We start from the raw sequence: 58,688 nt of genomic DNA, 5'->3' as shown, positions 1-58,688 counted from the left end.
CCACAGTGTGATTCGACAGTACTTGATCAGAAAACTATACTAAACATACAATATGCAAAAATAAGCAATAACATATGGGTATATAAATTGACACAAACTAACATTAAATTGTGTTTAATAGTCTAGATTGTGTTTTGTAAATATAAATATCATCACAATGAATTGTTCATTTGTTCTTTAAAAATTGACATCACTTACAAAATTTTTGCGTACGCGGTACGCCACTGAATGATAATGAGACCTTGCCAGGTGTGATATCATGTTGAAGTGTGACTATCTCATGTAAAAGCTATATACGTACATTTTTATTTACTTAATTCTTAAACACTCTCTATACATTCACTAATTACTAATTATATATCTACTAATACAGCTGCTGAGCCATCACTTTCCTCATCATCAGGCCCTCTTCACAGAAGAGAAGAATTGAAGGAGAAATATCACATAAAACACCCTCCAAACTAACAACAAGATAAAGATGAACCGAATATCCACAAGATTTTTAATGGCTCACATGAAAGTGTTCAGTGAAAGGGAGCATACGAAGATGGAGAATATATATAGAAGAGAAGGGCCTTTCTAATTTAAGCTACGTTTCCCTTTTCTTCCAACTTGATTACTGATCATGCAATAATAAAGTTGATATTTCCCTTTCTTGAATGACTATTCGTATACCAATGGGTCCTTTGTTTTTTAGGTACAAATGTACAATTAATTTACTTGTTGACTGAGTTGTTGCTATCAAAAAATAAAAACAAACTGGCAAAAGAAGGTTCCCGAGGATATCACGAGGCAGATTTTTTTTTTTTTTTAATCGAATTAAAGTTTAGGGCAAAGATAATATAAAGTAGTTACATATTCACGTCGATCACATAAATTATCAAGTGTATATTTACATTTAACATAAATTAACCTAGAAGCATATATGCGTAACCTATTCTATCTGGTTAACTTGCACTAATTGTATTTTTTTTTTTTTTTTTTACTATTGTAGAAGAGTAAGTAAAGATTTGTGTGTTCAATGTGTGCTTAGTGTTATTATCTAATTTGTGGATGGTATTTCAGTCATTTAATTAGCTGATAATTTATTCTCTCCCTCTGCTCATTCCACGGGTTAACTTTGTGCTTTGCGTCTAGGTCTACATGATATCAGGGCACTCACAAAATTATTCATGCACAATCATCAATTAGTTTGGTAACCAATCATTATAATTAATAGACGAGTTTATTTTTTGTTCTTCCCACTATCTTAGGCTAGTATAGCTAGGCTCTTTCAACGTAGAACAATATGCACGGTTAGGATATTAGACTGTAGATTGGCATCTCTATGGAATGTATTAATATCAAAATATGTGTTGATGCTCATTATTAGAAACAAAGATTTTTCCCATCGATATTTCAGTGGGAAATTTTTGTTATAAAATACTCTATGATTTTCCCACCTCATTTCTATCAGATCAACTCACTGGAAAAATAAATGGTGGGAAACACGTTCTAATTGAAACGCTGGAATACTTCCTGATTTTTTCGTGTGAAAACACTACTATTTAAATTTTTCCACCGACATTCAATATAGGAATAGCCACTAAACATTATTCAGTGAAAAATTAGAGTGGAAAAATAGTGATTTTTTAGTAGTGGTTGAGCACTCTTTTCTATAATATTTTTACAATTGTAAAAGTTTAGTCCTGAAGAACACCAATCAAACATGCTTGAAACTTGGAACTACACAATAAACTTCAACATAAGAACTACACAAAAGAAAGAAGGTACACCCCCCGTCTCAATTTATATGATGCAGTATGACTGTTATGAAATTAAAAAGATTAATTTTCTTTAAAATTCTACAATAAATCATATATTCATGTGACTATAAATCATCTCATAAAGAATAAATTGAGAAATTTAAAATTATATCATTCATTCAAAGGCACAATCTAAGGAGACGGGGGGGGGGGGGGGGAGGTGGGGGCATTGGAGAAAAAGAGCATTTTGATTTAGTGTGTTTATTTACGAGTTAACTTAAACTTAGTATGATAATAAAAATCACCAAGAATTGTGGTAGAGTGGATATGGACATTTCACCTTTAACTAGAGGTTTAGGATTCTAGTCCTAGCATATGAAAAAAGATCCGGATAGAGAGTGCTTCGCCCTTAAATGGGCCTTACGCGGCGTCAATCCAAATTAGTCGAGGACCAATGCAGTATCAGATACTTAAAGAGAACCCAAAAAACAATATCACAATAAAAAGAATATTATTATTTTTTTTCATTTTTCTTTAACATAACGAAATATTTTTGCAAAAATAGGTTATGATTTATATAGTTTAGACAAAACCTGGTTACTCTAATTAATCACTAATCGCTAGAGCTCCATTATGTTCTAAAATTTTCTTTATTCTCTAATCACTAATCGTTAAAGCTCCATTTTGTTCTAAATTTTTCTTTTTCCGTTAAAATGCATGGTATGAAATGAAAATACTGTCCCTTTTTATTATAAGTGTAAATTTTCACGCAAATTGTTGGGCCAATGCTTCGTCTGGTATATTAGATTATTAGACAACAAACTACAAACTATATCTCAAATAGTTCGCAAAATCTATTTATTTTACTAGTTCAAATAGTAAGGATAGAAAATATTTTTATTTACTCTTACTCCTTCCCCACACAATCATCATAAAATATGCACTCTCATAAACCATGCATGGATAAACATAAATTAAATAACACCATAGTTTTCAATTGAGAAGTGCGTGGATATTACTATATATAATAAGGGTCAATCTAACTTTTTTGTAGTACTTAGTTAGAGTCCTTGGTTATGTTACAACTAAAGTTGCCAACTAAAGGTTTCCTCTTCCAAATTTTGCCCCTATATTTGTCTTCTATTGTTTCCTCTATTATGGGGTGTTTTAGAAATATTAAGGCACTTCTAAGAGCCCGTTTGGATTGGCTTATAAGTTGCTTATAAGCTTTCTTCAAATTTTTTTTGAGTATTTAGTATCGTTTTCAAAACTTTAACAGAAATTTTGAAAATGTCAAATTTTTAAAGTTATTTTGTCTTAAAATAAGCTCAAAAAAATAAATGGACCCATTTGACTTAGCTTATAAAACTAAAATTAAAGTCAAAAAAAAACAAAATTTTTAAAAGCCAAAAAAAATAAGTTAGGCTACCCCAACTTATTTTCTTAAATTTTTATAAGCTCTTTTGAAAAAAATAAACTTTATAAGAACGCTTAAAATAAGCCCATCCAAACAAGCTCTAAGCCTTTTTTGGTTATAGAAAATTCCTTAGACTAACTTTTTGAAGGTGATGACATGTCCTATAACTTCTTCATATGGCTTATTTTTACTCCTACTTTATTTCTTTATTATTTAAGGTGTCACACCAAATTTTGGTAAATTTAAAAAAATTTAAGGTCCTCTTTTTACGCTTAAGAAATTGTGAATTGTGATGATGTCAATTAAAAAAAAAACACGTCACTATGCATAATTTGAATGAGAGAATACACCACATTTGCAGTTACATTAATTAAAACATGTATTGCACAAAAAAAAATGAATTTTCTCTAATTAACTGCTCTTTAATTGTTCAGTGTGAAACTTTGAAAATTTAATAGATAAAGTTGGTCTTAATTTGGATTAGATATTGTTACCTAAAATATATTTTTTTATCTAATCATTTGTTAACAATAATAATAAGGGCCAATCTAACTTTTTTGTAGTACTTAGTTAGAATCCTTGATTACATTACAACTAAGGTTGCCAACTAAAGGTTTCCTCTTCCAAATTTTGCCCCTATATTTGTCTTTTATTGTTTCCTCTATTATGGAGTGTTTTAGAAATATTAAGGCACTTCTAAGCCTTTTTTTTTATTATAGAAAATTCCTTAGACTAACTTTTTGAAAGTGATGATATGTCCTATAACTTCTTCATATGGCTTATTTTTACTCCTACTTTATTTCTTTATTATTTAAGATGTCACACCAAATTTTGGTAAATTTAGAAAATTTTAAGGTCCTCTTTTACGCTTAAGAAATTGTGAATTGTGATGATATCAATTAAAAAAAAAAAAACACGTCACTATGCATAATTTGAATGAGAGAATACACCACATTTGCAGTTACCTTAATTAAAACATGTATTGCAAAAAAAAAAATGAATTTTCTCTAATTAACAGCTCTTTAATTGTTCAGTGTGAAACTTTGAAAATTTAATAGATAAAGTTGGTCTTAATTTGGATTAGATATTGTTACCTAATTTTTTTTTTTTTATCTAATCATTTGTTAACAATATTGAAATTTGAATCTTTTCATCGGCATGTTTCGTTGGTTTTTATGTTGATTACCCATATTGTTCGTGCTTAACAAAATTAACTTCCGTTTTTGGATATTATTTTGTGTATTATAATATTTTATTTTTTGAATATGATGCACGCATACTTAATTATATTTTCTATGCATAATGAACAATGTAAGTTGTAGTTTATACAACATTCTCTTAAAAAAAAAAATATGCAAGACGTACTACATGGTTAGTTAGTTCAATTGGTTTGAATTCATAAACATATTTCTTAATATATATTTACACTTAAAAGTTACATAAAAAGAAATTATAATGTGAACTTGATGGAGTAGTTTAAATGTTGGTTCATTGAAAAATATGTAGTTAATGAAACATTTTTTAGTTTTCCAGTAGTAGTAATGTCCAGGGGCGGAGCCACATTGGCTCCAGGGGGTTCATACGAACTCCCTGGGCGAAAAATTACAGTGTATTTTCAAAGTTAAAATTATTTTGTTATGTGTATATAGTAGATGTTGAACCCCCTGACTTCTTTGTGTATTTACCTTTTAGAATTTTTGAACCCCCTGGATGAAAATCCTGGCTCCGCCACTGGTAATGTCCAACATCTTGTGACAAAAGAGAGTAAACTTTTTATGTTTTTTGAGTATCATTTTTTTTACAGGGTAAACATTATGTTAGGCAGTGTTTGTTAGCATAGGGAAACATAATTAAATGAATCATGAAGCATTGAATCTTCATTTGTGTTTCAGAAAATAATTAAAATATACATTTTATAAAATAATGTACCGTTTAAACTAGCAAAAGGAAAAAAAATGTCATTTTCTCTTCACGTAAATTTTTAGAAAGTAAAAGGAAAGGCTAATTATATTAAGAAAAGTAATTGTTCACCTAAAAAAAAACTAATTAATTTTCTTTGTCTTTTCAATATACTTTGAATAGTTTAATTGAATTAACATCGACAAACATTTATAAAGTATAAAATTTTATTTTTATTAATTTGAAAGTTATTTTTTTTTTATAAGTAACCTCATTGAAATCTCAACAAACAAATAAATACAGCATATCTAATTGATGTCTCTAGAACCAATTTTTTTTTTTTTTTTTGAAGGAAAATGTTATATTGGATATCTGTTGTTAAAAATTAAGAGACTTTATGTCATGTATTTGTTTGAAGGTTAAAAAAAACAAAAACAAAAAGGGTCTAAAGTAAGGACAAAAAAAGAATTTTTGTTCAATTTTCAAATATTTTTATGCAATTTAAATATATGGGAAGCCTTTAGTTTTTAAGAGTTTGCAGAAAATATCGAACTAATCTTTCAATAATTTAATTTCATAAAGAATGGGGAAAAAATAAAAAATAATTACAATTACCGTATACTGTATATATCGGAACTAAAATTGAACACCGTAATTTTGAAATTTCACTCCCAATTACCGAATTATCAAACATATATTGGATGACTTCTAAGTAGATAGGGAATAATTATTTCATATTTGTCGTATAAATAATTACTAAACTTGTTTAAAAAGTTCTATCCCCCCATATCTGTCATCTAACTCCTTATCCCCATCCCTTACGACTTTCAAACCTTAGCTTAGCATATTGCTGAAATTACAGGTCCAATATCCTTACAACCATGACTTCTATTATTTGTCGTCGAAAGTGCACTCATCTTCTTGAAATTCTATATTCGCTTCCTCGAAGCAAAAGAAGAATGTTAGAAAATGCCATTACCCATATAAATTGGAAGGCGACCGTCCATAATAGCCCTGGAGCAGACAGTTGTATTAACAACATTCTGTTACTTTAGATGACATAGTAACCTTGTCTTTAACATAAGCAGATGAAGTCGTTCTCAAGCGACATAGTAATAAATCTTGTCTTGTTATATATTAGGCTGATTTTTTGAACTTTTTTTAAAGTAAATTTCAAGTTTGAAAAAATATTTTTGACCAATTTTTCAAGTGATTTTGTTTCATTCATAATATATTTTAACTTTTTTCAGGTTAAATGCTTTCTTATACTTCTATTATCTTATTTATCTGTGTTAGCTACAACTCCTTTTTTCAGACTGCTTTATCACGACTTTTTCACTTTCGTTATTTTCATCTTCATAATTGTTTTAGTCAATCGTCATTATTATCTAACCTCTTTGGCCATGTTTTCTCTTCTTAGTAGGGTATTTCTAAACAACCTCCGTACCTTCCAAAGAAAAAATGGCAGTCCGTGTACACTTTACCTTTCTGCATTTACATCAGATAGTAGGATTTCACGGCCCACCTCATGTATGTTGTTGTATTGTTGTTTTCAAGTTAAATGCGTCCAAACAGAACCTTAATTTACAAATACTCTTTTTCAACTTTTTTTCAATATTATATTTATTATTTCCAAACGTCTATTAATAATATTTTCAGGTTATTATATTAAGTCTGATATGAAAAATTACCTGTTATTGGACGTAGGTTAAATACTTTATATAGTAGCGAACAAATTCTTTACTTAACATAATCGCTTAGACAACATTATAACAAAGTCAAAACTAGACAAACAAAAAAACAGTTGAAAATTTAACCTAAACTATAATGGACAATATATCTGATGTATCTTAGTTTCCAAACAATTAAACTGCAACTCCAATCTTGAATTCCAAAATCTTTTGTAATTCCTCGGCACGACAAGGAACTTCAAGAACACCTTTTTGTTCAAATCCATATTCATCTTCTGCCTGTTTGAGTAATTTCAAGAATGAAGGATTTGTGAGCCAATGCAGTTCCACAACAAATCTCTTTGGCTCTTCCTCTGCGTTCACTGATAATACAGCAAAATATCCTTCTTTTACATCATTGGGTACTACTTCTTCATCATTTGCTCTTGGGGTTTCAACAAATTCCACAACATCAAATTTGAGAATTAATTGAAGAAGATTCTTGAGCTTTCCCATTATATGCTTTAGCATGACCATACATTTGCTTCTTTCTTTCACCATTTTCTTTGAGCTTATATATATAATTGTTTAATATAATTTTGGGATGTGGTGATATTTGTAGTAGGAATTGTTTTGTTTTTTTGAAAGAATATAGGAAGGGAATTTATACAAGAAGTTGAAGGAGATTCTGAAATAAAAAGGGAGCTAGCAGATGAAGTTTCTAGGATGCTGACACAAGGTCCATTCCATATTTCCATGTGCTAGCAAGTTGCAACTTGTAACATATAATTGATTCTTTTCCTTTTAAAAAAAAAAATATATATATATATATATATATTTATCTATTACTATCTTAATTTCATTTTGTGTGGTGGAATTTAGAGCATGAGTATCAAGCTAATTAATTAATTTTCGGTGTAAATTTTGAACAAAAAATCTTTAAATTATTTGAAATAAAATTCACATATTTAGAAATTACACATAATGTAGGCATATTATATTGAAGAAAAGTATCTCTTTTTACTCTTGGACATGAATCGAGTAATTTTTTTTTTTTTTAAAGTATATTTGAAGTGGAAAAATACTATTTGGAGTTGAAGTTATGTTTAGACAAGTATTTTACTTGAATGAAATTTGAATTTTGCAAGTAATAAAAAATCAATTAAAAAACTGGGAAAAATCTATTTGAAAATTTGAGAATCTTATCTTTAAAAACTAACCAAAAAAGTCTAATATGTAACCAAAAATTATTTTTAAAATTAGATAAAGGAAATATTATGTCCAAAGAGATGTCACCGATCACGTATAGTAAGATGGAGTAGAATTTTATAAATGTTCCGATTTATTTAAAATTTCTTTTTGACATAAATGAAAACGCGGTACCATAATATGATTGAACTGCCGCTCCTCATTTTTCCGCAGTGTACCTTAGTCCGTACAGTCAAAATAATTGTACATAGGTCCATATGTTTGGGAATATATAGAAAATGATGTTGACAATTTGTGGAGGTCATTGTTCCCTCTTTGTGTTTAATTGTTTCCAATTTTAATTTTTCTCCTTTTTTTTTTTTTTTTTAAGTATAATCATTTAATATTTGATATTCATTAATTTGATTGGCACAACTTCGAAGCCTTTATAAGCGATACACAGATAGAAAGGTGTGGAGGTCGAAGATTGGGGATTAAAAAAGTTAGTAGGATGTACCAAGTGGTCTCCGTATCAGTAGTATTAGGTAGTAATAGTGTAGTTTCTTTTCTTCAATTTGTATTACTATCTGTTGCCTCATTTGCTTTTTATCGTGCTCTTTTGTAGCCATTTTTTTGTTGATACCATGCTTTTAAACTTGTTTGTCGTCACATCCCTGTCTTTTCTTTCGAGCCGAGGGTCTACCGGAAACAGAGACTCCCTATCTCATAAAGGTAGGGTAAGGTCTGCCTTTAGACATCATACCCTTCCTAGGCCTCACTTGTGAGACTATATTGGGTATGTTGTTGTTGTAATTCATTAATTCGATTAATGCACTATTACATCGTGTTATTCAATTAAAATCCATTTATTGAATAAGATAATCTATTTATTATGGCTTTGGGACATTTATAACACTGACTAGGTGTATTTCTTTTTCACCGACTAGTGTGAACTGCAATTGAGATTTTTTGACTCGTCGAACGCGAGGGCACTACAGTTATGCAAAATCAATATGGAACACATCTAGGTTTGATTTGATCCACTTTATATAGTTATGGCCTCAAAATATGGACCACAAGGCCGAAGCCAAGGTACTTGATGAAATATTTGAAATAACACTTGCTACGGTGCAAGCTAGTTTTGACAATACTAGGATTATATCTGGTGAAACAATTTAGATACGTACAAATTAATTCTGATACCACAATTATATAAGAAAAAAATATTTTAAAGGTTAGTTATCAATTCGAAAAGTGGCGTCTAGTTGATTTATGCAGCTGGAGTTGCAATTCGAGGATTGGATGGGCTTCAAATTATGCCCATCCACCCACTGGTCTGTATTTATGATGACTTGATATGTTCTTACACACTGCCGTGTTGATAGAAATTAAAGGTCAAATATTTCAGAGGAAGCATTTACTCTTCTCCATTTCATAGTATGGTGCCAACTGTAGGAAGGGTCAAGAAAATTTGACGAACAACTTTGTTTTAGTTGAGAATATAATTAAGCAAAGAAGTGTGTTCTCTTTAACTTGGTATTAGAGTAAACAAAAATTCTTGTTCGAATCTAATTGGCACTCTTCATATCAAAAGATTTTTTTCATATATGACCCATGAAAAGGAATTAGATCTTCGTGTGGAAGTGCATGTGTTTAGAATATAACAAATTCGGCCTGCAATAAGAAGGTGCTTGTTGAGAATATAAAGAATCTGACCCTGCATGTGATGGTGCGTGTTAATAATATAATTAAATAAGTAAAAATATGATTTAAAAATTGATAGATGAAATAGTATAAGCACACCATTTCTCTAAATTAGTACTGTATAGCTTCTAATAAAACATAGTAGAGGACTCATCAATTTTGACTTATGAAGTAGAAAGACATCATTTTCCGATCCTCATCGGGCCCTATTCACAGGGGAGGGAAAAAGAACAGGAAATTAAATATCAGATAAACACCCTCCAAACTTACAACAAGATAAAGATGAAGTGGATATTGCTCAAGATTTTGGACAATGCGTCACATGAAATTGTTCGAGGAAATTTTTGGAGCAACGGTACATTTGTCTTCATGTGGCCTATAACTAAGGTAAGGGGATCAAGCCGTAGAATCTAATCACTAATGCTTGTGTTGTGATAGCTCCGCTGCCTACATTAAACCTCCTTGGGGCTGTGTGACCCTTCTTCACATCTTGCATGAACGAAGTATACTTCGTGCACCGAATGGTTTGCTCGCATGAAAGTGTTCACTGGAAGATATCAAAGAAAATCGAAGATAAAAGATGGAGGCAGGGTCTCCTTTTCCCTGCTCTTGTAATAATTGACAATGATGCACGGAGTTGATGTTTAACTTTCCTCAATGAATATTCCTTAAATTAATGGGTGCTTTGTTCCCTATCCAGATCTTATGTACAATTAACTCGTCTCAATCATAACTAAAAACACATAGAAAAAAATCGGGAAGGGGGGTTTCACGAGACGTATCTTTTTGGAGTTCAATAGTTTTGTCGATTTGTGGACTGATAATGTAAAAATTATTTACACATTAAACTCTTTAAATCTCCTTTAGAAGTAAATGTTTAATTGACTAGCTGAACTAGGTTAAACTATATTAATTGTGTCCTAAGTGAATAAAGACTTCAATTCTCATCGTGTTCAGAAATGAAACGAAAAGTTATGCCATGTTTATATCGATGACGTTATGACATGTGCCAACAAAAAATTAAAAAGATAGAATTGAGATGACAATTATACCAAGAATTAGATGGGACTGTCAAACAGATGGGTTAAGTCAATTTAGAACAGATTAATATGACGTTATATCATTTTACAAGGATTTTATATGTGACATCTATATATATAGGTAGGGGATCAAGCCTAACCCTCTACGCTAATGGCAGGGCACGGACTTTGATTTAAAAGAAGGGGAAAAAAAAAAGGAAGGCTAGGTGAGAAGAGATTATTTAATCAGTCATTACTTTGGCCCTTCTTTAGTGATCAAAGATATATACCTTCTCATTTTTTTCCTCGTTTTTCCAGGTTCATGTCTCAAAACAACGCTAATTAAGAATCCACATCAAGGGAAACTAATTATAAAGAAAGCAATCAATATAATGTTGAGGGCTTATTCCTACTGTGATATTAATCAGATCTCAAACCAATAAGTCATTTTTCGTGTGTTTATTTAGGAAATATTCTCGAAGTGATTTACCTAATTGTTTCCACTATCCCTTATTAGATGAACGAATAAAATAATTATTCAATATATGTGCTAGATAGATTAAAATGAGGGCGTCTTTTTCATTGGGACAAACCACTCTTTAATCTTTATCAGGGTCCCTTGGAATAAAATTCAATATAAAAATAAATCGCCTCAAGTAAGGGAAGAATGTTAGAAAATGCCATTACCCATATAAAATGGAAGGTGGCCATATTAATTAGTCCTTAATTAGCTTGAACAATGAGCAGACTGTTGCATTAACACCATTATGCTGCGGAGTACTTTAGATGACATAGTAATTAGCGGTTTGATATAGAGAGTCACAAGCCATTGTAATTGTACGTCAACTTAATATGATAGTGTAACTTTTTTTCACTTTGTCGATGGACAAACCATAACATAAACCTCTAAACTACACGTAGTAATATATAATTGAGTCAAAACTAGACAAACAAAACAAAGAAGTTCGAAAAGTTAACCTAGCTATGGCATAGAGGAACTACTATATATCTTTCCAAAACTAATTAAACTGCAAAAGAAGTGATATTCCTTCCAATCTTGAGTTTGAGAATTTTCTGTAATTCCGCGGCGAGACAAGGAACTTCAAGAACTCCCTTTTGTTCGAATCCATACTCCTCTTCAGCCTGTTTTAGTAATTTCAAGAATGAAGGATTAGTGAGCCAATGCAGCTCCACAATAAACCTCTTTGGCTCCTCTTCAGGATTCACTGAGAATACAGCAAAGTACCCTTCTTTTACATCATTTGGCACTTCTTCATTTGCTCTTGGGGTTTCGACAAATTCCACAACGTGACCTTCAAGTGATCTGCTGGATTTGGGAATTAGTTGAAGATGATTTTTGAGCTTTCCCATTATAAACTTAAGCATGACCATGCAATTGCTTCTTTCTTTCCTCATCATCTTAGTAGTACTCTTCATCATCCTTGAGCTTGCTTAAATATAGAAGTTAAGTGTGTTTTTGGTAGTAGGATTTGTTTTGCTTTCAAAAGGAGCTTAGGGAGAAGGGAATTTATACACAAGAAAGTAGAAGGAGATTGACACTTCGGGAATAAGAAGCTAGTAGATGAAACTTCTAAGATGCTGAGAATTGGCCAATAGGGTCCACTCCATGTGCCTTGCAACTTTTTTGTATCATTCATGAATTAATGCAACATCTAATGAATCTTTTCCTATCGATAAAAAAAATCTGTTTATCTATTAATTACTGGCTTCTTCTCACTTTAAGCAGAAAGATTAAGAGTACGAGGGTCAAATTAATTATTTTTCAGTTTGTAGTTAGACATTATTTTTTTGATGATTTTGAAAAAAAAAATTACATATATAAAAATTACTTATAAAGTACTATTATAATATTGATAATTACAATAGAAAGAACTTGAGCTCTTCAAATGCAATAATGTCACAAAAACTACAACATACGGAGTAAAATATTATACTACGTACCTGCTGTATATTACAAAGTTTGGATCTCTTTATAAATTTTCTTTTGACGGCAATGGAAACGCGGTACCATAATATGATTGAGTTGTCCAACCTTCCGTATTGTCCTTAGTCCGTACACTAGAAATAATTGTACAAAGGTCCATGTGTTGGGAGTAGAAAAAATATATTACTCCTTAATTAAGAAAGAATATGTGGAGGTCTTTGCCACTTTCCCTCTCTATGCTATGAGTTCAAGCTTTAAGATTCTTAATGTTGAATTTATTATATCTGTTCAAATTATGAGGTCAGATTTATTAGTCCTTCTAGTTCAAAAAGAATCTGTTCAAATTAACCTTTATTTTTAGTCCTTTAAAAAAATTAATAGCTTAACTTACCAAATCACTTACCAAAAGAGTTAATTAACTTTATTTTTTCAAAAATTGTCCTTATTAAATGTTAAGTAACAAAATTTCAATACCTATTTAATTAGGGGTAATTAAGTCAAATTACCTATTTCTGCCATAAGTTAGATTTCTTAAGGGTGTCTGATAATTGGTAAGTAGACACTCTTTTTGAACCAGAGAGAGTATTTTTTAATTTTTGGATAAAATCTTGCATAATACCAAAATTATGAATTCAGATGAACTCGTAGCTGAACAGATCGGACTCCGGAGGAAGTCTCATTTGCTGCAAGTTCCACTACTCTGGGAAAAAAAAAGGAAGCTGCTCTCCATATCTACCCTCATTGATTTCTCGTGTTTACAATTGAGTTCTCTCGCCACATGTCTTTTCGTACTCTAATTAATGCATATAAAATTAGGGGATGTAAAAGAAAAAGACATTTATATGTTTATAAATTATTTTACTAAGCATAAAATTAAATATTTAAAATAAAATTATTTCAAAGCAAAAAATATATATTTTGGGACAGACTAAAAGGAAAAAAAAAAAACAGATTAAAAGAAAAAAAAATATAATACAAAATTTCGAACAAGAAAGTAATATATAGTGTATATATTATGGGTTTGAACATTCATACACACTGGCAATATTTCAGAGATACAGTAGCATTTATTCTTCTCCATTTCATAGGACGGTGCGCCAACTGTATGAATTTTTACTACTATACTCTATGACGGAAAAAAAAAAAAAAAAAAAACCCCACTAAACTCCTGCTCAAGATTTTTGCACATCCTTTAGAAATGGGATTTGATAGCATTAATTACTCTATTATTTCTTCAAATTACTTATTATTTATCTCTTATTTAAATATCTCACTTAATTCATATTACACTAATTAAACGAGTAAGACTGTATTCGAAAATAAATAATAAATGCTTCTTATCTTTTAAAATGTTAAATATTTTGAAACAAATTCCACTTAACAAAATGACAAATAATATGAACCAGAGGTAGCAACTGCAACTTATATACTATCGCTCCATAAGAGACGGATCAGATCCAAGATTTGCAGTTTAGGAGTTTTACAACGACGTACCTCAAGTTAATATTACAATAATATTTTGTTCACTGTCAATTTACAATTTAATAAATTGCTCAATATATATATATTGAGTCTCGATAAAAACTACTAAATTCACATGAACTCGTAACTTACTCGATAGATCCGCCCCGGCCATCCATTGTATAACTACGTAACTTCTAATACAACTGTTGGACACATTATCATTAGAGGTCTCATCAGTTTTAATTTTGAAAGTAGAAAGCTATCAATTTTTTCGTCAGGCCCTCTTCGCAAAATAGTGGAAACGAACGAGAAATATCAGATAATTAAACACCCTCCAAACCCGCAATAATATCAAGACAAACTTTGGATTTGCTCAAGATTTTTGATAATGTATGTCTCACATGAAACTGGAGAAGATACTTTTAAAATGGAGGCAGGGCCTGGATTTCCTAATAAATTTCCCTTCTCTTATACTCTTAATGGATAATGATGCACTGAGTTGATATTTCACTTTTAAAATTTATACTTGTTCCTAAACTAATGGGTCCTTTGTTCCCATCCAGATCTTATATATGTACAATTAATTTGTCCCAATCAAGAATAAAAGCACAGAGGAAAAAAGAAGAAAAAAAGAAAAGGAAATCGGATGCTTTCATGAACTTAGACAGATTTTAATGGAATTTAAGTTCGACGACTGATAATTGATGTAAACCAAATTTAAGTCGTCATCATATCATTTGATAAAATCCATTGTTAAACTGAAATATTTGACTTATTTTCACTATACATGTTCGAAAAATGTTTTACCCTGTCCATCAATTACATTAATTATACGACATGTGTCAAGAAGTCGAGAGGCCAATCATATTTGAACGGTTAAAACGAGTTAAAGACAATTACTCCCTCCGTTTTAAAATATTTGTCTTCCTTACTAAAAATATTTATTGTTTTATTTAATCAAGACAAAATCAAGTAACTTTTCCATTTTACCCTTGTATTAATTAGCAACATTTAAGAGATTCTCACCATTGATGTACAGTCAAACCTCTCTATAATTGTCATTTGTTATAACAGTATTTCACTATAACGGCCTGATTTTCTCCGGAACCGATTTTTAATGTTATATTTTACTTCTATACAAGAATGAAGCATCCGTTATAGCGGTACACTCTTTGTAAAATTACCTCTATAACAGCCATACTCAAATAGTGTGTAATAATATTTTGTAAGAAATATATTATGTGACAACAAAAGTGTCGATAAAGAGCCTCAACCTACTGTTACTTGGAGATAGAAAAGTCAAATGTTAAGCACTTAGACAGCCTTCAAGGGAACGCTATTGAATTTCCTTTTGCTGAACGTTTGGACAAAAAATTTCGTCAGTTGAAGCGTTATATTATCACTAAGAGACTAGAATTTACGAAACACCTACAATTGTAGAGTTCTTACGTCATACTTGAAATATTTAAATTCTCAATTAATTTAAAATGCATATGTTCCATATATTTTAATTTTTTATCTGTGTGGTACAATTAGTTATGGATTTAGTAGTAATTTATTAGTCTTTTCAATTTTTAATTTATGAGATATGAAAATCAATTGAGATTTTAAAATTTACAAGTATATTGTTTTCGTTTATAACATAAAAAGTCCAAAAAGTTAATTATTTGCGTACTTTTATTTATAACGAACTTAAATGAGATCTAAATATCAAATGCCAAGATACATAAATAAACCCTCACTATAGCAGCCATGAAATTTCCGGACAAACGCTACCGCTATAGAGAGGTTTGACTGTAGTAGATATTTATTGAGGAAAGATTACATGAAATATGTTAAGAGGGTAAAACAGTCAAAATGCTACCCTTATAAATGTTTTCTTAAGGGGCGTGCAAATAAAAAATGTGACAAAAATTTTGAGATGGAGGGAGTAACATATTAAAACCAAACCTCTCTAAACTTGTTAGGGATCCTTTACAGAGGCGGATTCAGGATTTAAACTCTATGGGTTCAATTTTAAAAAATTTAGTATTGAATCCATTATATTTTTAAAGTTATGGGCTCATATCTACTATTTATTACAATTTTAGTAACTTTTTACACATAAATTTATACACCACGTCGCAAGTAATAAAGGGTTCAATTTTCAAGACTAGATACGCCTCTGGTCGTTTGGTAGCTAGTTAGAGTTATGCAGATATTAATAAAAGATGAATTAGTTATGAGAGAATCTATGTATTATTTTATGCAGGTAATTAGTTATGTAGGATTTAGTTATCACGTAGTATTAGTTAATCCACCTTCTATCCTGCATCAAATAATAGATAGATTTCTTCATTACTTTACATGTATTAGTTATACGGATTTCTAAATTGCAAACCAAACACCATATTAATTTTATACATGAATCATTTACCTCCTAACCAGCTACCAAACGTGGTATACTTATGCAGAATTTTAATACCTGCATAACTCAACTCCAAACCAGCTATACCCAACGACACATTTAACATGGGTAATGGCTTAGATCTATTTACACTAAAAACCGATACAACTTAATTTATTTAATAAATATTGATTTGTGTAATTTTAGAGTCAAAGAATTTGAAGGGGAAAACGCAGGTGTGAGGTGAGAGGTGGAGGGTGGATAGTGACAATGGGGTTTGCTCATACGGGTGCACGTTTTTGGGGAGACGGTGAGGGACGGCGGTGGAGCAAATAATCTCAATGAGGCAGGATAAATTTTAAAAAAGAGATTAAAATTTTCAAAAGAGGGTCAAAATTATCTATCAACAATGCTAATTAATCTAGGATAAGGATTAGGGTTTAAGATTTGTCCGCTAGAAAATAATGGCATAAGTTGTAACACCTCGTACCTTTAAACTAGGCTACGTTCATGATTCAGGACTTAGAAACAAGATGGAAATGTTGGGATTCAAAATTTGCTCTATCACGGTAAAAGTACGTGTTGCGACTTTTTGTACGGGCCGTACATTGATGTACGGGATGTACATTGGTGGGCGTACATCATTGGAAAATAACATAAGTCACTGGAAATTGGAGATGAGGTACCGGCAGATTATACGGGATGTACATGATGTAGGGACCGTACTTCTAGCCCGTACAATAAAGTACGGGACGTACCACGTAAGTCGTACTTCCCCCGTCGAATGCTGATGTTCACTGGAAATTGAACTCCAAGTTCGGCCAGAATGTACGGGCCGTACTTCTATGTACTGGCCGTACATGGTGGCCGTACTTCACCCGCCTCGGCCAGAAACTATAAATACATGGGATCAATTTTATTTCCCACTTTTTACATTCTTCAAGCCCTAGGACTAAGTCTTCTCCTCCTTCCATTGAAACACATCAAGGTAAGCCTATTCTATGCATTCCAAGTCAATTCTAATGTGTACCCATGATTCCTAAAAAAGAATTCATCATTCTTAATCTAGGGTTTTCAAGAAAACCCATTTAAGTAATTCAAGATTAAGGCTTTGGGATTCTTCTTCAAAGTTCAGACCTTTACTACTAGTTTGGAGTATTAGCAGGTATGTAGGGTTTCTATCTACGTGTCGAAACATCTTTGTTCTTCCCCACGCCACGATACAAAATTAAATCTTTTTTTTTCTGTTGCATATGTTAATAACAAAAAAAAATTGTGTTATACACAACTTATTCTACTTGTGTGTCAGACTTTATTTTGTCTCATAAGTTTGTGGATCTAAATTGTGTGGACCCAAAAGTTAAAGATACTGGTAAAGAAAATTTTATAGATATAGACAAAAAGACAATCACACAACTACTATATCAGTTTGTGACATTATTGTTATAAAGGATAAATTCATTACTTTAGCATAACAAAATATAAATATATGTATCTTTATAGTTATAATTGATGAAGTTATTATGCATAAAATTAACCTCATAGTATTATTATTCTCTTTAAGATATCAAAAATCAAAATAGGCCATTTCAAAATTCAAAGGGAGACTTAAATTTAACTTTATTGTTCTTTGGGCCGGGCTGAAATGGCTAGATTGGGCTATATCAATTCCCAAGTTGTATATTTTCAAGCCTCGACTAGTTGGGAGTGGAGAAGGCCAATGTAGGCCCAATTTGTGGAGTAATACAACACGGGATTGCTCAATATTTTGCGCGGATTGGCCTTCAAGGGTCCGGTGTGTCCAGTCAGCCAAATTAATCCCACATTTGATCAATATTTGGGCTTAATACCATAAGCTGTCCGGGTGGCCTAAATTAATGCCAAAAAATGACCGGCCTGGGCTTTTAGTGGCGACTTTTAGTCGCCACAAAAAGTCTGTTTTTTTTTTTTTAAAGCGCCTGGGCTTTTAGTGGCTAATTTTAAATCTTTTAATCGCCACAAAAGACTTGCTACAGATTTTGGCTAGCGGATGGAAATAGTTTGTGGGCTAATTTTTGGATTTGGAAATAGATGGGCCAGCGTGTGGGATTATTGGTGGCCCAGTGACCATTTGTGTCCTTTCCCCTTAATTTTTCCCCCTCAAATTCTTTGGTCTTTAATGTTTTTCCTTCGCTTAAAAAAGGTGGCTGAAAATAGCTCGAGATTCTAGGTTCGAACCCCCGCTCAGTAAAAAAAAAAAAAAAAATCGCAAGGCAAGGCTTTGCAAAAAGTCTGTCTTATGCGGCAAAGGTTGCCTTAAGGCATAACTAAAGTCTGCCGCATAAGGTGGCCTTTTCGCTAAGCCTTGCCTTGCGAATTGTTTTTTTTTTTTTTTTTACTGAGCGGGGGTTTGAAGCCCGAACCTCAGGGGATTTTAGGCGAAGGACAAAAATTAAAGACCAGCAATTTGACAGGCAAAAATTAAAGACCACTCCCAAAGAAGGGAAATCGTGCAAATTGCCCGGATTGTTTACAACAAAGTAGCTAGCCTATTTCCACAAGTGAGGTCTCTGGGAGGGTGAGTATACGCAGACCTTACCCTTACATTTGTGGGGTAGAGAGGTTGTTTCTGATAGACCTCGGCTCAAGAAACTCATTTTTCTGAATGATTTTAAAAGAAATGCCAGAGTAGATCATGAAAAAATAACGAGGAACGAAAAGTACTGACAGTAAAAATAATAAAATAACCAACAAAAAAAAAAAAAAAAAACATAATACTAAAATTGAAGAATATGATAATGCTAACATAATCATAATATTAATACTGGTAAGGGAACATAGTGGTGCTCTTGATTAGAACCTTGCTCTACTACTGGGAAGAGAGAAAACACTTGACTACCTACTAACCGTCTACCCTAATCTTCGGCCTCCATGCTCTCCTATTTATGGTCATGTTCTCAATGAGTTGACCTGGTTAAATCAACTATCCCAAATTCTTCCTCGATCTACCTCTACATCTCCTCAAAACCTATCACTGTCAACCTCTCGCACCTTCTCACTGGGGCATCGGTGCTCCTTCTCTTCATATGCCTCAACCATTTCAGCCATGATTCTCGCATCTTGTCCACCACAAAGGCGACTCCCACTTTGCCCCATATATCTTCGTTCTTAATCTTGTCCTCCATCTAAACTTCCTCATTTGTACTACCTTCATCTTCTGAACGTGAGAGACAACACGGGATTGTTTGGTTCAGAAATTAATTACTATATGGGAATTTTTTATGTAAGAATTAAAACTGAAGAAACTGCTATGCGGTGATTAATAATGAAAAGATGGTCATATACGAATTGCTTACGCTAAAAGAACATTTTTTAACAGTGAGCAGCAGAAATTTTACGACCTAGTACCAACAAAAGTAGTACAGAGGGATCTGCCAGGAGTTAGAGAGCCCAAGAATTGATTGTCAAATCTCAGAATAGCCTTCTCTTTTGATTATGTTATGTGGCAATTCATACTTGAATTTCAAGTTTAGCTGATTCAATGATTTGTAACGTCAATATTGGTAACACAACGTCAAATTCTTGCGCAAGTTACAACTGAATAACCCGTAAAAACGCTATAAAAATGAAACAACTACTATTTCTTAAAATCCCACAATTTCAACCATACTCTTGAACACTCACTCCACGACATTCAGAATCACATATCTCCTACATTATTCCGTGCTCATGAGAAATAACAAATATTCGGTAGAATAAAAAAAACATAGAGATTTCAAGCTCAATTTCACAAAAGAAAGAAAGCCAGTTATGGTCATTCCCCTAGAATAAAGATCATCAGACAAACATAAAGGTCTTTTCCTTCTCTCTTTTTTTTTTTTTTTTTTTTTTTTTTGGATGAATGGGATGGTTTTGAGGTGCTATCAGAAGGGGCTAGCAAAGGGCCGAATTACTATAACAACCCCTCTATTTACTCAATATATAGCAGTTATTCTCTTTCAATCAACAAAATGAAAAATGGAGGGAGAAAAAAAGGTGACAACCATTATAAAAAGTATAACATATATCCTACAAATCAACAAACCTTTAAAGGGATGTAAAATTAATAAGAGGAAAGAAAGATCATCTCTTAAGATCATCTCTTGTTCTTCTTCCTGCTTTCAAGAATTTTCTCCAAGTCATTATGCCTACAAGGGACAGCAAGAACCCCTTCTTGTTCGAAACCAAATTCTTCCTCAGCTTGCTCCAACAACCTCACAAATCCTGGATCCGCCAAATAGCTCAAATCTACGACAAACCTCCTCGGTTTACCATCATCAATTGCATGCACCACAAAATGCCCTTCCTTCACATCTTTTGGCAATGAGGCCACATCGTCGTCCCAATCATCGATAGCACGCCTGAAACTGGATCTTCTTGAGAATTGAATGATCTTTTTCAGCATCTTCGCGATTCGCTTTGGGCTCGTTGTACCTGCAAACATCCTTAAACACGTAATTCTTCAAAACAACTCACAAGGTAGGCACGATCTTCCAGTACAAGAAGGAATGTGTTAAGAGCAAACTTATACAAAGTGAAGGGAGAACAGAGGATTTGGTTTGTGAAAAGCATAGATGATATGAAATGCATGTGAAATAACATTAACCATGTTACTGAAGCATCACTTTCAGCTACCTTGTCCTTTCAAGGATAACATGCAGTATGTTGCAAGCATGAATGTAGAAGCAACTTAAGAAAGTTCACATAGTTTTTTATTTTATTTTTTATAATAATGTGTCTAAGCCAGCTTGCGCGCATCTCAACTAATTTCACGAGGTACCTGCTACCTCCCACTAGTGCAAGTATTCGGTAACTCTGTCTACCAAGGCTTGGACAAATGGGAAGAAATCACCTAGTATTTTTGCCTTCTCATGGTTCTGAATCCACTTCATTGATCACTAAGCTACACCCTTGGGTGCTCTGCTTCACATATTTTCTTTGCATTAAATTAAGGAAGAACATATGGGACCTCTTAGGTTAATGATGTAAGACAATACATAAGAGAGTCAATGCTGCAAGTACTTTAACAGGGGACTTTTTAGGTTAATGATGTAAAACTATACATAAGAGAGTTGGTGTTGCAAATACTTTAGCAGGGGACCTTTTAGGTTAATGATGTAAAACTATTCATGAGAGACTCAAATGTAGCAAGTGCTTCAGCAGACAGCAAGCACAAAGAATTCCATATATAGCTACGTACATTTGCAAATGTTTACACAGCTAAATTAAGGAGGGCTATTTCCCCAGAAACTGTTTAAATAACCACCACAAAGTACAGTATATCCGACTTGTTGTCCACTAAAATGGCTTCTCTTGTTGAATTACAATCACTAATTCCAAGATATGTTGCTCGGACTCTTTAAAAATACCACCGGATACATGTCAGATCATCCAAAAGTAGTGCAATTTTGGAGGAACCCACATGGGTGAAAGTACTAGGCAAACTGCAGATTCAAAGAACTATTGAGTTTCTGCTTCTAAGAAGTTTTAACTTTGAGTGAGTCATTTCTAAGGGAACAGTCTTAATTTTCCAACCTTGCAAGAATACTAATTTAATCATGTTAGTGTTGCTCCCAACAAAAACTCCTAAATCCATAAGAAGTTACTATGCCGAAAGAGAAGAAGATCTAGTCTAGACAGGAAAGAATAAATAATGGCAAGAAAATAAACACAAATGAAGCCAATCAAGATACACAAGACTGCTAGTTATTAATTGGAGATGACTCCATAAATTTTAAGAAAGATATGACCGTAGCTTTTTACTAATACAAAATGCATAAAGAGTACGCAGGAATACTACTTTGTCCACCTTAACCAACGATATAAAAGTAATAGGAACAAGCACAGGTATCCAGGGCCAGCAGCCTTACACCACCGGTCATGTGTTGTGAACTATGCTGACTCCATAAGGGTCTATGGGCTAGAAGAGGTAAATAAGACGGATTCAACTGAGATTATTGAGCCGAGTAAAATGCTGGAAAGTTTTATTTGGGATCCAGGCCCAATTAGCAATTGTTAAAAAGGACCAGAGGTTAGAAAGAACGGTTATGCGAATGGTTATTAGCGATTGTTAAAAAGGACTAGGGGTTAGAAAAAACGGTTATGCGAATTGTTATGCATCGTCTCTATTCCCTCATCCCCTTTATCAGAGTTCTCTTCTCATCCCTTTCTTCTATCTGTGTACTTTGTTTTATGTTCGTTCGTAGCAATTTCCCTTTCAGTTCATACATTTCTTTGTAATTCCAGCCATGTCAACCCCACATCATAGAGCAATAGAAACAAGCACAAGCATAAACAAATCGAATTGATGCATCCGGAGATACATTTCAGTGACATTGAGGGTACTCAATCATATCACATAGTGGATATATAAGTGATCAGTTTGTACAAATGTAACATAGCCATTTATTTCAACATTATGCGCAAACAAGTTCGATTACTAACGACACTAATCTAATCCTGCTTTTAACTATAGGTTTGCTTAGAGATATAATAAAACAGTTTGTCCTCAACCCTGTTCCAGGATTATCATTGATTCATTGTAGGGGAAGACATCCATTAACCCCTCCGATTCCAAACCCAAATATGTTAGTATACACTTATGAACGATACAAAAACATTAACATTTTGTGCTGGAGTTTTGTGTTTTATATAATAGTAGTATTCATATAGTATATAAATTTTGTAAATAACATAAATAAAATGTTTCAATTTCTGTTGGATTTGGTTGAGGTTGTTCAAATGACTGAGCAAATTAAGTTAAGTTTTTATCTCTCATTAATACGTATATATATCTACCTTGGTAGTTTTAGTTTTTTCTTCATTGCGTACACTTTTATTTTCTTTTTCCCGTCATTTCATTATCCAATTTTAACGCAATATTTCTGAATGAACTACTTCTATTTCTCGTTAAAAAAAAAAAAAATTGCAGAATTAATTCTCAAGAAATTAATTTGAAGTTTTTCATCTCAAAAAGTTAGAAGAGTGAACTCTACATAAAAATATACATAAAGTTTATTATATTTACACCAGACTTTTTATCATTATCAATTGAAATGAAATGAAATTTTGAAGAAGAAAAATGAATGATGAGTACATGTGGAGTGGAGAAGCGATCTTTAAGAAATGGGCTTAAAAGGAGCTTGATACGGGTTGGACCTATCCGTTCGCTACAAACCGTGAGAACAAAAAGAGACAATTTGGGTAAATTTGGCATGGTGAGCTAACCTACTTGGCATATATTAGCCAAATTTTAATAAGTTGGCATAAAACAACCCCTACCAATATTGTGTTACACTATTGGATAAAGTTAACTTACAATAACATGTAACATTCCGAAACATGTATGATGTAACCTAACGATAGTAGCATTAATGCTTTTCACTAAATTAATGGCTTATTCTACAGAGATTATCGTGCTTGACTTCTTTCCTAGTTTTGAATTCTAATTTGTAAAAGAGAAAATTCATTTGAAGCAATTTCTTCTATTTTGTTCTTTTAATGTATCTTGTCCTTCTTTAACTATTATTTAAGTACTACTCCGAGATTCGTTTTCAAAACAAAAAAAATTATTATCCCCTTTTGGAAGTATTTGATTCCTCGTTTGGTAATTTCCTGTTCATTTAATTAATTAATAGGTGGTAGATTGTAGTCCATTATTTTATAGATTTTGAGCAGAAGTCATTGGCAAAGTCATAGTCAAAGCTGAGTCAGAAGCATGTCCATGAGTCATTGCCACATACCCTTCTCTCTTCTTCTGTAATCGTGAGAACGTACCCTTAATTTCCTAATTTAATCTTTAATCATATTTTAATCCGAGAAATAAAATAATATAATTTTAGATGATAAAATATGTACCAATTTGTTTGGATAACGTTAATCGATGTGTAAGTGACAAAGATACAAATGAATTTACAATTATGCGCTGGTGGTCGATTCAATCCTAACAAAATACCTTACGAGCATGGAATAGTTTAAATAAATACATCTATCATGAAACCTAATCAACGTGTATTAGGTAGTACGTAATAGTAATACTGCTTAAATCAGAATTTCCCACCTGCAATTAGGGATACAACAATAAATATGAAAATTTGGATAACTAAACACTCTTAATAAAATTGGCGTAGCTAAATGCTAGCTACAAACTTAACATATTCCATAACTAAGGATTAATACTTACTGCCAAAAATTTCACACGTTTTAGCTGGAGTTGTTGATTTAATTTTTTGCATCAGGTAATCGACTTTACAATATGTGTTATTTAATTTCATCAATCGTGTTAAATTTGAAATCACTTGATGGATATACTTACGCTATGCCAAACATGTGAACAAAATAGCACATCAAAGTGCTCTCATAATGGAATGACGACCCACTCAAACCATTTCGAAAGCTGACGATTGCGATCTTCCCATCAATATATACCTACATCTTTCTCAAAACTTCTATACTATTTTATTCATAATCAATTATAAAAGAAAACAGAAAAATCATTTGTCCTACAACGAGAAATAGTAATGTAAGTTGTGTCTGGACATGAATAATTTCGCTTAAAAGAAAGTTAAAAATTAGTGACTGAAAACTATTATTTCATTTAAAATATTTCTCAAACAAAATTATCACTAGTTCACCCGTATTAATTTCAAATATGAAAGTTCTGTAGTTGGAGTCTTGGAGATACTAAAATCTTATTTATGACGTAATGAGTTTACAACTTGTAAGAATAAAAGTGGTCTAAAATTGAAAAACAGTTACCAGCTTGAAGCCAGTAGGAAAAAGATGAGAGCCCGAGATGTTGAAGTTTGATTTGCTAAATCTTGAAAACATTTTTGGGCGGTTTGGTAGTGACACATGAAAGCGAAATTCAAAACTACTATATATTATATGCTTAAGAGTTTAAGTTATATGCATTACTGTTGCATAAATATTTTTATGTTATCACATCACCCAAATATATTTATAAATAAATCTTTTTAAAATGTGAGATTTATAATTCTGAAAGAAAACAAATTATCTGTCATAACAATAACATGTAAACTAAGGTAATCAGATAATATAAAACGTTCTTACACTAACCTATATATTAATTATGATGCATGGAAATGCGTCTTTTTTTTCTAACAATCAGTGGCCACTCTATTCTTTGGGCTTCATTCAGGTCAAAAGAATGAACTCTAAACACATACGATAAGTTATTATTTGAACAAGTGTTTCTAAATCTCGTTTTCAATTCCTAAAATATTAAAAGGAAAGAATTGGGGAAAAAAAAAGTTAGGTATGTATCTAGTTTGTTCTAGTTAAAGGTTCTTAATTGCCATTCGTGTTGTCACAGTCACCAAATCACCGGCCTCACTGACAGAAAGTAACATGATTAATATGATAAGAAATAATTTGATCAATTCAAACAGGGAAAAGACTATTTATCACTAAACATAATTTGAATTGGTGTAGAAGACTTATCAATTCTCTTATTTTTCACGTTATAAACTTCACTTATTGTGGAAGACTTATCATTGTTCTTGTTTATATACTAAGAGCAAAGTATATTCGTGTTATAAATTTCACTTATTATAGAGAAAGAATGTTATAAGTTTTATTCTTGTACTATCATCATACAAAATTAAAACCGAGATACATTGAATCCTTTATAAATTAAACTCGTCTCGTCTATTCACTCTATATGGTGTGTTTGTTATGTCTCATAATATGCCAGCAATCGATTGTCGTGGACTTTATTTTGTGCCTCACATAATTGAACTAGTTGTCCGAGGTGCCTTTTTGTCTCACAAAATTATGAACCCAAAGATTATATTTTTTAAAGGTCCACAAATTTTTGGGTCCATGGTGTTAGGGGTTTCGCCCTGATTTTTTTATCAAATTTGAGTTTTACTTTTCCCTTCATGGAACGTCAAAGTATTACCATAATTGCTTTTACTTTTCTTGAAAGGAAAATATAATTCTCTTCCATATTTGTCTAATCATTGTCTTGGAGGAAAAGTTTCTACTTTTTATATTAGTTTTTTCAATATGTAGGTCATTGGACCAAATCATACTAAATATTATGCTTTTTTAGAATATTTTTCTTCATCTGATTTATCGTCGTTCAAAATTTACAATTATTAGCTTCTGCATGACGCCATATTATTTCGATCCGTTCATATATTTGTGAGACAAACGTGTGAGATGTTGACAACACTCAAGTGAAAAAAGCGCCAAACACATGCAGCCAGCAACCTATTCAAAGAATCAAACGTGAATCGTTGAAGCAAAGTCAAATGACTCATGCCATCACGGTGAAAATGCACATCACTTATATCTGACGATTTTTTAACTTTTTGTGGATGTTGACAGAGACCACATTACAGTGAAACGTGTAACACATTTCCACGCTAGCTGTTAGTAGATACTTATAATTGTTAAAAAGTAGATAAACTCGTACAATAATAAGTGGACATGGTTCGAATAAACTTCTTGGCAAAGACATCGGATCTAGTCTAGACAATTACCAAAAGTGAATTGGTTTAATGCTATGGTACGTAATTACACAAATGATTTACCACTCTTTTGAGGCTCTGAATACTGTTTCACTTCAATTATGATGTTTCAATAAAAACATACGCTACTACTTTAACTAACCAACCCAAGTATCACGTTATTTGGAATTTGAAATGTTGAAACTGAGAGCTATTAATTCCAAGCTATGATTAATTTGAGCGCCACCAATTTTTTTTTTTTCGGTGGTCTATTTGATTAAGATGGTAGTTACCCAATTCTCAACTGCCAAAGCCGCACAAGTAAGATGTGGCCAAAAACCATATTCTCATATCCTTTTGTGAAAAAAACTAACACAATTTAAAATTTAGAATTAAGACGTACAAATACCAGTATTATTGTAATTTATCAAAAGAAATCTGCGTGCGCCAAGTGGTCTCTCGTTCTCCTTTGGATAAAACGTCGATGCTTATGTTTAGGTGGGACAAATAATGGTACCAAAAGAACACGAAAGATACACGGAGTTAAACAATTTTCACAAAAGAATTGAATTATATTATCAAGAACTAGAAAGAATAACAAGCCTAAACGAAGAAATACACCAACCTCAGAAAATTGTCCTAAGAGTAGTTGTATGGTCAAGAATCCAATGAATACAATTGCCACAAACACAGACTACAAGTCTTCTCTACTCCTCTGCGAACTCTGTGAAGATTAAACTGAAGCCTGCCCTTTCACTGATTCTCTAAAACCTGTCAATTCCTAAACAAAAACTATGATCCCGTATGTATGATTTTGTGTATGAACTCCATATATATATATAGCTAGTGATGTATTTACATTTTAGCTGAACTGGTCTTCCCATCAACAAGGTGCTGGATGGTAATCTTGTCACATGACGGAACAAGCATTAGGATTTTCATCGCTGAAAAATTGAGGCGCAGAGTATGGTGGTGGCACATAGCCTGTATGACCATAACCATGATCGTGTGGTGGTGGCACATAGCCACGATGACCATAACCATGATCGTGTGGCGGTGGCACATAGCCAGTATGACCATAACCATGATCATGTTGTGGTGGCACATAGCCAGTATGACCATAACCATGATTGTGCATTGCCACGCCATAATCTTGATTGTAGTAATTTTGATTGTACCTAGGTGGCATTGCATAATACGTATTTGGATTATTGTAACCATCGTATTCCATTTTGTTCATCACCTCTGCCTTTCGCTCTTTTGGCTCTGTACTTTTACTTGGCGCCACCGGAGATTCACCATCTTTCTTTTTGCTGCCACCGCCACCAATGCTAGCTTCTTTCTCCTTCTTCCTGTTGTCACCTCCACCATCTTTCTTTTTGCCGCCACTGGCAAGTTCTTTCTCCTTCTTGTTATAGTCGCCACCTGATCCATCGTCTTTCTTTGGGGGAACATCTACGGTCCGATTCAATTTATCTTTCAAGTATGGTGTTAGTTCCTTTATAAATCGTTTCACTTTTAGGGCAGGCCCGGAATCACAGTGCAGCCGAACCTTCGTTACCTCTGTGTTGAATTGAGCCTAAACAACCACCAAGAACAAAAATACAGAAAGGAAAAATATGAGAAATTAACATAAATAGTTGTCCATCCTAAAAACCTCTACTCTTCCATCTCAATTTATGCAACATTTTTCGCTTCTCGAAATTCACATTATGTGAACTTTGATCAACATTTAAAATATATTTCTTCATCGCATTGACAAGAGAAGATTTGCAACTTATAGTGACTTTCGCATATGTATATCCAAATTTTAATTTTAAAATATTAAGTTGATCTAATTGAATTTAGCTTCAAAGATTCGTAAATTAACACTTGATAAGCAAAAAAGAAAGTAATGTACTCCCTCCGTCCCAAATACCTATCACTGTTGTACTTCTCGAGAGTCAATTTGACTAATATTCAAAGCTAAATTAGATTAGATTAACTCAATTAAAATTTTGATATTTGAAAACTATATGAAAAGAACTATAAGTTGTCATTCTTCCCGTATCGTGATGTTAAAATATTAGTCAAAGTTAATGTAGTTAGATTCTCGATAAATGAAACATGATAAGCATTTTGGGACGGGGAATACTAAGAACAAATTCAATTAAATATAAAAAATCAAACAGCAATTACTACCTCCTATGTTAATCAAATATGCAGAACACTATGAACTGTATGATAGAAAAGTAAATTACCTTTTTGGGCTTTTCATCCTCAGGCATCTTCTCCTCTGCCTTTTTCTCAACCTTCTCATCGGATTTTGTATCTCCTCCGCCCCTGCTATCTCCACCGCCACCGCCACCGCCACTGCCCTTTTTGGGCTGATCAGAGATGAGTTGCACTTCTTTCTTTGTCTTGATTTCTACCCTCTCTCGTAGCCATAAGGGGTCCACATTCCCTTTCACCATCAATTTTCCAGTACTGTAATCCGCTTTCACCTCTTCCACACCTTCATTCAAAATTAAAATAAGTTTACCAATTTGCCCACAATTCAGTTGCGCATTAAGCCATGTGCCTCACAATTTCAAATATATCAATATCAGTATAGTTAAGTGGCCGTTTGGCCATGAATATTTTTTTACTTTTTCCCAGGGTTAGAATTCCAGAAATCATGTTTGGCCATAAAATTCTGGAAAATTCCGGAATTTTGAAATTCTTATCCGTTTGGCCATGGGAATTATTCACTCTTCTCCGAATTTTTTTTCACTTTATTTGAAAGTCAGTGTTTGACCATGAAAATTTCATAGACAACTTGAAGTTGTATTTGGAATTTGAAAACACCTAACATCATACATTCACTTTTTTTCACTTTCAGTATATTCAAACAATCAAATATTCTTTGCAAAAACTATAATCAAACACAACTCCATCTTCAAAGTCCAACATCAAAATTCCAAATAAAGTGAAAAATATTTAGTTTTCATGGCCAAGCGCCTACTAAAATTACTAACAAAAATTCAAAAACAACTCCAATTTTTATTCATGGTCAAACAGAACTCCATCAAATTTCACAATTTTGATGGCCAAACGAGACCTTAATTAAATACTAAGCAAAGTCACAATCCTCTACTGTTCTCTGAAGATCTCGAAACAGGGTTCCTGAATTACTCGCATCAGATTAACTAATGTAATTAAATCACATAATGTTTTATCTACTTAATTAATTACCTTCAAAGTGACGAACAGAACGTTTGACTTTCTTGGCACAACCTTCACAATGCAAATCAAGCTTTAACAGAATAGTAGCGATGCCTTCATCTTTTGCTTTGATGTTTTCCTTTTTCTGTAACCCAAAAATTAACAAACAAAAAAAAACATATAATTAAGTACGATGAACAATGAAAATTGAAACAGGGAAATTTGAATTGAAGAAGAATTAGAGTTAATGAATTTACCTCACCCATTTGAAGAAATTGGAGAATTGTTAGAGACTGAATTAAGGAAAATTGGAGTTCTTGTTTTGGTTATATGAAGGAAATTAATTGAATAGTTTGTAGAGAGAAAAAACAGAGACAAAGCAGAGAATATATAGAAAATTGGGTTTAGTTGAGTTTCCTAGTACGGTGACATAGTTTCTATGTTTTTTCAAGTTTAGGACAAATATTTTTAATTTCCTACGAAACCGCTTTCTGCCACACACTATAGGAAAACGACTCACTTTTCCTTGTTGATGTGTGTGAATTAGACGCGTATGTATTAGATGAGAAAAGGACAAAAATAGTCCCTTAACTATGATAGTAGGTTCAAAATAGTCCCTTAACTATCCTTGTTTAAGAAATTCGTGTCAAAATAACTACAGTTTTGGTCCTTTCATAAGTTTTGACGGTGAGTTAACTATAAACAGTATAATCTTACTAAAAATAAAAATAAAAAAAAAAAAAAAAATAACAGTCCCTTAACTATGTGCGGGGATTTAACGGTTTTGGTCCTTTAAGTTTGCCATAAGTTAACAAAAATGGATAACATGAGTGTTGGTTAAAAATAGTTTGTTGGATGGGCTGTTACATTATTAAAATTATTTATAAATTTTGGGATGGACAAATTTTGGACATTCGGTTTAGAAAAAAATTCGCATGTGTTATTGAGAAAGTGGTGTCTCGAAACACAAAGACCGATGGAGTACTATTTTTTTGTTTACATACTTTGATTAAAACCGAATCCGTCGGCTAAATAAAATTACAAATAAATAGAAATAAAGCATAAAAAATGCTATTTTGTCACATTGTACCTACATGAAAATAAGTTAAAAAACGATCATACGAAATCGATGGATAAAATCGAGTGACATTTTTTTTTTATTGTGGTTAAATATATGAAAACAACGGAAGTCCTCAACTATTTTTACATGTAAAATGCGCTTAAACTATTTTTTTTCAAAAGAATCACTATTTTTGACAGTATATATTTTCTCTAATCTTTGTGACAGTGTATTTTACTTAGCGAATGGACTTCCTCTAAATTTAAATAAAACAAAGTCACATCAATTAATGATGTCAAGATCGTCACTATTTTAACGAAGTTTGAAATACGTACTTCTCTGGCATTTCATAGGGCTTCCATAAAGGACTAACGTCCTTCGGTTTTGTCCGAGTTATTTGAGTTAGTAATTAGCAAGTTCTCGCTAATTTTTTTCCTTTTTTTCATTAAAGTTCTCGTCAAATCATGAGAAGATGGAGAGTTAGAGAATATTTTGTCGAGAAACTTCATTGGAGAAGGACCAAAACCGTTAAGTGCATACTTAAGGGACTATTTTCACTTACTCTCATAATTAAAGGGACCATTTATGTTTCTTGGCAAACTAAAGGACCAAAATCATTTTTTCTGCATAGTTAAGGGACTATTTTGAACCTACTATCATAGTTAAGGGACTATTTTATCCTTTTCTCTGTTAGATCAACCAATTAACTACAGTTAAGTGTAAATTTATGTACAAGTGCAGGGAGTTTTACCCAAACACGATTTTTTTTAGGCTGTTCTTTAACTTTTATCCTTGTTTAAGAAATTCGTGTCAAAATAACTAGTTGTTACATATTGAAAGAATGAAAAATTAGGCTTTCGTAAGTTTTGTCGGTGAGTACATAACTATAGTATAATCTTTATTCTAAAAAAAAAAAAAAATTGTGGATGCTAAATTGGCCATTAATGGGTATTGCCAGATAATAAGAAGTCTAATGTCAATAAGTTGATCGTCCCTTCTCAGTTACTGTGCACAACTTGAACCTGGATACCTAAAATCACTGATAGAGTTTTCTAAATGTTTTGATAGTATAATCTTTATTCTATCTCTATTAAATTGTTCAAAAATATTGTTGGATGGGCAAATCTTGTCTTCTTTAGTTATGTCATACGGTCATAATTTTGTACAAATTATTTATAAATTTTGCCGGATGGACAAATTTTGCGTTGTTCATAAGTTTATCGGATTGAAAAAATTCACATGTGTTATTCAATTGTTGACAAATATAATTTTACTGGACTTACAAAGCTTGATGGAGTACTATTTTTAGTTTACATACTTTGTTAAATTTTTTATGAATGATATATTTTGAATATAGTAGCTATTAACACACCCAGATGAATTACCAAAATATCTTTGTTAGCATAAAAAGATGCTATTTACATTTCTTTCCATTGTCACGCTACATGAATAATAAGTTAAATTTCAATCATATCCGTGGAGAAATTGTGTTACGTTTTAGATTAGACCAAACGTAATATTTGGTTTGTACGTAATTGTAGGTTAAATATATACGAAACAAGTTCAAAACTGTCCCTCAACTATCAATTTACATGTAAATTTGCCTTCCGTTCTAGTCTTTGTCAACATAAATACATTTTTGTTACACTTGTGTATCTTATTTGTCTGGTCTTCAATTCAGCAAACGGAATATAATCTTTGTGACATGCATTCTTTTCCATGTAATTCGACACGTAAATGACGCGTGAAATTACAAATCTACTAAAACGCCTAATATCTACATGCACATCAATTAATGATGTCAAGATCGTCATGTACGGTAACAAGAACTAATTGAGAGTTAAAATTACTGATAAAAATGTAGGGATGTGTTGAAAACGAAGTTTGAGAATACTTGTGACTTCTCTGGCATTTCATAGGGGGCTTCCATAAAGGAATTGTAGCCGAGTAGTGGTTATTGTCGTAGTAGGATATTTTTGAGTTAGTAATTAGCAAGATAGGCCCCCCTGTGAGGAAAGAATCTTCGTTTCATTCATTTAGACGTGTGATTAAAGTTATTACTCAAATCATGAGAAGATGGAGAGTAATTGAGAGAGAAGATTGAGAAACTTCATTGAAGGCGTTTTCTTTCGTAAAGATTCCGCTTCAGACGCGGAGTCAGGGTTTTTATTTTCTTGGTATGAATCATTTTTTTTTTTATTTTTTGATGTTGAGTTTTGAATAGATTATTTGTTTATATTATATATCCTTTTTAACCCAAGTTCATATTTAAGCCTAAGCTAAGGGTTCTATTGAAGGCATAACCACAATGCTGGCTCCGCCCTTTATTGCGCGCATCCACAAAAGCAAAAAAAAACATCCATGTTACCTTTTATGATATTAATATATCGCTTCTTTGGCCAAGCTTTCAAATGTGCTTATATATTTTGAGAATGCTTTTCTATCGGAAATATCTTCCGGCACCACACACACAACGTAACTGGATGCTAAATTGGAAGCTGGAATGGGTATGCCAGATAATGGTCCGAAGCTAATGTCAATAAGTTGATCGTCCCCTTCTCAGTTACTGTCTATGTAGCTCCTGGATACTAAAAATCACTGATAGAGTTCTCTAAATGTTTTGATGGCTTCCGTAAGGAAACAATCAACCATATTTTATTGTATTCCATGTATATTTTTACAATATAACTAAATTTTGTTAAAAGTTAAAAATTATTTTTTGGAGTAATTGGAGAGAGAAACTTTTTTATTATGGAACTTTGATGTTGCTATAAATATTCGAATACAACTTGAAGTTGTATTTAATGATCAAAAATTAAAAATGTTTTTAAAAAAAAAATTCACTTCTTTCACTTTTTTTATAACTATATTTCACCAAAAACTACAATTTTACTATGTATTAAACACACAACTCCAACTTCAAAAATTCCAAAAAAAAAGAATTTGTTTTTGGTATCTATGGCCAAACGCCTACTTAATATGACTGCCTTGGTTGGCCATTTTACGGTATTTTCATGATTCCCCCTAATGCCCAACATTTTGTTTCTTGTACGTCTTAATGTTTAGCTTCTTCCTCCCTCAACAATTTTGGGTTGACAGCAGAAATGCTTATATTTTAAAGGGAAGAAATTAGCATTAAAAAAGGTCTTGTCTCATTCCACTGATGAACTTTTCAATAATGGTTCTCTTAATCTAACAAAAGGTCTTGTCTCATTCCACTATGAACTTTTCAATATTGGTTCTCTTAGGGCCTGTTTGGAAAGTCACCCAGGCAATTGGAATTAGGTGTAATTGGATGTAATTACACAGTTTGTCTGACCAAATAATTATTTGGTTATGTGGTAATTGAGTGTAACTGAGAGGGTGTAATTACACTCTCCAATTATCAAGAGGGGGTTGAGAATTGGGTGTAATTACACCATCTAATTACAAGGTTACATTTTAGTTTCTTTCTTTTTTTGTTTTTATTTTAATTTCTTTTCCTTTTTAATTTATTTTTATTTCTATTATTTTTATTTCTTTTTTCTTTTTAATTACTCTTATTTTTAAAACATATTTTTCTTTTTATATATTTACCATTCATTTCCTTTATTTTCATTCCTAACATTTACTTCTTGATTTCATGTAATTGCTTGTATTTTTTTATTTTCTTATTATTCATTTAGCATAACTATGTTATTATTCTAATTTCTTAAACTACCGCTCTTAATATTTAGGAAGAATGAGTCATGAACAGACTATAGCATAGTGAGTGATTTTATTAAAATAGAATTTTGTTGTTAATGAGGTTATAGACTTTATTTTCCTTTTCTTTTGAATTATATTTATTTAAGTTACGTTCGAACTTACTTATATAATGTTGGAATTTGACATATCAGTATTATGTTAAACTTTCTTTTTTTTTTTTTTTTTTTGGATTTTGAATTTAGGTTATATTTGCTATTTTAATTTATTCGCTTTAGTATTATTGACTTGTTATTTCTCATTGGATCTTGTTTATTTATTACTTACAGCTGATAGATTTTTGTTGTCAAACATTTGAATAATATTAAGGCATTATATATATAAATATTAATTTATCTGTCAAACATCCAGTCTATGATGTTCTCACCAAAAAAAGGTGAGCTTTTAATTTTTATAATGAATTAAAACTAAAATACTATTAATTTGAAATATATATATCAATTATTTTTACAATATTAGTTACAAATATATGGTTATTAATTACTATATTTTCAAGAAACAATGTGTTGTTAAATACCTAATTTAATATCATTTATAAACGCACATATTTTTTAAAAATTAAATTTATTTATTAATTAAACTAACTGTGTAATTACACTTGTGCAATCAAACAGTACGTTTGTAATTACACTGTAATTACGTGACGACAAACAAACAGGTCGTTGTAATTACAATACTGTGTAATTACTAGGCTGTGTAATTACTACCCCAGTAATTACACCAATTCCAATTACCAGGTGGCTTTCCGAACAGACCCCTAGTTTCTGTACTTTCCAATGCAGTTTCAAAACATTACTCATATTCAGTTTATATACATTTTCCTTTTCGTTACGTTTAAAAGAAATTGGCATCTCGTTTATAAGGCGAACTCTATTATCGTTAACATTCCGATTTCTCTATTTGTGTTATATGCACTTACTGGACTGGACATGATATGTTGAAGGCCTCACTTGATTTAGATACCACGAGTATTGTTGAATCGAATGGTGGGAAGAAATGAACCATGTATGACGATATTCTATCTTCCAGTGTTTGATGCAAAATGTCCGATCACCTAGTGTTATTTTTCAGTACAGTATAATCCTTCAGTCAACTCAAATTGAAAAGGAAAAGAAAAACAAGAAGAAAAATGGAAATAACTATAAGAGCTCGGAACAAAAAGAAGAAGAAATTAACTATAAGAGCAAAGGTAAACTTGGAGAATTGCTTACTTTCCTTAACAAGAACAAGAATTGCTTAGTTTCACTTATTGTCTTCAGCTATACTATTTAGTGTAAGAGTTACTTACAATGGGTTTTAGTAGTGTGCTTTAACATAAGAGGTATCTCAATTAGGGAATCAAAGCAAAGAGGAAACGTGTCTTTTCTTGTTAGAAAAGACAATTTCTTGGGCTAGAATTACGGCAATCTCTTTATATTTTGTACAAACGGCTTAGTGAAACTCCAAAAAGAAAAAAGAAAAAGCCTTATCCAAACACCATCTTTTCTTAAGCAATACTATTGTTCTTTAATGGGTCATTTGCACGATTATCCTTCAAAGGCACTGGTCTTTAATTTTTGGCCCCCAAATTGGTGGTCTTTAATTTTTATCCTTCTCCTAATATCATGAGGTTTGGGGTTGAACATAAATTTCCGCCCGCCGAGGTTTCGTAGTAAAAAAAAAAAACTAAGCCTTGTGATTTTTTAGTTTCGTAGTAAAGGTTTGGCATTCGAACCCAGAACCTCGGGATATTAGGCGAAGGACAATAATTAAAGACCACCAATTTGACTATTTGAGGGCCAAAAATTAAAGAACGATGCCTTTGAAGGGCAATCCGCACAAAAAAATGTTCTTTAATTCTTCCAAAATAGAACTTGCAAAAGTTTTTCAAAAACCTCCTTAAATATGATATTTTCTTATTGTAAACGGCAAAATATGTAGACACCAAGTAGACGTATCAAAAGATGATGCATTGCGATGGTGACAGGCTTGATTCAAGTCAGCAAGCGAGGGGCTCCGGGAAAGCATACGCCGCTCCGGAGAAGTAATTTGGTAACCGCTACCGGAGACAGAAACTATAAAGGGCCCGGAGAAGCATGCCAACTCACCGGTCAAATGTCATTCAATGCACAACCGTTACAAGAAATCCCAACTCTTCCTCGAATCTTAAATGTGCATTAATACCCTTTATTACCATTAATTGTCATAGCATTAGTATTGGTAGTAAAAAGGGCACGATCATGAAACTTGTACCCTATAGCTCAATTATAAATAGAGCTTTACCATTTCATTGTAAGAGGCATTTGAAATCTAATAGAAAACAAATACTCTTAAAACGATTTCTTTATTCTTGGTCCTGATTGTTCACGAGAAGGCTTTGACGTATAGCTTCTTTTGGATATTCTAGCTCATCATTTCGTCAAGACTCAGGCTATTACTTTAAATTCGTTTAGCTTTCTTCATAATTATCTTGCTTAATCTTACATATTATCTCATTATTTTGATCGTGTTGATCCACGTGTTCTTGACCACATATACAAATTCAACTGTATCGATTTTCGGGTAAACACTTACGTCTCCTTTGAGGACATCTGATAAAAATGTCTTCCTTCATGGTAAGGACTAAGGCACTAGGACCAACCGTTTCAAACCCGGTTTTTGTTTTTACAAACTTTCAAACCCGGTTCACTCTCCTAATTAACCACCGCCTAAACTTGATTAAACCGTCTTCCTATCCACGTGTCATCCTCAATTCCTGTGGCGTCAAAATTTTCTCCATTCTTAGCAAAGGAAAAAAAAAAAAATCTACTTTCCTTTTCTCCACATTTTACCCTTTTTTCTTTTCTCTTGTTACTTTTCTCCGATTAATTCCGATCATTTCCCTTTTCGATCCCTCAAAACAATGCCGGAGATCTCTACCGTTTGTTTCTCCGTTTTCTCTTCCATTCCACCGTCTTCTTCCCGTTTGTTTTTCCGTAAACTGCCGGTTTTTCCGACTCGATCGCCGGTCCGGTTCATTGTGAAATCGTCCGGTTCAGGTGGTTTCCTTGGGGATGATGCACTTGGACCGTATCCTTGGGAATCTTCTTGCTCCAATGATCCTTGTATGTTCCTTAATCTCTCCTCATACTTTTATTTTAAAATTCAAAAGTCAAAAAGTACTTTTTCTTTTTTTCTTTTTTCCTTTTTGCTTATTAATGTTTGAGATGTTTCTTCTTTACTGTTCAATTTAGCCTCGGATGATAGTCGAAGCTTTTCAATCAAGTCTAATTTTATTTTAATACCTCCTCCAGGTAAAAAAAAAAAAAGTGTCCGCTCAGCCATTTGACTAAAATGCCCCTATTGAGATTTGGTCATTTAACACTCAATAAGGGTAAATCTGTAAAAGTAAGGTTAATTCTTTCATGATTTGATAAGTGGATACACTTTTTGAACCAAGAAATAAAGGCTGAGTGGACATTCTTTTTGATTCAGAGGGAGTACTAAATAATTTACATTTAATGGCAAATTAGGCTTCACCACTAGAGAATCGTTAGATCTCACACTTATAAATGAGAGTAAGAGACTATCAAACATCGGAACTTAAATGTAGCAACAATGATTGAGCTTGATCTCAGATGATTAGCATATATTGGTAGATTTAAAAAACAATTGATAAAGGAGGTTGATTTCAAAAAATTTAAGGCTTAATTGATCGTACGATCGGGATTTTGTTTTGATCTATGTGGTGAATTTAGCTCCTGTTTCCAGTAATGCGGAAGAGGCGCTTATTTAGGCATTCATACAAATTAAATGCTGAATGTTCATTCTTTATGTTAGTTTGCCTTTTACATTTTACTAAGCATTCTATCTTTGTCTATCTTGATGGTTTTCCTGTTGTGTAGTTTAGTTTATATGCACACGTGTGTGTGTGTGTGTATTAAGACGTTTTGTCTGGAAGTAGTGTTGCTCTTTTATATTAGGAAGGATTGTACTTGTCGTAGTTTCCTTGTCAGTTAATGTTGGATTCCTTTGATTATTGTTCAAGGTGCTCCACCTCAAGATTAAAGTCAATTGATATTCTGCTTAAAAAGAGGCCATATTTGGTTTCAGGTTCAATTCACTTCTGCGAAAGGATAGTTCATTGAAAAGTTGTGTTATCTGTAATTCTTTTACGGCTTTTAATTTTGTGACCATGAAGCACCAGTATGTCAATAGATGTTTTATACAGATTTGAAATGTTTGTGACACTACACCCTTATGGGGAGGAAGCTAAAGTGGAGCTTAGTTTGAAATGCTTCGAGAATGACTCTCAAAAAATTCTTACGTCCAATGCATTGCGTGTTAAGTTGAACAAACAATTTGTTAAACATTTTAATCAGGTTTCATATTCAGAAAATCCTAATACAGTTTCGAGGCAAGGATACTGTGGTTGATGCTGTTATTTGCATCTTATCAAGACTTTTTTGGGCACACCATTTTACACAGTGATAACCTAAATTTTGGTAATGGAATTCCTATTGGGAAAAAAAAAAAGTTATTTTGTCAGCCAAGAATTGCATAGCTAATTGTAGGAGACAGAGAAGCTTTGCAAAATTTGGAGCGCCTTCAAGTTTGATGCTTAGCATATATATAATAAGCTTCTAGAATGCTTCAAAATTGGACCTCACACGTCAGACCTCGAGGATTGGTTTTTTATTTAATACAGGCCATTTTTTATTGTTTTTGTGTCTGATGAGAGAGAATAGGTGAGGAGTCTCTGTTACGGTTGGTTAGAGACAGAAAAGTTTCATGCGTATCATGTCACATTTGGTCCAGCAACTCCAACACTGTCCTGAAACATCAACCATGCTTTCATTGGTTTGTTTGCAAGTTTCTTGTTCTTTGGCAGGTCCGAATATTTGATGAATCTTCTCTCCCTCCCTCTCTGGTAAATTAAGTAGCACAAAATTAAACACTGAAAAGATGTACATTCCCTCACGTACAATGCATACTTCTGACTCCAAATGTCCCCTCCCATAGACTTGAATGAAAGGTTAATTATTGGTTTGATATTTTACAGGCATTTATTTCTTTTTAAATTTCTCTTCCTCCCCATTTTATATAGATATAGTTCATCTTCATCATTTAACCAGGATATGTCTTCGCTTTTATAGTCGCTTGGTTGTCATAGTTGAGTTAACTTCTTCTTTTTTCGAATTTAACTATTTGATTTTTGAAGTTTTCCCTGCTATTTGCAGCCGTGCAGTGGGTACAGGAGGAGAAAATCACACTGTTCACTGCTGATGGACTCTTTCAAATTGGGGGCAACATGGTCAAGCGACAAATGTCTTCGTTTGATGTATGCTTGTTTTCCCCCCATTTTGGGAGGAAACATTAGTTCTGCCCATGTTTCAGTTAGCCATATTGAGCAAAAAGGCGTAAATGGATATTCGTTCCTCTATTTTCTTGTAGCGAATATAGCTCATTCATTGAATCTCTAAACACTGTAGGTGTACTAGTTTATTCTAGTTTGGAAGATATACAATATACTGGTAAAAATTGATCAATTCTGCACTTTGTAGTTGTTTATAAGACACGTTGCATAATATCTTCTTGGCATTCTCCTTGCTCTCCTCTTCCCATACGTCATCTATGCTTTTGCAATTGATTATGCACATCATGTCTGATGTTTTACTTTGAAATGCAGAAGAAGCAGGGAAAATTGAAAGTGTCTCCGAGACGATTTCGTGAGAGCAGTTACATGGATCCAAATCAAAGCCTCTGTTTGGGTGCTCTCTTTGACATCGCAGCGACTAATGTAAAGCTTCTGCTACTTGTCGACTTCTAATGTTCAAGGTTTCATTTCATCTTAATGGGAATTGGAATTGGTAAATTTTCCAGGGCCTTGACATGGGCAGGAAACTATGCATAATTGGTTTTTGCCGTTCTATAGAGATGTTGAGTGACGTTGTGGAGGACACTGTTCTGGAGCACGGTGGGGAGGTATATCCACTTATATTACCTGTCCTTTTTGGTTCTGATCCTTTCATGGACCTTTTTAATTGCTGTTGCATGATAAGCCCGAGCCTGCCTTGCTCTTTTTCTTTGTGAAATCCATTTCATTTCTGATCATCTCGTAAGATCTATTTATCTGCCTGATTTTGTACATCTTGACCTATAGTCCTGTTGATGGCTTTACAATAACTTAGTTTGGGCTCAAATATCATTAGCAATCAAGTACCCCAAGTCAGAAACTATAGTTCTATTTTGTTCATCAGTAGGACTCATAAGTCATTCTTTTCGTATCTGGTTGAGTTGACGAATCCATTTTATAGTGGAGAGCCCTTCCTAATGAGATTTTTTTAAACAAGAGACGTGGAGTAATCTAACTCTACTCGTAAGTTTCAGCTATGGTGTTACTTAATGAAGTTAGTGGCTTTATTTACTTAAATGATAGCTCAGAATGTCGTAGTGAGTTGCATTTTGTTGGGTGACATAATTCCAAGGAACTAATGGGAATATTTCCAAACAGAGAAAATTCAATTGGTCATCATATCTAAAATTTCTTTTGGCACAACTCATGAGGAAGTCCACATAAGGATATCAAACAACCAAAAAAAGATAGAGGGAAAAAAGAAGCTATTAAGATCGACCTATGTGCTTCTTTCTTCTGGATAACCACTAAAGTTTATTCTCATACTGCTGTAACCTATCATAAAAGCATTAATATTGGTTAAGTTATCAACCTAGGTAATTCTTGAAACAGAAGGAAGTATAAGCCTTATTTAAGACATTCCTATAAGCTAATCACAAGACTCACCTCCACCCTGCAATAGACACACGTTGAGGTAACTAAAATAAGTGCCATAGGATTTTTTGGCAGTAGCTCCGTAGGACAGTTTCTTGGTCCACAAACTGTGTCATCGCTTCTAGGCTACACAAAGAAATCCTAGGAAGATGCTTTCGCAGCTTCTTGATCTTTTTTGTTCTTTTGCTAGTTGGATTATGCCGCTTTGATAACTAATTTAGGCTGTCTGTTGAGATCTGGTCCTTTGCTCTTCTCCTCCTTTGCATATAGTTTGCGTATAATAAGTAAAGGTAGTGTCTTCTAGGTTTTCACCCTCTTGACATAGTCTCTTGGTTCGAGAAGCCAGGCTTATGACTCTGGATCCTTATGTTGATTCTGGGGTGGAGAATAAAGCTGTTTTGACATTTGGTTGGTTAGGTTTAGGTTCTTGCTGGTTACCTCTTTGATTGTTCAATATGAAATTTCATTTCAAGTCTCTGTATTAAGACACAAAAGTTACATACACAAAATTGCTCTTTCTTATCATCATGTCAAAGTATGTACTTTTAACTGCTGTATGTTCCTTCATGGATCACCCTCTCTTTATCAGAGAACTCATCACTTATTTATTATGGCTCTTCAAATTATCTTACAGATTGTCTCGGCAGAGAAAGCCAGCAAGGACAATTTGCAGGAAAAGCTAACCATGACTGTTGCAGTGCCGCTACTTTGGGGAGTTCCTCCTGCGTCTGAAACAATCCACCTTGCAGTTCGAAATGGTGGAGGCATTGTAGATAAAGTTTACTGGCGATGGGACTTCCTGTAGATAAATAACTAAGCTCCATGGCCTTTGTTTGTGCATTTGTAAATATTGTTGTTATTCTTCTGTACAAAATTGGAATATTTAGCTTAACCTGTGTACTCTAGATGTTCAAAGAATGCATCCATCATTCTGAATTGTAAAGTGGCCACCCCAAGATGACAAATTACCTGTCAATAAAAATTTAAGTTGAATTACTTTGTATATCTGACATGTTCGTGAATGCCAGTTCACATATTTCCGTCAACATAAGCATTAGTCTCCTGTCAAAAAGATAGTTTAAGAAATTTTCTCAATTATAATATAATGTTTACCTTGTATTGACAAAATGTAACAATCCCGCGATTCAGAAACTTTTCAAAAAACGGTGCTACTTAATATTTCATCCGAACCTCCTTTGATGGAAAATTACATTATATATATAAGATTAAAATTATTTTTATGTATGTATTGTAGTTGTTGAATCCCCGTGACTTCTTCGTGTGTTTATCTCTTTGTATTTTGAACTTAATTAGTGAAAATTCAGGTTCCGTCACGATTGGCGGCAGAAAAAAGTAAGAACTGAGGAAATTAAAAAATGAGGAAAGTTCTAACCTAATACCTTTATGTATTGAGCAAGCAAAACATATACAAATATCTATGTGTATCTATCTGTATGTGTGTGTTTTTTATATAGAATCTGGCATACAGATGTGAACTCTTGCTTCTTTCTTTGTCCTATAGTTGACTTCTTAACATTATATTTTCTCTTTTCAATTCTAACGAAATGAAGGTTCCTACCATAGATTTCTGCAAGCCAGAGCTAAAATCAGGCACTGTACAGTGGGACTCTACAAAATCCCAAGTTCTTCAAGCCTTGCAAGAGTATGGTTGCTTTGAAGCAATATATGATAAGCTTCCAAATGAAACTCGAGAAGCCATGTTTGGTAGTTTAAAAGAAATCTTTAAATTTCCATTGGATACCAAAATGAAAAACATCTCAAATAAACCCTTTAATGGCTACTTAGGGCAGCTCCCAAAGCTACCTTTATATGAGAGTGTATGCATTGATGACTTGCTCCAACCTGGAAGTGTTGAAACCTTTGCCAATATCTTCTGGCCTAATGGAAATCCTGACTTTTGGTATGTTACTTCTTTTAACAATTTCCACTTTCTGATTTAGTATTCGTTGTTTTCCTTTCCTTTTCTGGTAAATCTTTAGGTGCAACTTTGCGTTGAATGCTTTTTTTCCTTTTGTCCTTGTTTTTTTGGGTGGGGAAAGCCTATGCGAGGCATGGAGTGATTGAGGTTTTGGGTTTCTTTTGGTACGAAGGAAAATGTTTTTTCTGGAAAATAAGTGGTTTGCAAATTTATTTTCTTGTGTTTGGTGAACAACAACAACATACCCAGTGTAAACCCCCAAGGAAGGTCTTCGGAGGATGATGTGTATGCAGACCTTACACCTACCTTGTGAAGGTAGAGAGGTTGTTTCCGATAGATCTTACCCCTACCTTATTCCAAGAGCATTTGTAGACAATCTAGGCAAACACTATAGGAGTTGGAGACGGGGGTAGGGGTGGTGCGATGGGGGTGAGGATGAGGTGAAGTGTGTTGAAGGGCGGGGAAGGAACAATCAATGTGAGATGCCACTAGTGGAACTTGTTTTCGCTATTTATTGGGAAGTCATTTTTCTCATTTTTAAGGAACTTAATTTCCTAAGAAAATATTTTCCAATAATTTTGACCAACCAAACATGAATAATGGGAAAACGGAAAATGTTTTCCTCCATACCAAAAAACATCCAGTTTTTCATTAAATGATAAATCTATTTTATGTCTCACATTAGTTATGTGAGGCTCTCATATGTCCCCTGTTGCTTGTTTTAACCATATTCCAAAATTTGCAGCAATGTGGTAAAGTCCTACTCAAAGCCACTTGTGGAATTGGATGAAATGGTGAAAAGGATGGTTTTGGAGAGTCTAGGACTAAAAAATTACATTGATGAATTCTTGGATCTCAGCTATTTCCCTTTGCGACTAACCAATTACAAGGCAGTTCAAGGTGAAGATGGGAATAAACCTGGAATTGGTAACCATACAGATGGTAACTTCTTGACCATAATATCACAAAATCAAGTAAATGGATTGCAAATTCTCAAGAAAAATGGAGAGTGGATTGAAGTTAATATTTTACCAAATTCGTTCGTTGTTTTATCAGGGGATTCCTTCATGGTAAGAGTTACTTTACTATTATTATCTTTTTCAAGAAAAAAAAAAATCTTGATATTTGTTGGAATTACATGATTCTTCATGCAAAAATAGGAAAGAAAAGCAGAAATTCTCATAAATTTCGGGCTAATTGTGTCATGTCATCCAAGTTTTCAAGTATTTCTATCAAAATCCTTTTTAATGACATTTTTGGTTTGTATATTTGAGTCTCGGAGTCCGGAGCCTAAATGGCATAAATTTGCCACAAAAAAACCAAAATGGTATGCCTTTTTTTTTTCAAACCAAAATGGGTATTTCGTTGGATAACCAACGAAATACCGCATCTTCTTACCGTTTCATACCCGAATTATTTATCAATTTTTTTTTTTTTTTAATTTTGGTGCATTTCGTGAAATCTTTGAAAATGGCATTAAATTTTTTTTTTTTAATTTCGTTTTTATACAAAAAAAACGAAAGTAAAAATAAAAATATTTTTGGCCTATTTCGTTGGACTACCAACGAAATAGGACAAAAATATTTTTTTTTTAATTTCGCTTTTGTTAGCCAAATTGTTAGCCAAATAAAAAAAAATTAATGCTATTTCGTTAAGCATTTCACGAAATGCAATCAAATTAAAGAATATTACTATATTTCCCTATTTCATTTTTGTATAAACGAAATATTTTTTTTTTTTAAATTTCTTTTTTTGTGTAAAAGAAAAAAAAAAACTTTGTTTCGTTTATACAAAAATGAAATAGGGAAATATAGTAATATTCTTTAATTTGATTGCATTTCGTGAAATGCTTAACGAAATAGCATTAAATTTTTTTTTTATTTGGCTAACAATTTGGCTAACAAAAACGAAATTTAAAAAAAAATATTTTTATCCTATTTCGTTGGACTACCAACGAAATAGGATAAAAAATATATAAATATTTTTTATCCTGTTTCGTTTTTTATATATGAAAAACGAAATTAAAAAAAAAAAATTGTTGCATTTCGTGAAATGTCCAACGAAATGCAACAATTTTGTTTTTTTTTTTTTTAATTTCGTTTTTCATATATAAAAAACGAAATAGGATAAAAAATATTTATATATTTTTTATCCTATTTCGTTGGTAGTCCAACGAAATAGGATAAAAATATTTTTTTTTTTAATTTCGTTTTTGTTAGCCAAATTGTTAGCCAAATAAAAAAAAAAAATTTAATGCTATTTCGTTAAGCATTTCACGAAATGCAATCAAATTAAAGAATATTACTATATTTCCCTATTTCATTTTTGTATAAACTAAACAAAGTTTTTTTTTTCTTTTACACAAAAAAAGAAATTTAAAAAAAAAATTGTTTCGTTTATACAAAAATGAAATAGGGAAATATAGTAATATTCTTTAATTTGATTGCATTTCGTGAAATGCTTAACGAAATAGCATTAAATTTTTATTTTTTTTATTTGGCTAACAAAAATGAAATTAAAAAAAAAAATATTTTTGTCCTATTTCGTTGGTACAACGAAATAGGATAAAAATATATAAATATTTTTTATCCTATTTCGTTGGTAGTCCAACGAAATAGGCAAAAATATTTTTATTTTTACTTTCGTTTTTTGTATAAACGAAATTAAAAAAAAAAAATTAATGCCATTTTAAAGATTTCACGAAATGCACCAAAATTAAAAAAAAAAAAAAAAAAAAAAAAAAAAATTGACATGAAATAATTCTAGTATGAACACAAGATGCGGGTATTTCAAGTTGGTTATCCAACGAAATACCCATTTTGGTTTGAAAAAAAAAAAAGGCATACCATTTTGGTTTTTTTGTGGCAAATTTATGCCATTTAGGCTCCGGACTCATATTTCTCGGTTGCCCTCTTCTTGTACATCAGTTTGCATTAGTAGATTCTAATGGACTTCCTAATTATGAATTCATATGGGGTATTTACTATAATTTGGTTTTAGTTGACATTCTCTCCTTAGTTGAGAATCATTTAGTTCCTTTTATTAACTTTTAGAGGACATAAAATCTTTTCCTATGCTTGTATTAAACAAATTAATAAGCATGATACACAAAATCATAATTAAGCATGATACACAAAATCATAGTTAAGCATGAAACTGTATGGTTAGAGCACTCACTAGTCACTACTAGATAATTATGAGGTGATAGGTGTAAGTATATAATTTCCTTCAAATAAATATTTCGACTATATCTAGAGCTCAAGTCAAATGCAATTGATGATCTCGTCTGAGTGTCCACATACATCTACCTTGTAGTAAGTAACAAGGTATTAATAATCATGAAGCTCCTTGTCTTAGATAGGGGCAAAGCTATGAGTTACAAGTTCACGTGAATTCAGTAACTTTTGTTCAGACCTTGTATATATATATATATATATAAAGAAATATACTAAATATTTATAAATATTTGTTTGTGAACCAAATTTATTATTTTATATTAACTTGAGGTAGTTGTAGGAACCTATAAACTTGAAATCTTGAATCTGCCCTTGGTCTTATATATCACAAGTCGTAATAGTAAAACTGGTTCTAACATAATTGTGCAAATTTATACAGGCATGGACGAATGGTCGATTACATTCTCCTCTCCATAGGGTAACAACGGCTGGAGATAGTGATAGGTTCTCCATTCAATTATTTGCAGACCCAAAATTAAATTGCACCATAAAGGCCCCAAAAGAACTTGTGGATGAAGATCACCCTTTACTCTTCAAGCCCTATGACATCCTTGGATATTCTGAGTTTTTTGGGACAAAAGCTGCCCGGGAAGCTGGCGCCAATATTCTCAAGGCTTATTGTGGTGTTTGAATTGTTGCAGTTATTAAGCTTCAGCTTCCCGTGTTTTAGCGAGTTGATTTTTCAGATGGTCGCTCAACTAATAGTTATTATCTCAGAAAGTCACTTTTTTTGTTGAAGGAAATTGGAATCAAGAAGAAAGGTGACGTTCTGAAATAATAATTATTAGTTGAGTGATCATGTGAGAAATCAACCCTGTTTTAAGTCCATATTAGTCATAACTTAATGTGGATATTATAATGTTCTTCTGTTTGTTGTAACTCGTAATCTATATCTATATATATAATAAAGCTAGGCACAAACAAGGTGATGTGGCACCTCTCTATGGCCACCATTCCTATTTATCTTTTTTCTCATTTTTTTGACATTTTTCTTCTTTTTTTCATTTATGTGCTATGTAATAAAAACTCAAAGTCACTCATTTAATTAGCTCTTAATTATGTTAAATGTGATATGTTAATTAGCTTACAGTTATATACGTTTTTGTATTCCAAGCTAATTAGTGGAATGTATAGTTTGGTCTTATTACTTTACTTTTTCGGTTATATACCTCTTTGTTTTCCAAGCATAGATAGAAGATATTTAGATGCATAAATGTTGCCGATTTTTTAAGTTGTAGGTATTAGCATTAAGCTGTCTGAATTTTGTATATAATTCTGCTAACTATATTTGTTATTTTCTGGTTTAAATGCATAGCGTTTATTTGAAGTTTTTGTTGATCTTCTCTTTCCATAGAGCTCAAAGTTGTCTTTCTTTACTTTGTTAATTATAACACAATGCAAAGAAACCCCATGGAAAAAGGTCATTTTGTTGGTTGATTTCAGTTTGCACTTTGCTTTTGTTGTGTTTTGGTCTTCGATGGTGTTTAGATTTTTTTTTTCTTTTTCGTTTTTTTTAAAAAAAAAAAAAAATTGAGGGTAGGGGAAGGGGAAATGAGGGAGGAGATTATAAGGTGGAAAATTGAACTCTAAACAACAAGGTGAAAGTGCAAGTTGCCAACCAACTGAACTACTAAGATTACCCAATGGTATTCCGCTCAATGTTCTAATATGAGATTTTTTTTAAATCTGAAAGTCATTAGTGTCATTCTAATCTTTGCAAGAACAATTTAAACGAAGGGAGAAGAAAGAAACCAAGAATTGCACTTGAGTGGTGCTTAATCATGATAATTATGTGGATGTTTTCTTCAGTTCATGTTCAATTTTTTTCAAAATAGTATGTAAAGATTTAACAAATTTTATACATGCACGCAGGGAGTACTCAAAGAATGGCTAGGTCACACAGCAGTAGACTTTTGGAGGTGCTTAAAATTCCAGCAATGAAGGTAAAAAAAAAAAAAAAAAAAAAAAAAAAAAATTAATGAACTATATTCTTGGTTGTATCTAAGGTTGTGTAACTTTGGTTCTAAGTACTGTTATTATAACTTCTGATGTTCTTTAAGTATTAGTTCATGTTTATGATCGACAACATCTTTGCTTTCACTTAAAAGTAAATGGTAGTTCTCCTAAAAAATTTATGAAACCTATTTTGTGAGGTTTTGTTAATGTTACTGTCTCATTTTTGTTTTGAGTGATAATTTTTTAAAAAGAATTAATTAGTGAATTTAATTACGTTTTTTATGATCGCGCAAAGCGCGGACAAATACACCAATATTAAATATATTATGCTTTTGATGAGGCTCTATTTTGCTAATTTGATTTATTGTCTGATGGAGAATGAACAATCTTTTGCTAAAAAATCTCTGCTCAAGAAACAAATAAAGGGGTCAAATGGCTCTTAGCAATATCTCTCTTGTATTCCCTCACAGATTGGCATAGAAGTTGCTAATTAATTGGACTCTATATAAGCTCAGCACTACCTCTTGGACCCTCTTTTGCTTGTGCTATCTAAATATTTTAAGAAATTGTTCAAGAAATGAGTCAAATGACAATTAGGTTAAGAGATTGGTATCTACATTTTTTTTTTAGTAAATAATAAGAGTAATGAAGGTAGTATTATACTGTTATACATTTCGGCTCTTTTGTCTTTTCAGATGCAAATTGCAAAGTTTGAGATTCTGCGGGCTCCTTCACCCCATATTGGAAAATTAAAAAATTAAATAAAATACTCAATCTGTTTCATTTCATGTGAAGTTTGACTAGACATAAATTTAAGAAACTAGTTCTGGAACACGTGCGTTGCACGTGTATCTCATGCTAATTAGTATAAACGTATTAAAATATGTGTGCGATGCATTGCACGAAATTCGAAAGAAGAAAATACAAGCGCGAATTGATAAATGGCGAGCCTATTCGACTGATATTTACTGTCATCCCAAAACACAAACGTATTGGAAGTTTTTTTCAAATTATAAATGCGATAATATCCTTTATTTTAGTATCTTCTTTTAGCAAGTTTTTCTTTTACTACGATCAAATCAATTAGATTGCATGTTTTTTGTTTATCAATATATGTTGATTTTATTTGTTTCGTTAATATTGTTTTACTGATAAGATTTTAATGCGATAAAGTATTTTTAGAGCGAATTCAATCATACAATTTTTATAATATATGAAACATTCAATTTGACAATTACTTGTCTTTGATATATCTTTCAACAGCATATATTTACATTTCATTATAAGCATCGTTGGCTATGATTGTAATTACTTTCACATCTAAAAGTTTTGCCTTTTTTAAAAAAAAATTTTAGCCGCCTCTTCTTTACAGATGCATACATATCGAGAAGTTTATTGCCGAATGAAAGTAACAACAAAAATTTATAAAAGACTGAAATTATCCGCAAAAATAACCCAAATTCATTATTTAAACCCGCTCCATCATTTAAACCCGACCCAACCGTTCAAAAATTCCCCCAATTCTCTCAAGCTTCATCAATATATGTCTTCCTTATGGTTGCTAGTAAATCATTGCCCATTTCTTGGTATACATCTGCAAAGAAGTAGCATCTATTTTTCATAGAGATAATAAGTATTGACATCAGAAAATTTAATTGATACATACAAATTATAGTTGCACTTATATGTACCTTTTCTTTGGTTTGAAATTATGAGTACTTTGATCTGTGATTTTGGTAAAAAAAAAAATATTGCTAACGTTATCAACTTCTTGGTGCTTCACTTGCATGATTTAAACTGAAAGTCAAATATTCCAAATCAAATCTGAGAATTAAAAGGAAAGAAAAATTCTTGCTCAATCAAAAATATTAGAATAATGGCTAAGTATGTGAATCAATTGTAGTTTCGCAATGGAACAACATGTTATATCCGTCAAATATTACCAAAAGTTTCACTTTAAAAAGATTTAGTGTTCACTTTAAAAAGATTTAGTGTAGCATTTCAATTAATTTTGAACAATAAAATATTAAATAAAAAAGATACATACGCTGAACTTTGTAAAGAACACTCAATAATCGAATAACAATCTATGACAATACTAATTAAAACAAAATTAAAGAAGAAAAGGGGGATGTATAATATATCAAATTAAAATGATGTCGTGATCAATTATCTTGTAACACAATCAATAAATATTAATAAAACAACCCGGGTATATAAGCAGTGATTTAATCCAAAGGTTAATCGTACTCAACTAGCACCCGTACACAAGGTTGAACTTGGTTTTTTTGGGGTGATAGTGAAAAAGTTAACAAATAAGTCACTCTTACTGCCGCTCTACAGAAACGTACATCAGAGAAAAAGATACTATTCATTTGATGAGAAATTAAAAGGAATATCGAAAATTTGAGTCTTGAAGCTAGCAGCCACTTTAGAAGTAACATAAAGAAAAGCAATCCATGTTCTTGTTCTATATTACATAGAATTAGATAAAAACACTAATTTTGACGCTTACAAATAATAAAAAGAGAATAAATGTATTTGCTTTTTAGCTTTCACAATAGAAAAATAAGACTATAATAGTTTAAATAAATTCTAATACCTTGCTCTTTTCTTATCCAACCAACTTTACCCCCAAATGATTTGGTCAAGTTCATACATGAAATTGGAATGATTTGGGAAGGACAGATGATATCAAATGTCTATGAAATACACTCTATTTATAGGTGAAAAATGTACATTAAAGGTTCATTTAAAAAACATATAGGAAAATGAAAAGCCAACAAGAGCAAAACGTGAAAGTAAATTAGAGTAAATGGAATGTAAAGGAAAATTAATGTTTACTGAACGTGGACACATTATCTTAGAAGGGAAAAAAAAATTATCTTAGAAGGGGAAGAGACTTGAATTGTGATTAATTGGCGGTTCTCTAGAGACCAAAGGCCATAATTTACCATTTAATATGGGATCTTAATTTAATAGCCAACTTCAGGTTATGTGCATTTTTCCAGCGAAACTGATGTAGTATTAGGATGTCATTAATTAGTTATTATTTAATAATAGGAGGTAATTTACATTTAGGTAAAGGGCAAATTGGTCGTTCAACTTTTAAAGGGTATTATCGTAATTCAACTTTTAACTATGAAACTCCCCACTTTTAGTATTATATGATATGATGATATATGATGATGATTAAAGAAGATCTCTGATATGTCAAAAAATATTTGCAGATGACCAAAATTATCCTTTTAAATGAGTTATGGCTAGAGTTTCACATGTCTTTTCATTTTCTCTTTCCTTAAAGTAGTATGAATCTTATACTTTGTTCTCAGTAAAACATAACTTTAACAATAGAAAAGTTAAAAATCTTAACTGGAATTGAACCCGCAATACTTTTAGCAATATTTATTGTGAGAATTATCTAATTTGATTTCGATTACTGAATAATACATTGTTATGTGGTGGGAAAAAAATGGTTTTTTACATCACAGCCCCTCCTCATCAAGTTTAAACAAATAGTCAACTACCACATAGTTGGTGAAAGGAACAAAACAGGCACTCACACAACCACCCCATGGTTTGTCAAAAATGAAGTGACATCTAACAACCATTTTCCAAGGTAGGTTGAAAAGTCTTCTAATAATTCAATGACCTTTCAACAAATATATACAATTCTTGATGCAAGTTGGACAACATCTTCGATGAAACAAGCCAAAATGCATCACATACTCCCACCACCCTCAACCAAATTCTTTTTTTCTTTGCTTAAAAGAAATAATAGAAGCAGCCAATGCACTGCGTACACACCCAAAAATACAAGCAACTGTACTTTCATGATAGGTCACATAATATCCAAAGGATCATCCTAAGTGGGTAGGAATGTTGGTGTGACAGAAATATGTACTAAAGAGTTTTGACAGCTTGTGCACTCGTAACTCATTCAACTAAAATAAATGTTATCAATTAATTTAATTTGAAGTTTTTAAAAATATTTGAGCGAAAAAGTTTTGTTGAAGTGATAAAAGTTAAAATTTTGTGAATGCGCAAAGCAATATTTCACTTGAAGTTCATCATTTGAATATACTCACGAGTCACGACCAAAAAGAATGATTTAAACGTGCCTAACTGAGAATTTACAAGAATTCAAACTATTTATGTTTTGAATTCCAATGTTTGTTTTTTTAATTTTTGCTCTTTAGCTATTCTTAATTATTACTCCTTCAGTTCACTTTTATTTATCTAGTATTCTAAAAATAAATTTTTACTTTTACTTGTTACTTTTATCATTTCAAGAGAAGACATTTTTTTTTCCTATTTTACCCATAGTATTAAATACTCACTTCAAATTATTTTTCAAATCAATACTCACTTCAAATTATTTTTCAAATTCAATAAAAATATGCAACAATTAATATAGATATATCATTTATTATTTTTTAAGGAATATATAAAGTCAAAAGTAGATAAATAAAAATGAACGAAGAGAATATACTTACTATGAAATGCGAATAGCCTAAGCAGCCACCAGACCGTCAACATGCCTGCTTAGGCTAGGCAGTTTGGTCATCATTTGAATATACTAATGAGTCATGACCAAAAAGAATGATTTAATCGCGCCTATCTGAGGATTTTGAGAATTTACAAGAATTCAAACTATTTATGTATTGAATTCCAATGTGTGGTTTTTTTCTTAATTATTACACCCTCCGTTTATTTTTATTTGTTCAGTATTTTAAAAATAGATTTTTATTTTTACTTGTCATTTTTATCATTTTAAGAGAAGGTAATTTTTTTTTTTATTTTACCCATAGTATTAAATTCTCACTTCAATTTATTTTTCAAATTCAATAAAAATATGCATTAATTAATATAGGTATATTGATAAATTATATATTTCATTTATTATTTTTTTTAAAATATATAAAATTAAAAGTGAATAAGTAAAAGTGAATGAAGGGAGTACTCAATATGAAATGCGAATAGCCTGAGCAGCGACCAGACCGTCAACATGCCTGCTTAGGCTAGGCAGTTTGGTCATTTCATGTTCTGCCTTTGATATTTTTGATAATCTTTGGACACGTGTATATGAATTTGCTGAATTGGGGCCTACCTCAATTTCCACGCCACACGTTGCAATTGCAATCTTTTAAAAACTATCACTTTTTGACAATGTGGACTGAATTTTCTTACACTTTCATTTGCTCTTTGCCCTGCATAACTTATATCCAGCTTTTTGGTATTTCTTTATTGAGTAAAGTCTTCAAAATCATACTAAATGTATAAACCGATAACTAACATTTCATAAACCATAGAGAAAAATTGAATAAGCTATTGAATCCAAAATTTTGAGCAATGCATTGAAAATAATTGTAAATACTTAAGCTAATAAAAATACATCACTAAATTTAATATTGTACAAGTTTATATTGCATTTTATCTTTTAGGAGAAAATTATTCAATTTAAATTTATGATAATAAAAATTGTATTACACTATAATTTTAACAAAATGTATCTTAGGAAGAGATCTAATCTTATACTAAATGAAAATGTTACAAATTAAGAGCAAAGAAGTTTTCATTTTGAATAGGTAAAAGTACAAATTTAAGAATATCTTAAAACAACATTCTTTTGGAGTTGGGTCGTGTGTTGCACGGCATCTTCTTACTAGTATTAACATACACATCAAACGAAAATATCAAATAAAATTTGTTTTCAATCATATATTAGGATTACTCCTATATTACTCCATTCTTTCCAATTATGTCTTTATAATTTGACTAGGCAATGAGTTTAAGAAAAAAAGAAATACTTTTGAAACTTGTGGTCTAAAACAACTCATAGATATTTATGTGACTGTAAATCATTTTATTAAGGGTAAAAAGGGAAGTTTTAAGTTAAGTTTTAATATATAAATATATTATTTTTAAATATAAAAAATATATCATATAAATAAAAAGATGTACATAAATTGTACGAATCTTTTAAAATCTTATGATCTTAAACTGTCTTGGATATGAAATAAAAACTTTTAATCTTGTAATCTAAATATATAAAGATGTGTACTTTTAAATTTCTTTTTGAATTGAAAAACTTACTAAATATATAAAGAGACACTCTTTTTGAGACATACCAAAAAAAAAAGTAAAATATTTAAATTGGGATAGAGTGAGTAATATTTTACCAACAAAAAAAAAAGAAAAAAAAAAGCTTATTAAATGAGTGAATCATGCCATTAGGGGTTGGTGAAGCATGGTTGGTAAAGTGGGAAAGTGAGAAGAAATAGAGAGCTAGTCTTTAGCAAAACCCCCCTTTTTTTCTTCCTACATTTCAGCATCTATATAAACTCCCCCTTATACTTTCATTATTCTTACCATAAAACACCATTTCTCTTTTTATATATTCTCTCATTTCTTCTTCCTCAGATCTAGAATTTCTTTTTTTCATTAATTAACAGGTTAGTACTATTCTTCAAAAATTGTATATTAAATTTACTTTTTCATGCTTTACTTTTGTCTCATTAGATTATAGATCTGGTACATTTCGGCATGTACCTTTCATAGTTTTCGATTAAATTAACATTTCGTACGTTTATGTTTTCTTATATTCGTTTCAAAACCATGTTATGCAGACTCAGGATTTAAATTTAATAAGTTCAACTTTTAAAATTTTGCGTATCCTACTAGTTGTAGTTGTACTATTAAAATCATGTTTTCAAATATAATAATATTGAGATATTAGACTATTTTCTGTGTCGAAAGTTATGGGTTCAGATGAAATAGAAAAAAGGTTACATCCACCCCTGTTTTGATATATGTTTGTAAGTTTAGATCTCGTTAATAAGTCAGAAGAAAATTTTCATGACATTGAAGAAAATTAAATTTAATTGGTGTATTGTATTGTTATAGTATCTGAAGATAATGCAGATCTCATTTGCTAAACTGGTTTTCTTGTACAAGGTGACAAATATGTTTGTTTTGGCCCATGATTTGGTTGTTTTGGGGCAAATGATGGAAATTAATGAATTATATTATTTATTGGTGAAATATGTCTCACCATATGTTTAAAATGAAATAATTTAAATCTTTCTTGGGATCGTAGGAACTTAGATTAAGTAAAGCAACTGGTCTTTAAAAAACTTTAAAGTGGTGAAAATGGGGCAATTTTTGGGAACATTGTGGCGTCTTTAGTTTCTCTAATGAAATTTTGTGGGCCAAATGCTGAAGGATTGTGGTTGCATTTTATAATTTCACAAAGAATTGTGTGTGATAAACCAGACATTTCCTGATGAGCTGAGGGTCTATCAGAAACAGCCTCTCTACCCCTCAAAAGGTAGAGGTAAGGTCCGCGTATATCTTACTCTTTTCAGACCCCACTTGTGGGATTACACTGGGTATGTTGTTGACTAGTGTAAATTAGACCCTTAAAAGTGTTCAAAGGGTCCACTAGAAAATCTCTGAATTTTAGGAACTCCAACTTGTCAAAATGTCTTAAGTGGAGGGGTCAATATGAGATGATTTCTGGAACTTAACATTCATCATTTTTTTCCGCTATTAACTTAACATATGTCTCCTTAAGTTGATGGATTCTATGCATTGACATGTGTATGAGCAGCTTGCTTCATTTTCTTGTGAATAGAACATTTCGAGATATAAGTGCTGACATATTTTCTTAATTTTTTAGCTAGACATGGAGACTTTCTTGTTCACCTCAGAATCAGTTAACGAAGGGCATCCCGACAAGCTTTGTGACCAGGTCTCAGATGCCATTCTTGATGCTTGCCTAGAACAAGACCCAGAGAGCAAGGTTGCATGTGAAACCTGCACAAAGACAAACATGGTCATGGTCTTTGGAGAGATTACAACCAAGGCCAAGGTGGACTATGAGAAGATAGTACGTGACACATGCAGAGGCATTGGGTTCACCTCAGCTGATGTCGGTCTCGATGCTGACCACTGCAAAGTCCTTGTCAACATTGAACAGCAGAGCCCCGATATTGCCCAAGGAGTCCATGGTCATCTTACCAAGAAACCGGAAGAAATTGGAGCTGGTGACCAAGGTCACATGTTTGGCTATGCCACCGATGAAACTCCTGAACTCATGCCCCTTACTCATGTTTTGGCTACTCAGCTCGGTGCCAAGCTTACCGAAGTGAGGAAGAACAAGACTTGCCCATGGCTCAGACCTGATGGCAAGACACAAGTTACAGTTGAGTACAAGAACGAGAATGGTGCTATGGTCCCTATTAGAGTTCACACAGTTCTCATCTCAACTCAACACGATGAAGGTGTCACAAATGAGAAGATTGCTCAAGACTTGAAAGAGCATGTGATCAAGTCCGTGATCCCAGCAAAGTACCTTGATGACAAAACCATCTTCCACCTCAACCCATCAGGTCGATTTGTGATTGGTGGTCCACATGGAGATGCTGGACTCACTGGCAGAAAAATTATCATCGACACCTATGGAGGTTGGGGTGCTCACGGTGGAGGTGCCTTCTCCGGGAAAGATCCCACCAAGGTGGACAGAAGTGGTGCTTACATCGTGAGACAGGCAGCCAAGAGTGTGGTCGCTGCAGGACTTGCTCGACGTTGCATTGTCCAGGTTTCTTATGCTATTGGTGTGGCGGAACCACTCTCTGTGTTTGTTGACACATACAAAACCGGAACCATTCCAGACAAGGATATTTTGGCTCTGATCAAGGAGAACTTTGACTTCAGGCCAGGAATGATGGCAATTAATCTTGACTTGCTGAGAGGAGGTAACTTCAGGTACCAGAAGACTGCTGCTTATGGTCACTTTGGTCGTGATGACCCTGATTTCACCTGGGAGACTGTCAAGCCCCTCAAGCCTAAAGCTTGAGAGAGAGTTCCCCACTCACAACTTATGCCTACCAATATTCTTGTGCCTATTATTCTTGTTGCGGACCAATAAACAAGCTTCATTGAGTATATTGATATCTGTTTTCACATTTACGGCGCTATTGAGTGAGTAGACCGAGGAAGTTTTTTCATACTTTCAGGGATTCTAAGAGCTCTGGGCAATTGATCCTGTTGATTTTTTTTTTTTTGTTTGAAGTACTTAATTTCAATATGCTATCGTAATTCATTCTGATATCCCCCGATACGAATATCTTCTTTTGTCATTGTGTTCCTTATCTAATGAGAAATGCAGTATGTTGAACTATTTATTCTGCCTTCTTTGGATATACAGTTTTAGTTTTACTCTATGTAGTCAAGCGGGGTGTCTTTTCCCTTTTCTCATTAGGACGACGGTTCTTTTTAATATGGCAACTTACCAAGGTGCTCTAGCAGTTTATGTTCCATCTAAGAATCTTAAATACTTTATAAGGCTCAAAAGTCTAGTAATAATTTGTATTATTAAATTTTACACAATATTTCTTAGGTGCAGTCCTGTGTTTTTTCCAATCTTAGAAAAGTAAATCCTAATTGTTAGCTGAAAGTTCTCCAATGAACTCTGAGTGCAATAACAAAAAGAATTGGATGTCTATAGTTAGATCTGCGGCTAGCTAGTAAACCTCTCCATTTTCCACAGCTTACACTTCGTTGGGAAACATGTGAAGGTCATTTCCAGGAAATTAGACAAACTTGTAAATCTATTTCGAGTCTTTCTGGTTTGTCTTTGTGTGTTCTCTAGAAGATGGTGTTTGAATGTAAATTAAAGTAGGCATTAAGAAGGTGCTTTACGCATATGGGATTTTGGCTGTTGCTTATTTTGGTGTTGTTTCAATACTTACCATCAGAGGAGTTCGAATTACACCATCAAAAGTACCAAAGAACCTGGCAGCTTGTCAGCTTTAAAAGACCAAAAAATAGAACTTAGAAATAAAGGATGGAGTATAGACTGCTAGATTGATTGTTTGGCATCTGATCT

General features: G+C 32.3%; 7 protein-coding genes across 8 annotated transcripts; 3 read left to right on the top strand and 4 right to left on the bottom strand.

Annotated features, from left to right (window-relative positions):
• Nucleotides 1–6,702: 6,702 nt before the first annotated feature.
• Nucleotides 6,703–7,480, bottom strand: LOC132050881 (auxin-responsive protein SAUR32-like). The gene has a single exon (XM_059442222.1). The coding sequence runs from the start codon at nt 7,290–7,292 to the stop codon at nt 6,927–6,929; it is 366 nt and encodes a 121-aa protein (XP_059298205.1). The 5' UTR covers nt 7,293–7,480; the 3' UTR covers nt 6,703–6,926.
• Nucleotides 7,481–11,468: 3,988 nt separating this feature from the next.
• LOC132050880 (auxin-responsive protein SAUR72-like) lies at nt 11,469–12,836 on the bottom strand. Its single transcript, XM_059442221.1, has one exon. It carries the CDS (start codon nt 12,080–12,082, stop codon nt 11,666–11,668), a length of 417 nt encoding a protein of 138 aa, XP_059298204.1. The 5' UTR covers nt 12,083–12,836; the 3' UTR covers nt 11,469–11,665.
• A 7,037-nt stretch (nt 12,837–19,873) lies between these two features.
• Nucleotides 19,874–21,705, bottom strand: LOC132050879 (auxin-induced protein 10A5-like). The gene has a single exon (XM_059442220.1). It carries the CDS (start codon nt 20,897–20,899, stop codon nt 20,552–20,554), a length of 348 nt encoding a protein of 115 aa, XP_059298203.1. The 5' UTR covers nt 20,900–21,705; the 3' UTR covers nt 19,874–20,551.
• A 5,627-nt stretch (nt 21,706–27,332) lies between these two features.
• On the bottom strand, nt 27,333–30,417 carry LOC132049501 (heavy metal-associated isoprenylated plant protein 6-like). 2 transcript variants are annotated; one of them, XM_059440330.1, is made up of 4 exons: nt 30,371–30,417; nt 30,144–30,258; nt 29,171–29,424; nt 27,333–28,509 (listed from the first exon to the last, which is right to left on the bottom strand). In XM_059440330.1, exons 1-4 carry the CDS (start codon nt 30,377–30,379, stop codon nt 27,841–27,843), a joined length of 1,047 nt encoding a protein of 348 aa, XP_059296313.1. In that variant the 5' UTR covers nt 30,380–30,417; the 3' UTR covers nt 27,333–27,840. The 2 variants fall into 2 exon arrangements, with proteins under 2 accessions (XP_059296313.1, XP_059296315.1); XM_059440332.1 differs by having other exon boundaries at nt 30,376–30,405.
• Nucleotides 30,418–37,624: 7,207 nt separating this feature from the next.
• On the top strand, nt 37,625–42,668 carry LOC132049500 (uncharacterized). Its single transcript, XM_059440329.1, has 5 exons — nt 37,625–38,000; nt 40,116–40,216; nt 40,565–40,675; nt 40,759–40,860; nt 42,300–42,668. The coding sequence occupies exons 1-5, from the start codon at nt 37,799–37,801 to the stop codon at nt 42,468–42,470; spliced, it is 687 nt and encodes a 228-aa protein (XP_059296312.1). The 5' UTR covers nt 37,625–37,798; the 3' UTR covers nt 42,471–42,668.
• Nucleotides 42,669–42,800: 132 nt separating this feature from the next.
• On the top strand, nt 42,801–48,156 carry LOC132049499 (probable 2-oxoglutarate-dependent dioxygenase AOP1.2). Its single transcript, XM_059440328.1, has 3 exons — nt 42,801–43,586; nt 44,350–44,674; nt 47,220–48,156. Exons 1-3 carry the CDS (start codon nt 43,231–43,233, stop codon nt 47,469–47,471), a joined length of 933 nt encoding a protein of 310 aa, XP_059296311.1. The 5' UTR covers nt 42,801–43,230; the 3' UTR covers nt 47,472–48,156.
• A 6,922-nt stretch (nt 48,157–55,078) lies between these two features.
• On the top strand, nt 55,079–57,939 carry LOC132049497 (S-adenosylmethionine synthase 2). The gene is made up of 2 exons (XM_059440327.1): nt 55,079–55,251; nt 56,482–57,939. Exon 2 carries the CDS (start codon nt 56,484–56,486, stop codon nt 57,654–57,656), a length of 1,173 nt encoding a protein of 390 aa, XP_059296310.1. The 5' UTR covers nt 55,079–55,251; nt 56,482–56,483; the 3' UTR covers nt 57,657–57,939.
• The last annotated feature ends 749 nt before the right edge of the window (nt 57,940–58,688 follow it).

This window comes from Lycium ferocissimum, chromosome 3 (genome assembly GCF_029784015.1).
Source record: "Lycium ferocissimum isolate CSIRO_LF1 chromosome 3, AGI_CSIRO_Lferr_CH_V1, whole genome shotgun sequence".
NCBI lineage: Eukaryota > Viridiplantae > Streptophyta > Magnoliopsida > Solanales > Solanaceae > Lycium > Lycium ferocissimum.
The sequence above is the reverse complement of the archived record's forward strand: the minus strand, read 5'-3'. Positions and strand labels throughout refer to the sequence as shown.

Excerpts from the sequence above, each read along its gene's own strand:
- LOC132050879 (XM_059442220.1), bottom strand. The coding sequence starts at position 20,899 with ATGTTTGCAGGTACAACGAGCCCAAAGCGAATCGCGAAGATGCTGAAA.
- LOC132049501 (XM_059440330.1), bottom strand. Across the intron at positions 29,425-30,143 it reads TTCTGTTCGTCACTTTGAAG|GTGTGGAAGAGGTGAAAGCG; the intron begins GTAATTAATTAA and ends TTTTGAATGAAG. Across the intron at positions 28,510-29,170 it reads AGGATGAAAAGCCCAAAAAG|GCTCAATTCAACACAGAGGT; the intron begins GTAATTTACTTT and ends GTGGTTGTTTAG.
- LOC132049500 (XM_059440329.1), top strand. The coding sequence starts at position 37,799 with ATGCCGGAGATCTCTACCGTTTGTTTCTCCGTTTTCTCTTCCATTCCA. Across the intron at positions 40,676-40,758 it reads TTGACATCGCAGCGACTAAT|GGCCTTGACATGGGCAGGAA; the intron begins GTAAAGCTTCTG and ends TAAATTTTCCAG. Across the intron at positions 40,861-42,299 it reads TTCTGGAGCACGGTGGGGAG|ATTGTCTCGGCAGAGAAAGC; the intron begins GTATATCCACTT and ends ATTATCTTACAG.
- LOC132050880 (XM_059442221.1), bottom strand. The coding sequence starts at position 12,082 with ATGATGAAGAGTACTACTAAGATGATGAGGAAAGAAAGAAGCAATTGC.
- LOC132049497 (XM_059440327.1), top strand. The coding sequence starts at position 56,484 with ATGGAGACTTTCTTGTTCACCTCAGAATCAGTTAACGAAGGGCATCCC.
- LOC132049499 (XM_059440328.1), top strand. The coding sequence starts at position 43,231 with ATGAAGGTTCCTACCATAGATTTCTGCAAGCCAGAGCTAAAATCAGGC. Across the intron at positions 43,587-44,349 it reads AATGGAAATCCTGACTTTTG|CAATGTGGTAAAGTCCTACT; the intron begins GTATGTTACTTC and ends CAAAATTTGCAG. Across the intron at positions 44,675-47,219 it reads TATCAGGGGATTCCTTCATG|GCATGGACGAATGGTCGATT; the intron begins GTAAGAGTTACT and ends AAATTTATACAG.
- LOC132050881 (XM_059442222.1), bottom strand. The coding sequence starts at position 7,292 with ATGGTGAAAGAAAGAAGCAAATGTATGGTCATGCTAAAGCATATAATG.